The following is a 68,321-nucleotide window of genomic DNA, read 5'->3' as shown; positions in this document are numbered from 1 at the left end:
GCTTTCTCATGATATGAATGGTGGAATTGACTGGTATAGATATCAAAAAAAAGTTCTCATTCCAAAGCTCTTTCCCTTTGCTAAAGAATGTGAAAAAGAATGCCCAGGTATGATTGTTCAAGAGAATAAGACATCTGCTCATAATCACTATATTCAACACTGAATATATGATATCTACAATATCCAACAAATGCTCTGACCAGGTAATTCTCCAGATCTTAATTCTATAGAACCTTGCTGACCCTGGATGAAACACAAAACTACACAAAAGGATGCACCAAAGAGTCAGACAGAAGCAATCAAGGTATGGGAGCAGTGTTGGAAAGATCTTCCACAGGAGACTATACAAGCATGGATAGAGCAGATTCCTACTCATATTCAAAAGATTATAGAGCTAGAAGGTGGAAATGAATATAAAGAAGGCCGCAGATAATTGTATCTAGATTGTATGATATAGAGCACTTGCTATCTTCAAACCTATCATCACAAGCTTGCTATCTTCAAATTAGACTTTTTGTGGCGTTTTTAGTATGAGAAAGAACTTTTGAGATGATCCTCCGTAACTAACTTAAGAATTCAGTCTTTAATAAAAGCAGTACGTGACGGGTTAGCATCTGTTAGTGGTTAACTTACACAACTAACCCCTCTACCGCCCGCTCGCCTTCTCACATGCTCACGCACGCCCACAAAACACTCCCCTTCTCGCGATTCCGCCCCACGATCACGTAGTCCCTAACAACAATTCCTCCACATAATCCTTAACATTCTTCCACTCCGCGCCCCCACCACAGTGTGACCTCTGATATTCTTCCATTCTGATTCTCTTTCTATAAGAACCCCTTTTATACAACCTTTCCTTCGGATCTCTTTTCTCTTTCTTTCCTTAATCAATTTGTAATCTGTATTAGGATAGTGCTTAGTCTGTTTGTACACCGTTGCAGATAGTGCAGACAGTACAAATGGTACAATCCACAATGTTGGCTTAATCGGTAGCACACCCGTTACACAGTATCAGTTTTTATTGAGGAGATTACAACTGAATATAATTTTTAAAAAAATAAGTCTGAAAAATAAACCATACTCAGCTCTTCACTCTCTCAAAATTTTATATATATTAAACAACTTTTATACACTCTCACTGTATATTATTAATCAACTTTTATTTAATTAGTTCTTCTACTTCAATATCTGAGACTCTCTAATATCTAAAAAGCAGTTATGAGCTAGAATTAGTAACTAAAAGTTAGAATCCAGATTAGTTAAGAGGTAGAGCTTTGAGAAATAAGATAAAATCACTGTATCCAACACATTTGAAGATGTGTGAGATATGTATGAGACATGACTAGCATATGTAGTTTTAATGGGGGGGGGGGTTGACATGGTTTATGGTCAAAACCACACTGAAGGTTATTCCAGCCTGAAAAACTAACCATGTCAACTGTATGCCCCTTTTTGAGGTCGTTTTGGTTGAGTGGTTAAGTCTTGCTTGCTTGTGTCCGGGTAATAATGAAAAGACTGCCAGTGTTATAGTTAACTAATATAATCATAAAATATTCTGTATACTATGTATGTATGCAGAAAAGATAGCTAAATAACCGAAGGTTTAGAGAGCAACACTAGCAGCTTTAAATTAATTTCTTAAAAATAAAATAAAGTAAAATAAAATGGGGGATTTAAACTAGGTAACAAACCCGATGGATGCATCCAGCGAAGCACCGGAACAACAATGATCCCCCATCACGTGGCTGGCCTTCCCTATTTCGTCTTCCGTCTCGCCAAACCTCGATTCACCTTCAGATATCCATCATTCGTTCCTGGGCAAAGGGACGAAGGAAAGCAGAAGAGCAACGAAAAGAGGACGCCGCTGGATCTTGGGTTTATCTGTACACAGCTGTCTCACCCCCTTCTGCTCCCCTCATTCATTTTGCTCTCATTTTCTCCCCTGTTATATTGTTTGTTCAATAAACGGGAACCAGCGGCTCAAGGTTTCTTCTGAAGCTTCGTCATTTCTATTTTCCAAGGCTTTACTGAACTTGTGTAAAGCTTGCAATTTTTTCCTATCTTTGTTCTTTTATCTTCTCTTTTGCTTTTTTGTTTTTTGCTTCCCTGGTTTTTTGTATTTAAAAACACATCTTCCGTGATCTCTGAGTGCTCTCTCTATCCGTCTGCACAGACAGGGTTGTGTTGTACCCCCCTTAACAACCTGAGGAGTGGTCTGCTGCACACATCTCTCCTTTTATCTCCCCCTCCAGCCTCTCTGCTTTCTTTTCATCTCTTCCTTTCAATCTTATTTTATTTTATTCTATTCCATACGCTCTTGTTGGCTTCTCCTAACCCCCGGCCCCCCCCCCCCCCCCCCCTTTTTTTTTTTTTAAAAATATATATATATCTCCTTGTAAACCATTTACAGGAAAAGGACAGGGAAGGGAAGGGAAGGATCCATCTGTTTATTTTTGTGGCTTTCTTTTCTTTTCTGCATTACTTACCTTTTGTTCGATTGTTTTGTTGCCGTTTCCCGAATTCTTTTCGTTTGCCTGGTGCCGTATTTTGGAGCTTCTTCATCTCCTTGCTTTGATTTCCCATCTTGCTTCGTGCAAGACCTGTCTCCGTTTGCTGAATTTCTTACGGCGCAGTGTTGCTCAGTCGACGCAAGCAAGATACATCTCAGTTATGCGCCGTTGAGAACCATCTCCGGCCCTCCAACCAATCCCGCAGTCAACGGGAGAACGCGAGCTCCGGTTCCAGGAGAACTCCTAATTGCACATCATGTCAAGGATGGAAGAGGACGACGATGTCGTCATGTGCGACACGCCTCCTTCCACCGTCATCCCCATCGGATCCCGCCGTCCCTTGAGTCCCAGCGCAGAGAAACCTCCCAGTCCGCTAGAGCTGAACGGCACAACAGCACCGGCGCCGGAGCCACCGGCAACAGTGGAAGCCCATGCACCACACTCGCCTCATGGGAATGCGCCGTCATTGATGCAGCTGTTCCTGCAGAAATTCTCCACACAGCTGGACAAGACGGCAACCAATCCGTCGGAAAACAAATCGCAGCACGACCTCAAGTACGATCTCGACGATGACAGCCTTGTCGAGGATGACTCGGACTGGCCTAACGACAACGTCGAGGCTACCAGGGGCTTGCCCCTGGCGTCGCTGGCGACGGGACTCTGCTACGACATACGCATGCGCTATCACTGTGAAGTCAAGCCGACCCTGGATGTTCATCCGGAAGACCCAAGGCGCATTTATTACATCTACAAGGAGCTTTGCAAGGCTGGGCTTGTGGATGATCCTGAGTCATCGCGACCGCTAGTTCCCCAGCCTCTACAGCGCATAGACGCGAGAGAAGCGACTGAGGAGGAGATATCGTTGGTGCATGATGCGGAGCATTATGATTTTGTGCAAAGTACAAAGTGTGAGTTTCTTTTGCTCTTTCTTTAGCCTTCGTTTGCTTCAATGTTGCTCAGCTTATTTTCTTTTCTGTTATAAATAAATTACGCAACACACTCAGGTCTTAACATTTTCCCAACACAGTCATGCTTGAGGAGGAGTTAATTGCTCTCGAGCACACGCGGGATTCTATTTATTTCAATTCCCTCACTTTTACATCTGCTGTTCTCTCATGCGGTGGTGCCATTGAGACCTGTATGGCTGTCGTGAATCGGCAGGTGAAGAATGCTATTGCGGTCATAAGACCTCCAGGACATCATGCGGAGAGAAACAAGACAATGGGGTTCTGCTTGTTTAATAATGTTTGTGTTGCAGCGAAGGTGTGTCAGAAGGAATTCGGGGATAAGTGCCGGAAGATATTGATTTTGGACTGGTATGTAACTCTTCTTGTTTTCAATTTCCTGTGACGCCTCCATCCTCTGCGCATTCAAAATTTTGTCCGATATAGGTACGAAAACGGGTTAGGTAAGCTAACGTTTGAAAACAGGGACGTGCATCATGGTAACTGGTACTCTTGTTTCTGAAGTTTCCTTCATCTCCGTCTCACATATAAGCAGGAAACGGTATCCAAAAGGCCTTTTATGATGACCCAAACATCCTTTATATATCCATCCACGTGTATAGAGACGGTTCCTTCTATCCAGGTGGTGAAGGGGGTAATTGGGACCGTTGTGGAGCGGGAAGCGGGCTGGGAAAGTAAGTTCCTCTTTCGTTCGTAAGACAACCTCTCCCTGTTTGTTTTCTCTTTTGGCTCACTACTAGCTACAGGAATATCAACATCCCTTGGCCAACACAGGGCATGGGCGATGGCGACTACATGTATGCCTTCCAGGAGGTCGTGATGCCAATCGCTTATGAATTTGATCCGGATCTGGTGATCAGTATGCTTTCCCCTTTAACAATAACCGGCTCATTTTTTCTCTCTTGCATATGTTAATTATATATTGCTAGTATCTGCTGGTTTTGATGCGGCTGCTGGCGACGAGCTGGGAGGATGCTTCGTTACCCCTCCCTGCTACGCCCATATGACCCGCATGCTGATGAATTTGGCCGGGGGTAAAGTTGCTGTTTGTTTAGAGGTGAGTTGAAAGTCGATACGTTTCGTAAGACAAAGAATATTTTATCGCGACTAACAAAGTTTTTACTGTTAATAAATATCCAGGGGGGGTATAATTTCAGATCAATATCCAAGTCTGCACTTGCTGTAACAAGGACGTTGATGGGTGAACCGCCTGACCGTCTCTATGCGTCATCCGCTTCCCGACAGGCTGTGAATACCGTTAAACGTGTCGCGATGATCCAGTCTGCATACTGGAATTGCATGTATCCGAAAGGTATTTTGTCGACTATATTTTCCATTTGCCACATGACCCCTAACTAATCCACGTATTTTTGGACAGGCCCTCCAGAATCGTTCCAGGGGAATCGGGTCCATGGTAAAGCCACGCTGAACTCTGGTTCGTATGCAAATGGAAATATGTGCTCATTTATTTTTGAATGCAGATATTATACGCCAGTACCAAGCGAAACAGCTGTACGACAGCTGCAAGCTCACTAGCCTCTTCATATACAGAGATACCATATCCAAGTCGTTTGAGCATCAAGTACTTGCAAGGTCGGACTATAAGTCACACACGGAATCTAGAAGCTGCCAATTGAGACTATTTAACTAATATTCTGTGTCTAACTTTGTAGTCAAAATTACGACAAAGAAAACCCGCTCTTGGTTATCTTCCACGATCCGTATGCTATTACTTCCCTCTCCCCTTGCCATATATGTATTCACATCTAAACTAATGGAAATGCTCTCCGGTCCTCTAGACCCGAACTCATGGGCATCCCACACCCTGTCACTAATGTATTAGAACCGCATAATTGCTGGCTTGTACGTCTTCGAAACCCCCTCTGAAAATTTTACGAACGTCCTGTCCCACGTCATCTGAATGGCTAACGGTGGACGAAAGGCTGATGTCGTCAAGGGCTATGTTGAATGGGCGATCCAGAACAACATTGGTGTTATCGATGTTAATATTCCTAAGCATCTTACTCCGTCTGAGGTGAGTGACAGAGGTAAAGGAGAAAAAGAAACAATATCAAAGCAAATTAGACAAGAAGGATTGAATCCTTGGAATATGCTCTTGTAAAAAGAAAGAAAGAAAGAAAGGAAGGAAGGAACAGAAAAGATGAGAAGAGAAAAGAAAAAGAAACGCCAACGAAATAAAGAAGCATCGTTTTCTGACACGGTTGGTTTTTACGTTGTGCTATAGAAATCAGTGAACTATCAAGACGAAGACCGCATGCGTATGCAAATGAGCGACCAGCTTGCTACATACCTTTGGGAAAACTATATCGAGTGCGTATCTGCCCTGCTTTGCACTGGCATTCGCTCTCTTCTTACTTCGTGCAAGCTAATTAAAATCTCCCATTCCCCGTTAAAACTCGTATACAACAGACCCAACGACGCCACAAGCATCTTCTTCCTCGGAGTCGGCAATGCGTACTTCGGCCTAGCAAACCTTCTAGTGACCACAGGCACGTTGCACATATATATTCATTCCATCCTCATCAATGACCAGATGCGCTAACCATTGGTCTCTTCTCAACAGAGCGAGTCCACCAGCGCGTCAGTGGGGTCATCTCCTTCGTGGCCGAAAGCCCCGTCCGCGCCGTCTCAAGCAACACCACCACCTGGCTATCGAAGTGGTATAAAGAAGTATGTCTTTTCTCTTTGCATTTCTTGTTCCTTCTCCTCCGCTGACCACTTGTTTGTTTCCCTGGTAAACTGCTGCTAAATACAAAACTAAATACCAGAACTCCCTCGTCTTCGTCTCGCACCTGCACGGCGTCTGGGCCGGGCCGGAGAACAGCCGTAAGCTCTCGAAGCGGTATGGTCGCCTCATCCCCTCCATGAATGTTGGGCTGAATGAGATGCTTAATGCACACAAGGAGGATGTGATTAAGTTTATAACGGATCGGCTGGAAGAGGATGAAGAGGACGATGAGGCCGGCGGGGACAGCTAGGACGGTAGTGAGTGAGTGATTGTTTCCTGTTAGGGTATTTTCAGTTTCCATCGCTTTCCTTTTCGGTTTTTGTTGTTGTTGTTGTTGTTGTTGTTGTTGAGTAAAGGACGAGAATGCGCTGTGATACGACGGCATTTTAAAGGTGAAAGTGGAGAGCAAATATACAAGTATTTGAAGCAGGGCGCAAGAGAGCAAAGTAAGCATCTTATGACATGAAAGATAGATGATGCATTATTGGCAGGCATGACAGATCACACTAATTAATGGAGGGGTTTTCTCATCTCCTTCACTTTTTAAATAAACAATGCTCTCATGCAACATAAAAGTTCTTTTTTAGTGACTCTTACGAACCACAAAAGCGGAGGGTATTGTAGCAGCTTTGGCGCTCGGGAAGAGAAGAACAGAGAAAAGAAAAGGATAGGAAAAACGAAAAAAAAAAAAAAAAAATCAACATGACCAACTGACAACCCAGGTCGAGAAATCGAGATTCAAATCTGAATGCAGACAAAAAGGCTGGAAAGGAGTACTCAAACTCGCACTGGCCCATCCAGGTGTCCACTCATTTATTCTCTCATTATAGGAACAATAACCGCAACTCAAGCCTTCTGGCTGCAGCTGCAGACTTAAACGGCGCCGAAGGTTCACATCAGGTGGATATGGAAGCAGAGTGTGTGCGCACGTATATCTGCAGGGATGGGGATGGGGATGGGGATGGCTAAGGGTACTGCATGTTTGGAGGGTAAAGCTGCAATAACGGGGACGTGGTTGCGTGGAGGACGTGGGCAATGCATTGCGCATGAAAAGGGGGAAGAGAAATGTGTCTGGCTGGTGACTTGTCACAAGTGAAGAGGGAAACGTGAGGGAGGAAAAGAATGAATGCTAGGCCGACTCTTTGCACAGAAACATAGCTCACTACCTCAGATCCACTGGGTTGTGGTCCTGACAGATAACACCCATTGATGAAGGGGAGTGCTGTCGGGGTCATCATTGAATAGAAGCTCGCAATGTGTAGAGAAGGGAGAGGGTGTCAGGCTAACACTACACAGAGGACAGCCTCCTGTCTGAGATTCACCAAGGCGTTGTCGCGACAGACACCTTGACGGAGGCGACAGTCTGGGGTCCCGTCGGAGCCGTTGCTGAACAGCAGAACTCTAGAGAAGTGAGCAGATGCTGAGTCAACACGACACAAAGGAAAGCTTTTTATCTCAGAGCCACCAAGTTGTGGCCCCAGCAGACAACCCCGACAAGTGAGTGAGGTGCTGCCGGGATCATCATTGAATAAGAGAGCTCCCAATGTGCGTTTGGAGGATGAGGGGATACGGCTGCAGAGAGACAAGCGAGGGTGTTCGTGAGTGTCTCTAGTTTGTCTTATATCTCCAAAACACAAAAGGGGCTTGTTGGATGGGGAAAAGAGGGAAAATGGGGAAAATGGGAAAAGAGGGAGAAATTGTTTGCCTCGGATTTTCATCCAGCTACAACTGCCATAACCAATGTAGTAGCAGGAAGTCTCGCCAGGACGGGCCTCTCTCTAGGAGATAGCCCGCTTTCTGCAGCGTCTTCATGTGGCTATATTCTGATTTTGGTATCTCACCGTGGTTGCGGGGTGCTATGCGGGCGGAGGAAGATGAAATATCCATTCGATATGTACTATCTATTTGGATAAAATCGTGTATGCCAACTGGAAGGCCTCAGACGTTCATCCGGCTCCAACTGCCCTAACCTTTGTTTGCGTTGCAACATGTAGTGGCAGGAAGTATCGCCAGGAAACGAGATAGAGGGATTCCTCTCGCTCTGTGGTGGATCTTCATGTATTTGGCTCTTCAGTGGATATGTCACAAATGCTCTTAGAGCATACCTGTGTCTGTTTTGGCGTTGTCAAGGGCTGAGCATCGAGAAGGGGGGGGGGGGGAGGAAGAGGAGCCACCATTTCCGATGGATATATAACTGAACACCCGGGGAAGGGAAGGGGAGGGAAAAGATGGAAGGGGAAGAGGAGAAAAAAGCGAAACCCTACTGCACCCTAATCACCGCGAATTCTGCACCGGCGGAAAACACGCTGATGTGAACGAAATAGGGGATCTAAGGTTGAGGGATTCAGGGGGTGAAACGGTGGGGCTAGAGGTCTGTGGTTAGTTTGGGGAATGGATAAGAGCCAGGGAAGATAGGAGGAAGAATGGACAATCTGGTAAGAAGAAGAAGAGGAAGAAAGGAACGATACCTTGAAGGATATCTTGGTCTGATGGGAGGGTTGCCTGGTTTCTGGTTTTGATTTTGGCGCGAAAGGTTTGTTGCCGGGGATAGGAATCTAACAACACAACAAGAACACGACCGGTGAGCCAGCAGAGCCAGAAACAGACGAAGACAAGTAGGTAGAGAAGACAAAGTGAGAACAGAGGAAGATGAAGATGAGCTCGAGGTAAAGAAAAATAAAGAAAATATAGAAGCACGAGGTCAAAGGGTGGTGGAGAAGATAGCAGCAAAATGCCACGTCAAAATCGAGTGGTGGCGAAATAAAGAGAGAGAGAGAGAGAGAAAGAAAGCAGAAGCAGGCTGGGGGAAAAGGGGTATTTATATATACGGGCAAGATCAACCACCGTAAGCGAGGTGAGTGAAGAGTGAATCGGGCAGCGGATGGAACGTCCCAGCTCAGCAAAGGCGGTGGCTGGTTTGGTATTCTGAATGTCTGAAAAGGGGTTTCGTTGCTGTGGTGTGTTGTGTTGTGTTGTGTTGTGTTGTGTTGTGTTGAGTGATATCCCTCCTGTCCATGAAGTGAAGCAACGGTGATCACATTTGTGTAAATAATAGGCTACGATTGGGATTAAATTGATACATACACACATATGCACACACGGATAAACATGAGCAATCATGATGCCAACCCATTTGAAATACACCCGAACCCTCGAAGCAAAATGCCCAATATTTTTTGTATTGCCCTTTGAGAGCCTCCGACGAAAGGAAGTAAGTAGAAAATGAAGCACACAGAAAAAGAGAGATTCCCTTTTGTTCAAACGCCCATTCGTGACTCTCTGTTTCTCTAGCCCCAAGAGGAAACACCAGAAACCAAAAAGAGTAAAATAAAATAAAATAAAAATATCAAAACTAACAAAGGGGAAATGGAAAGTTATCAGATAGAAAAGGGATTAAATTACCAGACCAAATCCCAAGGACCATCGCCACACCAGGACGAAGGAAAACAAGCTAAGATTGGTAGCTATATCTTTTGTCTTCTCCCCATGGGTAAAAATCAATCAACACGATTTTTCACCCTTTCACCGAATTTTGGTGCGCCGCCGTCGGTGCAGAACAACACTACTTACTTTTCTTCCGTCTCTTGTTTGAAGAAGATACGTTTGCTCTAGCATTAGCACTACTCGTCCCCTCGAGCCCTTGCAAGCTCTCATCGACACTCACTGCTCCAGGACTAGTTGTCTCACTGCTCGAAAACGCCTCAGTGATGCGAGACCCATCAGATCCGCCGCTTCTTGCACCACCGAAATTAAGCGTGCCGGATCCATCACCCAGCCCTGAAGTGTCAAGATTCTCACTACCGCTACTGCCGTGGTTGATACCGATATACCCATCAAAGTATCCAGGCGCTCCTGACACCGGCAGTGTATGAACAGGCGCATTGGAGGTACGGAATACATCGCCGGTCGTGACCAACGGGAGCCCGTCGAAATCGAATAGATCGCTAGCGTGAGTATCATTGACAGTGGTGGTATGGTTTGTGGCGTTGCTATCAGACTCCTTTCCTTCGCCGGTTTGAAGATCGTCGTTGAGCCCAGATAGGCCGCCATTTTTATCCATGCCCGGGAAGTCGGAGAAATAGTCACTGTTAAAAATCTGATCCAGGTCCAGGGGCGGAGGTGGCACCCCGGAATTCAGGCTGTTTTCATCAAGGCCTGGGATTGATCCGTTAGGGCTCAAAGGCTGTAAAAGGCTCGTGAGATTCTGAACGGAGCGGTCTTGCTCTGCCTGCATTTTCACGAGGTTGTCGATTTCCGCTCGCGTGCTGGCAAGGCGGGTAGGGTAGCCTGCTGGCATCGGTGGCGGAGTTGGTGTGATGAGTGCATTGTTCGGTGACGCTGTAGTAGTTGGATCGGCGGCATGGTTTTGGTTGGCAATCAGGCGCAGCATATCAGCTCGCTGTGACGCAGTAAGGGGAGAATTTCCACCGGACGTTTCAAACGAGGAGAGCATTCTGGGAAAATCAGATAAGTTGGACGATGGATTATTCCTCGCGTTCGAGTTCTGGATAGCAGACATGATGTCTCTCTCGGGTAAGTTAGGCGCGGATTGACCTTGCTGAGCAGATTGGGACGATGGCGTTCGCTGGTGCTGTACAGGGAGCTGCTGCTCTTGTCGGTTTGGGATTGGTGCCTGGGAAGCTGAATTGTGTGGACTGCCAAACAGCTCTTCGATGTTCCCAGACGCCGTGCTGTTCTTGTGCTCGGATAGTCGTCTGTGACCTAGAGATGTATCGTAAGGACTGGCAGTCGAGGACGGACTTATTGCGTTGCCTTGCAACGGCTGTACATCTCGGTCACTAACTGGAGGCGCCTTCAGCAGCAATTGCTGTTTCTTAAAAGGCCGCTGACCTGAAGGATCTACATTTATACCTCCGATATAATCGTTCATGTCGACAATGTTCCGCTGAGTAGTGTCTTGGGGTATGGCTCCAGCAAAAGAGTTAACAATTCCCTGGATTCCTTCATGACCCTGTAAACTTCGGTTGTACACCGTGGCCAGGAATGTGAGTATGGCGTTGATAGAATTTTCGTGGCGGGTGTGCTGTTCCTGGAATGTGGCTGCCTGTCCATAGAGCTGTTCGTGCTCTCGTCGCAATTTGCCGATAGTCGAGGATATTATTTGCTGCTGTTGACGAATATTCTGAAGCTCACGATATACATTGGCTAATTGTTCATTTGCCAGTATGCCCTCTCCAGCACCGATAGAGAGTTGTCCACGAAACCTTGACCGCTCATGTTGGGCACCACCTCCTTCGTCTCCAAAGTCCTCATTATCTCCGTCATCTCCCTCACCGTCGTTCTTCGCACGTTGTCCACCTTTGGCAGACCCTCGGCCATGGGCAGATACATTCTTAGGCTTCTGTATGAGCCAAAGGAGATCAGGGTGACCACGCCTGAAATAAGGATTCGAATATTCGCTGGGACTCTTATTTTTACGTTCGCTAGCCCGCATCGAATTGTCAGTTAGCCCAACTTTTTTATGAAAGCCGTACATGTTTAGTTGACGAACGAATGAGGCGTAGTTGTTGTGTTTGAAAAGCTCTGGAATTAGCGTTTTGGCGAATTCATCTTCGTCCAGGACAATAAATGAATTCCCATCTTCAGACCATCGTATTAGATCGGTATTCTTTGACTCGTCGAGAAAACTGTTTCAGAGAAAGACATCATCAGACGCGTTATTCCTCGTTGCGGGTACGTATAACAAGGACAAAAAACATATGTCGAACAGCATACCTGCTCAGCTTCTGTACAAATGGCGGAATTTGTTTCCTCTTCGCCTGCGCGTCCTTTTTGGCCAGGAGCGCTCGTTGGGCCAGCTCTGCTTCTGTCTCCGTGTCAGGATCTCCTCTGCTATCTGTTCTTGGTCTGGTTGGGTCCATCAATGAAATCGCATTCTGGTCATGTAATTGCGCTCGACTAACTAGCTGGTTCCCTGGCCGCCGCGTGAGTTGGTTTGACGCCTGCAAGGAGTCGACATCGACTGTCTTCGGCACGGCGGAGGGGTATTGCTGGGATCCGCCGAGACCAGCAGGGGGGTCTGAATGAGTGGGGCTGGACTGCGCCCATTGTACGAACTGGTCGTTGGATAGTTGGAGGTCCGCGGGGCCTATGTGTTGACGGGCAATGGGAGAGGCGCCTGGCGCTGGTCTCTTTCGAGAGACATCTGGCGACGTCATTCCCAACATACACTAGATAACGGGGAAGTACGGATGAGGAAAACAGGCAGTTAGACCACGTGGAAAGGGGGATCGGACGGGGAAACCGAATTGAGGCTAGAAGGGATGAATAGTGATATGTCGAATGAGGATTCAGAGAATCGGGATTTTGATATCTGCGTGTGCGTTCCGGGAACGGGGTGTGGATTATGGCGTCCGTCGTGACTCGACAATATGAGGTTTTCGGGCAGTAAATGTGGTAGGAATACTGCCAACTCCGGTCAACAACCAACAAGGCAATGATAGAAGGCAATGGGGTTCACAATGAGATTGCAATTCTGTCGAACAGATAGATGGAGGAGATGGGGGAGGGGGGTTGTCACTTTTTCATCACGCCACCACTAGCCTAGCTGTGTGGATTTGGATGGATAGTTGAAGGATTAGATGGGGGCGGGATATCCGCCAGCGGACGAAGGGGTGTAATAAGACACCAGAGCAGTTGATACCGCAAGATGTAAGGATGGGACTGCAGGCGGGGATGGACAAGATGGACAAGATGTTGAAGTTGAGGAAGATACCGTTACATGCCGCTGCTTGTGGTTGCTGTTTCGCGACTTTTAAGTTGCACCTAGCCTGAAGCGATATCTCGGGAAGGGCTGAGCCAACAGGACAAACACGCCAAGACAAGGCGGAAAATAGGTGCCATGTGATGTCATAGACTATGTTCCTGCAATGTCTAATACTCCTCGGCATAAACAATCTCCTTTCTTCTGTTAAATGTTGAAGTCGATGTCATTATGCATCATCATCATGTCTGGCTCAGTATTTGAGTGTTTCTCTTCTTGAAAAAGTATGAAAGTCAATGAATGATATTGTTAAACTAGTTTGCAGGCTTGTGCGCACATGAAAAAATTATATATGGAACATTCTTTCTTAAAACACCAGGGAGATATTTAAAAGACAAAACACAAGATCAACAAATAAGATTGCAAGTCATCAGTGCAATTAAATGTGATAGCAAGTCTCACTTCTGTTCATACTGAGTTTCTGTCTGGGTTGTCCATCTCATTACATTACTAGCACTAAGTGAGGTTTTAGAAGAGAGATTGGGAACACATTCAACAAGTATGGCTTGTTAAAGTGCAAGACAAGCTCCTTGTCTCAAGTGACTTCAATAGAATTGTATGCAATTGGTTAACCCCCTATTGCAATACACTTAGCTCTGTCTCATGCGCAACACAATGGAGCCAGTCACAAAGGTAATAAAAATCATACCTTATTATTCTCCCAGCGAGCGCCATCATCAGGGTTCCAGGCCGCCATATTGCTCCTTTTGGTTCCCCCTGTCTTCTTGACCTCTTTGTTTTCTTGTTTATCATCCGTCATCCATCATGATTACCATCATCTTATCTCACCAATCTTCTTCTTAAACCCCCCAAGTAGTGTATCCCACTGTTCAGGGTATTTCGTAGCAAACTCTTCCACGGCCTTGGGCGCAGTAAGATCACCCAGCATTCGGCCTTCATTCTTCGTCCCGTTGAGTATGACTGTACCCTCCAGACCTAGCACCAAACAGTACAGCGCGGCCTGCGGGGTGATGCGAACCTGCTGGCTCAACATCCCGACCTCGGTCGACCTGACCAGCTCCGAGTTTGCAGTCAGCGTCCAGAAGGCCTGGTATATGATGGAGTTCTCGTGGCAGAACTGGCGGAGACTAATGTCAAACCTTGATACCGGGTAAAATCGATTCTGAACCACAGCGGGCTTCACCTTTGCCGACCTGCAAAGGGTCCTGAGGAGGGAGAGGTCGCAGTTTGAGATTCCGAGATTTCGTATTCTGTGAGGGACGTATTCTTCTAGGATTTTCCAGGCTTCGAGTGTCTCACTGATGGTTGGGAGAGGGCTGTGCAATATTAGTGCGTCGAGGTACGTTTCCCTTTCTGAACTTATATCGTCCAGTGGGCGGAGGTTTGCCAGCGATGATTTGATGGAGGAGTGGATCTGGGCTGCAATTGGAGCGGAGGGGTCATAGGGAGCAGAAGTGGGGTCTTGACTGGCGATTGGAGTGAATTTCGTTTGTACCTGCAGCAAGCCGGCCACGATACTATCATTAGCCCTCGAGCACCCGAAGAATACAGTGTGGCACATGGAGTCCAAAAAAAAAATCCGAGATTTCACATACATAAAGATCCTCCCTCTTCACTCTGTCGTCTGCCAACGCTCTTCGCAATCCCGCTCCGGCAAGATCTTCTCGATAATGCTTCGGTTGCGCAGCAGTGTCTATGCCTTTAAACCCAGAAGCAAGAGCCTGGTAGACGAAATATCCTGTCTGCTCCTTCTTCCAAGCAGTGCCGTATAGAAATACAGGGATTGCTGTTGGCGGCGGAGTCTCAGCCGCTGTTGTGAGTGCAGGGCGGAGGACTAGCTTTTCCCATGGCGATGCAGATGTCATTTCGGCTTTTTTTCTCTTTTCTGTAACATGAGGTAGAGGCGGGAAGTAATTGTTGTACGTAGTACTTGACATTGTCTTAAAAGAAATATTATAAGTAAATAGAACGTGTGGCGTTGTATGATCTATAAATATATGCTATGTCGTCATTTACCGCACCCCCAATCAAACAAACCAAAATAAACCCCTAGTTCGTTGACTTCGAGAGGGACTTATTCAAGGCTGTTAGTACCTGTGTACGTTCGTTATTATAGATTATGCACCGGCGGAACTCAATTTGCCTGATGTTGCATACTAGCATTCCTATCGGCATCCCGGTACGAGATGCAACTCACTTTCATTTTCCATCCATGTTCATAAAGATTCGGAATCTTGGTATTTCTACCGGGCAAAGCACAGGATTGCATTCTGACCATATCCTTAAAAAAGGGAAACATGCCTGCCACAACGCTGAAAAATAAGACTTTCAATCTGCCCATGCTTCAAATCGGCAACAAGACGGGAGGCGAGTGAAATGCTGCTTTGGCCCGGCTGATGCACAGTACGTACTAGGTACACAAATCCCAAGCATCCCTTCCTGAACTCTTAACCTAACCCGGACATCGAGCTGTCGGGTGGAGGGAGGGCTTCCAACCTATGTATTTATCCCTAGTATACTCGTATTCTCGCCCCCTAACTGCTTACTTTGCCTATAGAGTATCGAGCCGAGTTGAAAGTTGGTTCTACGAGCTTGTTGCGCGTCGATAGAAACGATATATGAACCAGCCTCGGGGTGGAGCCGGGTTCGGGTGTGGGGTAGGGGGTGGAGGAGCTGTGATAAGAAAATTCCCTCTGCTTTCCTGGTTTATTAGTTATTTTGCGCTTTCATTTCATTCTTATCTTCAACTAGACTCATGAATTCTGTAGAAATTGTCCATGATCGGGCTAATCTCGAATCTGGATGCTATTTCCCTGTGGCAATCTACCCAGGCAGTATATACAGAATTGAAACGGGGATCGCTTGTAGAAAAGTATTCATTGATCCGCTGCAGGAAAGCAAATTTCTTGCTCTAGAGGCGATTTCAGATTCAGATGGATATGGTAGTCTAAGCGACCTAGGTTGAGCTAGCTCTGTCTGTCCACCGCGGATGGGCTAACTTGTGACGTAGTTACCGAGGGAGCTGTCAAGATGCTATTCCGAGACGGATGTACCATGTATTTGAAAGGGTAAGCTTCTGGATGATGCCACCGATTGGATCCAAGGAAGATAAAAGAGAGCGAGTGGCGGTGTTCAAAGCTTGGGTCAAACCTGGGATTTGGCAGTTGGAGAGGTTTTGCTGGAAGACACAAACGATGAGCAGAAAGCACGCATTTGTCGTTCGATTTAATCGCCCTCTCTCTCTCCTTTTCTTCTTCTTTTTTTTCTTATGTAAATGTTATTAGTGAATCCAACGGTCGGGTAACTATATATATAGATCTTTGGAATCAATACATCAACTTGTTCGAGCAGAATCTTGGCTTGGAACAGACCAATCTCACATGACAGACATCATCTGCCTGGAGTGGCATCACCATCGTGGCACAGCAAGCGCGGCGCAGTAGCATTTGGAGTGTGGCGCCTTTGGCCTCCCCGCTCTCACAAGTCCTATGCACGCAGCAAAGGGTGGCTCGTTTGCGCGCACGCTATTCGTTCTGAGCTTTGAGCAGCTAACTGATGAACTTCTGTTGGTGCCTATAGTTTCTCTCCCCTGTTGAAAAACTGATTCGATCATGCCCTTCAAGCCAGGGGAGAGTGTTAGTTGATTTTGATGGAAGGGGATAATGGCGATGCAATACGAAGCTCTTGTGCATCCGCGTGCATCTCGAAGATGGGAGGTGGGGAATCGAGGTGAGGATGATTCACCTGGGGAAGGCAGACATGATTGGGCCAGCCAGACTAATGATCCCGTTCAATGCAGGGTCAGCTCGGACTTCTCCATCATGATCAGGACATAGCTCAGCCAAGGGCCGACGCATGGAGCTGTGGCCATCCAACGGCGGACAAGACTCACAAAAACGCGCAGAACTTGTCAGCTTCGAAGGGTGGTACGAAGGGGTGGGAGGCAAACGCGAAGGCAAGGGCAATAACAAAGGTGAGAGGTCGACGACGCAAAGGTGTACTACTACGATTATATACTCCTGCGTAGGACGGACGGGGGAGGGGAACAAATTAGAACTATTCAACAAAAAATTATCGAGGGAGAGGAGGACATTGGTGCAATCGCTGGGGCAAAAAAAGTACATATGGCGCTATTTCTGATCATGCAACACCAAACACCTTGGCTTCTTTGTAGGGCCCCGACTTCAGGTGAGAAGTCCAGCCCCTATTTTTGATTTGATCGAGGTATTTTTCTTAGTTTCGGTAGGCCTAAAACGGTATCAGATAATTGATGAGTACGGAACAACTTGGTTCGTTATTTACGAGTGGAAATAATTGCTTTTGTTGAAGATTTTCCTTCTTGCTGTGTTTCTTTCGCTCTCTGGAATGATATTAATTCACCTCTTGGGGATTTACTCTTTTTTGGTTTTTTTATTGTTGTCGTTGTTGTTTTGCCGAGAGATACCTGCGTAAACTAAGACATGACGGGTTTGCCAGGATTCAAATAAGCCCATTTCAACATCTTGAGTAATGTTATCTGGTCAAAAATACCAGGCATGGTTTGATAGATTTTGAGACGCTCCCGCGTGCAGGAAAAGGGGACGTGTGAGGGCACCATCACAATTGGTTCCACCGAACTAGGAGTTTCGACTATTGGGCGACTTGCGCCGTGATGAGGAGATGGCGTGTGGAATGGCGCGCTATCTGAAGTCGGAAGACAGACCTCGAATTTGGTTTATCTCCACATCTGCAGAAACCTCTGAAGAAGCCAAAAAAAAAAAAAAAGGAAAGGAAAAAGAAAAAGAGACGCAAGCTGAGCAAAAGGATAATAGTAGACAGTACTCCGTAGAAAAGGAGAAAAGCAAGCCCCTTCCATTGAGCATCGGTGACTAGCAGCAATAAATTTCTGGAAGATAAAATAATAGGCAATGAAAACAGGCCTGTGTCATTGTATTTTGCGACCCAATATTAGAAGAGGATATGGATTTGTGGTTCAGCGGTCCGTCGATTACCCTAAGATATGAACTTGATGTTATGATGGTATTACATGGTTGAATTCTTTCCAACACCCTCGCTATCTATCCCCCGTTGCCTCGGCAGACTTCGAGGACTGGAGAGAGCATACATAGTAGTTCCTGTTTATTACAGAGTTTTATTGACTTTGTTTAACTCAAGCTAATTATTATTGATGTTATTGTTATTTTCAAAAAATACCAAGGCCTGTAGAAAGCAGGGCCTGGAGAGGCAATGGATGTACCACTGCGGTACCCGTACAGCGGTGTAGAGGCTACAGGATACCTTTCCGTGACCCGGGAGACTAACAGCCCACAAACCGGGCAGCTGGCGCACGCTTGACAGGCTTACAGTAATATTACAGGCATCGGCGGACGATTTTGCAAGGGACCCTACCGCGGGCCGTTTGGTATTGTGCGGTAATTATAGGAATGATGTGTACCGTTCTGTAATTTCCGTCCGCAAACACACAACTAACCGCATTCTGTTGCTGGGGCGCTGCTTCCAAAGGCTCTTTCTTCCTCCTCCTCCTCGCTCGGTTTTTCTCTCCTCCTCAACCTCATCTCTCACATTCGCCCGTCCTCCATCCTCCATCCTCCGTCCTTCGCCCTCTTGACTCCCTCCGACTCTTCTCTTCTCTCCCCTCCGCTTCTCTTCTCTTCGCTCACTCTTCATCTTCTCTTCTTCTTCGCCCTCATCGCCGCTGCCTGCCCCTTCGTTAATCCATTCACCACCAGTCATAGCGCCTCTCTGTATTCCCAACCCGCTATATATATTTTCCCTTCTGTCCCTCTGGCTACTCTACCGTTTGGGTTCCTGGGGCTCCCTCCTATGTTACCTACCTAGTCATCTCCCCAATCTGCATACTACTGACCCCTTCCCCCCAGGCTCATCCCTTGATTGATTTCATCCTCTCCACTTGGTTGCTGGTTTACCCTTCTGGTTGCTCGACTATATTCCCTCTCCCTGGTCACGGACGACGAAGACGACGACGACGCGGTGGTTAGCGTTTGGTTAGCGTTTGGTTAGGCTTTGGCCTATTTCCGCCTTACACCCCCTCCCCCCATCGTATCCACCTTTATTTTTCGTTGACGTCCTGTCTTTCGCCAATTTTTTTTTCTCACAACGCGATTCTCTATTTTCAGGTTCTGGGGACGGAGGTTGCTGCTACTACTGCCTGTGTGAACATTACCTGCGCAAGTTGACAACTACATTGGCTCCACCAGCTTTACAGACCAGACTCGGATCCCACCTCGTCCCGCCTCATCTGGCATCAAAACAGATCAGATCAGATCAGACCAGACCAGCTCAGAATCAACGTTTTGGTCGTGGTCTTTCTCGCACACCCTTCGTTCTTATGTAACGACTTGATGCTGCATACGACTGATGAACACGACTTCGGCCCGTGTCTGATTTCACTGAATTACGCCAATCTGTAACTTGATTTCTTTCCTACGTTCGTTGTTTTCCACTGCCCTAGACGAAATATCCGCAGATTTCCCTGCTCGTTGACAAATTACACAAAAATCACCTGTCCGCTCTTCTCCGATCATTAGAGTCTATGATTTAGTACCAACCGGCCAAAACAATATCGTTTTGATTTTTCGCGCGTTATACGATCTTGAGATCCCTCAAAGAAGCTCCCAGCGAAGTCCTTTATTGCGCGATACTATCCTCCATTCTTTTATTATAGTTCTCGCCTCCATGATTGAATAGCCTTTTTTTCTTTTTTTTGGCTTCGTGTCTTACCGACTTCCAAAGGAAAAGAAGGAAAACCTGTACAAGCCCCTCGAAATAGCTTGTGTTTTTAGCGGCAGCCATGAGTAATTATCATCCTCAGTCTCAAGACATGTATCACGATAACCCGTCTTCTCGATCCCCGGGTTCGCAACGTCATCATCCTCACCAACAACTTCATCGCCAGTCATCGAGGCAATTCGATGCCTACGGGCCGATAACTCCCAGCATATACGACGACCCAATGACTCGGTATGATTCCGCTCGTTTGGATCGCCTAAACCCAGCCCTTCAAGGGAATTCCTATGCATATGATATATCTGGCTCTCAGACTTGGAATTCAAATGGATTTGGAACTACGAATACTTTGGGTGGCTTAGGCTCTGGAGCTGGAGCAAGTACAGGAAGAATGAAGACCTCCGCACGAGGAAGGACCGGACTCCCGGCGGTAAGTTATTGATGTCAACTGTGGCTTTCCTTGACCATGCTTTTAAAGATAATTTCCAGTGGGAGAAGGCCCAAAAAATCTTTTTAGCGCGCCTTGATCTCACCCCAACTAACGTACCTGTCAAAGACTTGGCTTGACCAACAACCAGGCCTTGCCGGCCCTTTCGGTTTAGGACCCAATCCGCTCCAACCGATGCAGAGCCGTTCAGAGAACCTCAGCCCCGAAGGAGACGACGAGCTTATTCCCACCGCTATTGTGATCAAAAATATCCCATTCGCGGTCAAAAAGGAGCAGTTGGTCCAATTGATGACAGAGATGAATCTCCCTCTCCCTTACGCGTTTAACTACCATTTCGACAACGGCGTCTTCCGAGGTTTAGCGTTCGCCAATTTCACTTCCGCGGAAGAAACAGCCACTGTAATCGATGTTCTTAACCATTTCGAGTTACAGGGAAGAAAACTTCGAGTAGAATATAAGAAAATGCTTCCCTTGCAAGAACGGGAGCGGATTGAGCGTGAAAAGCGTGAGCGCAGGGGCCAGTTAGAAGAGCAACATCGCCCAATGCCGAACTCACAACTGAATTCCCAGCCTTCATTGACATCGTTGGCATCCCACATTCCCGTGACTTCTCCTTCCCCGGTCTCCCAGCGTGGTGCGGAACTAAGTGCGTTTTTCTAATTCTCATTATCTCCACGCCTGCTTGAATCACCGGCTGACTCAAATAGAAGTTAACATGAATGAACCGGAAACTCTTCAATACTACTCTCAGCTTCTCTTGTTTAAGCAAGATTCGAGCAAGGAAGCACTGATCTTCCCTGCAAAGCTATCGCCGCTACAACGCCGTACTGTTCATACCCTCGCCCATAATATGGGATTAGGACATGCTTCGCGAGGTACTGGTGACCAGCGCCAAGTTCACGTGTTCAGAGCAACAGACTCGAATGTTAGCCCGCAGGGTCCGGCGAATCCCGCTACTATCCAAACGGGAGATACGTCCCGCCGTGGACTCAACCGTGCTGCTACCATTGACTTCAGCGAAGCTAGGGGCGATGGCCCTGGTCCGTTCAACACTCTTCGTGGACATCATTCCAGTTTCCTTAGTGTGCTCGACTCGCCTGGTGGTTTCGGCAATGCACAAAATCTACGAGCGGCGAAGTCCTTTGCCGACCTACGATCATATACGCCATCTCCTGTGCCTTCTTCTGCTAGTTTTCCCGCCGCTCTCCAGTCCAATGGGACTCGTTTGCCACCTTTCGATGGAAGTACCAGCGCTGCGTCTAACACCCCAACCTTGACCCCGACTCCTTCTGGTTCTTCAATGGGCATTCAACGCGATGATAGTCTACTGGTAAACACTTTGGGAGGGCTTTCTCTCGGAACTGGCATTGGTGGGCCTAACTCCGGGAGCCCTAGACGTCTTCGTGGAATGTTCTCTTGGGAACAACAGGACTCCCAATCCTCTGCCACTGCTCCGATTGGGAGCAATAGATCGATTGGCTTAGGTTTTGATTCGCAATCCTCTCAGGAGCGTATTCCCATGAGACAACCTCGGGGTCCTGCTCCGGAGCGGGGATCGGGCTTTCGCCGCCAGAATGGACATCAGACTCGAGGAAGTGACGAGCTGAGATCGGGCACGAACGTTGAGATAATTGTCGAGTAAATACAAACCCCCAGATCACCCAATAAATTTACGGCGAGAAATGTATACCATTTCATGAATAAAAGACATAATAACCACAACCCCCATTTACCTCAAGCGGGGTTAATGTCTTTACGATTCAATGACGCATGACGAAATGAAACCAGTAATCAAAAGAGAGACTAAAATAAAAAAGTTATTCACACCAGGAATTATATGGAAACATTAGATCTTAATTTTTGGGGCAGCCTAGGACCCAACCATTGGACTCCTCTGGGCCCACAACCTCAACACTCTTCCTTGTTTTCTCAATAAGAAACAGACATTCTATCGGATTTGGAAATTATGTACGGGATGATTGTGCCTTCTTGCCTTCAACTCTGTGTGTGTGTGTGTGTGTGTGTGTGAAGAATATATGATGGAAAACGACAAAAAATGTTTGAGACACTCCTCTTCTTCGCTGCTATGGTATTTTCTTTCCCATCGTGATGCCTATTTACGTTTTGAACGCACCTTTTCTTAATCTTGGAAAGCTCGCGGAATATCATGTTCGTTCGAATTGCATTATAGTTGTCCACCTTGTATAGGGCTTATTTTCATTATTTTGCCTAATCTTCTTTCAAGTTTCTGTTTCTATATCAAGTTTTCTTTCTTGAGTTTTGTTTTTCTTTTTTTTTTTTTGGTTTTATCTCCGGCCTTTTCTTCGCCCCATTCCCCACGATCTCTTGAATGTATCTTGTTCCCATGCCGGCCTTTTTCCAGTTCGCCGATTGGAGGAAGTCTTATGACATGTTGTTTAACTGAGGTGATCCGTGCTGAAGCTAGAATGGGAACAAACACTTGTATATCCAGTATGTGCCAGGATTAGAGCAACGGGCGCTGTTAGTTTTCAATTTCTACTTATTGTCAACACAGTGGTTGATTGAATACTTCGCAGAATAGCATCGCCATGCAACCCACTACCCTCTAGGCCTTTTTTCTTCCATCGCGCTGGCACTGTCTAGTAGATAGGTAACCACTTCTTGCCTTTTTTCCTCCCATTTTATTGCGGAGACGTATACTCTTCGTTCTTCCGTTTCTACCAATGCGGTTGATTTTCATTCCGTCCTTGGATATTGTGCTAGGTATGATGGCACTGTTATCCGAATGAGTGGGAAGATGGTTTCAGGCTTTTGATTCTCAAATTTCAGCCCCTTGACCGATCATTTTAAATCAGCCCCTGGCGTTGTTTTGAGCTTCCCTTTTCTTTTCGGCCCTTTTTTTTGCCCTCCCAACATTGGTCTTCAATCTCATGCTAATTGCTTGTTGGGCCGTGCTGTGCCGTGGTCGTACGATCTGTCTGCCTGCGTCGAACATGGCGAGCGCCCGCCCTTCTAATTTAATAATATGATATTCTGTATCTATGTGACTTTTCCTTTTTTCCTTTTCCTCAAGCTGTCATGCACCTGTGCTCTCTGGTCCAATATTCACACCATTCCCTTCCAACTCCCGCCAGTGGGAGAATACTGTTAACTTAGGGCAGGCTACCATTGAATGTGGTTCATTAAAAGTTGAATATGATTTAAAAAAAAATGGGTCTGAAAAATAAATTATAGTGAGCTCTTCACTCCCCCACCAAAACCCATATATACTAAACATTATTTATACATTCTCAGTATATATTATTAATTAGTTGTCATACTTCAATATTCAGAGTTCTTCAATATCTGAAAAGTAGTTATAAATGAGAATTAGTGATCTAGAGTCAAAATTCAGATTAGTCAAGAAATAGAGTTCTAAGAAATATAGTAACATTACTGTCTCTGAAGTATTCAGAGTATTTAAAGATATATAAGATATTTGAAATAAATATGATAAGTATGTATAGTTTTAATGAGAGAGTGAATATAATTTGTGATCAAAATTGCATTAAAGATTATTCCAGCCTGAAAAATTAATCATATTCAACTTTTTATTAACCACATTCAACTGTATGCCCAACTTTAGAGTATCAATGCTTTTGCTGGATGTGCAAGTCATTGAGAGATTTTTATTTTGTTCCAATTCTTCTCCTACATATTTTCCTTGCTTCAATATTTCACATCTTGACATCTTCGGATGGCTTTTTTTTCCTTCTTTTCTTTTCTTTTCTTTGTTTTTTGTGGACACCAAACCATGAACCCAACTACAGATGATGTATGGTGGTTGCGGGCATATATCAGGTCACTGACTGTCGTGTGAATAGGAAGCAAGGCACATGTTTTTGCCAACTCCTTGCAGGGTGAAAATGATATAAAAAAATACAAGAAATTTTGATTTTCTGAATTTCGCACCTTGTACATATCAAAGGGATAGCAATATAATTATAATATAGGACATATATCACTGGCGTGACATTTTATTTACCGACTCCATGTACCGAGCATCGTAGTTGTCCGAGCAAAGTGCGGACATGCTATCATATCCAGCTACATCGCTGAGAAAGAGTTGTTCGTATCTCCTTGTCAATCCATTGGGCGGGGTCCTGGACGACGAAGAAAAATGGTAGACGCTCTACTGTCTCTTCGCTATTTGGCAGGGAACCCCTTAACTAGGTTAACTGCTAACACTAGTATCCTGCAATTGATCCTCTATACAGAACTATATGAAGGGAAGATTACCGCCCCTTCCCATCCCACTCCCTTCGATGTCCCGACCCCAACTTGCGCTGCCGCTCCCGCTCTCGCCGCCTCCCGGCACCACCGCCTCCACCGACCTCCTTCTCCTTCTCGCGAGGATCAATCACCACAAGCCCATCCACGTCCTCATGCGTGCGCTTCCAATTCAGATCCTTGCCCAGCATGTCCTTGCCGAAGGTCAGTCGGTGCGTCATCCAGTCAATTGGGTTGTCGTCATCCTCTCGGCCGTGGTTTTGGGCGGTGTCGTCCTGCGCGGCGATGGCAGTCGTGTCCCACGTGCGACATGATTGGCAGTTTGCGATGAAATGGAGGTCACAGACTTGTTCTTCTGCTTCTTCTTCTTCTTTTTCTTCTTCTCCATCTCCACTCCCTTTTTTATCCTCTGCCGCATTGGCAGATTGGGGTTTCTTTCCTTTGAGTTGTCTGGAATTTGCATGTTCAGAGTCATCTGCTTTTTCAGTCATTTTTGATCGACTTGACATTAGATCAGCCTGTTCTAAACGAGCTTTGAATGCATTGAACATCCTCATTGCCTCGCTATCTTGGGATGTCCCGTTCCCTAATCCAGCCCCGTTGGTGCTGCCCGAGGTTGGGCGTCGACGGCCTCTTATTGACGTTTCTGGGATCAAAGAGTCAAGCGCAGACTTTTTACGTGTAGGTTCTGTGGTTTTGGTGACGTTGCGACGCATGGATGCTTTGAGCGCATCTATTTCGGCGGTGGTACGTGATAAAGCTGATCGCTTTGCGGGAGGGTCGGGGGAGGAAGATTGAGAGCGAGATGGGGCCTCCGGGTCCGGAAGAGGGAGTTGGGTGTTAGGGTCTCGTGTTGGTATCCGGCTTACGGGCGGTGATTTTGAGGGGGAGACAGATCTGCGCCTATTTGGGTGCAGTTGTTGGACGTCGATATCAGCTTGGTTTTTGTGTGTAGGGGAAGCCCTTGCAACTTTAGTTTGTTTTTTATGTTCCTGCATGCTCTCGTTTTGTTCCGGCACTGCTCCTTCTCCTGACGTGATGAGGTTGGTATTGAACTTAGGCTTCTTCATTTTCTGTGTTGCATGCGTCATATCCTCTTCTTCATCGTCCGCAAAACTCAATAATACTTTTGCGCCTTTGCCCTTTTTCCTCTTATTAGGCACGTCGCGGTTTACTCCCTCTTGCTTCTGCGGCGCGGCAACAGCGACTTTTTCGCGCTTCCTTAAAACATCCTTGAAGGGACCCAAATCGCCCACTTCACACCCCGTAACTTTTACGGCATACACGGGCCGCTCAGTTCCTTCCACCAGATCCCCCTCTGCAATCCTTACTACGTTATAGATACTATCCCCTTCAATGCGTCCAAACATCGTACACGTCCCGGTTAACTGCCTGTCCGCATTACTTCCGAGGGTCACGAAAAACTGGCTTCCATACGTCCCATCTTCTGCCTTTGCCATCCCGACCAACCCACGGCGGTTGAATCGTAGTCTGCTGTGTATTTCATCTCTGAACAAAACCTTTTCCCCATCGCGCGAGTCGAATTCGAACTCTGGATCTTCGTAGATCGATGAGCCTCCCGAGCCTGTTCCCGTTGGGTCGCCGCCCTGGATTATGAAGTCCGGGATGACGCGGTGAAAGGCTGTCCCATTGTAGTACCCGTCTAAGCAATGCTGAAGGAAATTTTTGCATGCGAGAGGCGTTTGTTTCGCGAAGAGGGAGATGTGGAGAGGACCAGCAGTGGTGATGAGGGTGGCGGAGGCAGTTGGTGGTGGCTCCGTATTATAGTGCGATGACATTACGCGAAGCCTTTCTCCAGGATCTGGAGATTTGAGGCACAACGAACCCTTATCTTCTCCCGGTATTTCTGTAGAGGTGTAACAAAGCGGAGTGTTGCAACTAACTCTGAAAGGTTTCGGTGATGGCTTGACCTGAACGTATGGCGAACGTTCTAATCAACCGTAGTGGAAATTGTAGGTGTGGATGCAAATCCATTGACCAGAAACAGAGCAAAAAAGCAGCTTTGGGGCCAGTGTTGGATCTTTGATACACTCAGGAGAAATGTTAACTAGAGATTTGGCGATGGCGTTCCGCAGTTACGATCCGATTACGTCATCAAATGATTGGCCTCACTCCTCTTCTGTATCAGGTAATTTTTCGAGCTGGAATAACCTTTGGCATGGTTTTGACCATAAACCATGTCAACCCCCTCATTAAAACTACATGCACTAGCCATATCTCTCAAACATCTCTAAATACTCTGAATGCTTCAGAGATGATGATTTTATTATATTTCTCAAAGCTCTATTTCTTAACTAATCTGAATTCTAACTCTAGATCACTAATTCTAACTTATAACTACTTTTCAGATATTGAAGAGCTCTGAATATTGAAGCATAACAACTGATTGATAATATATACTAAGAATGTATAAAAGATGTTTAGTATGTATAGATTTTAGTGAGAGAGTGAAGAACTGAGTATGGTTTATTTTTCAGACTCACTTTTTTTAAACCACATTCAACTTTTTATTAATCATGTAACACATTCCAGGGCCATCAACAACATCAGTGCTTCACAATGATAATCATAGCGGGTTTGGCTGGTACTCTGTACATGGACGGTGGCATCCGCTAGTTAACGTCCTTATTGTATCTTTCCGCACACTTTCTCCATTTCATATAATACAGAGGTATTGATAGTCGTTTGTACTGTACTAGCAGATTACAGAGTGCTGGGGAGGAACTTCAGGGAAGAGAAAGTAAGGCGTGCTGTTGGATCATTGACATTGGGGGGAATATGGTGTTTGACTTCTCTCTTCCATCTGCTTTTCGTTGTATTCTTTTAGCTTTCTAGTTGTTCTTATTTCAACCTTTATTATTACTGAAGGCTTCTGGAGGTGTTGTATAGAATTAACTATGTAATATATTATTTCTTTGGTTTATCACCGAGAGGATGATATTTTGAAGCCTATCGTGCCGTCATTATGTGTCGCACATACTAGTATGTACTCACTTATACATGTGTGTTTCCTCCTTTCTCTCACATCCTTCGTCAATCTTCATTAATCGTGCCGTTCCTACAGGTGAGAGATAATCTCGACCCCATCTTCCCCCTGCCCTCCAGACACCCAATGGATCTAATTCCGATAGTCCCTGAACCATAATAAACCTCGTAGACACGCTTGACACCAAAACAATCCATTTGCGCCTGAGACTTATGCGTCTCCTTTAGCCTCGGTGGAACCCTTCTTCGTAACAAGGCGAAACCCACCAAACAGGAATGCAAGTCCCTGAAGCCCCAGGATGACGGCTAAAGCCACAAATGCACCCACAACACCAGCCTCCGTTCTGGACAGGCCACCACTGCTACCAGAACCAGCCGAAGATGCATTTAGGCCATCATCCGCGCCGCTTCCGGCAGCGCAGCGCTCTGGAGTCGCGCTGCAAGCTTTGCAGAATTCCTCCTCTGAGGAAATGGCAATCTGCTTCATGTTGGACTCGAATTCAGTCCATGGCATGAGCGTTTCCGATTGACCGAAGAGAGGGTATGCGGCCGGCTGGGTATCGGGGGAGTTGGGAAGTACGCTGCCATTGCGGAAGAGGAAGCGGACGCTGATGTCGGATCGGCTGGGGAATGGACCAGATGGCGAGGTCGTCGCGTTGGTCACCAGCTCAAATGCCATGCTGGACGCGTAGTCCGGAATGCCGGTGAATTCAGGCTTCGTCTCTGCGAGCTTTGTGAGGCCGAAGAAGGAAAGGAAGATAGCATAGGCACCAAATTGGACGCTGAGTTTGGCCTTCGCACCAGCAGTGTCGATTAGCTCATTGAAGCTGGAGAGAACTTCACCGGCCAAGAGCGAGCCACTGACTGCTCGGATAGGGGAGGTTGCGTTGTACGCAAGGTTGAATTCATGTATGTTTGCCAGATCCTGGAGACGGGTAAATGTTTCCTTCGACGGCAGTTTGTCATCCGGCAATGAGTCGGTTGTGTTATGGATCCTGGCAACGTTAAGGAGATCGAAGACCAAGTATGCATTCCCGAAGTTAACCTTTGATTCTGGAAATGTCCGCTCCACCATGGGTGCGACGGACTTGTAGAAACCGGCAGTCGACTGGAACAGCTCCTGAAATTCCTTCGATTGACGGTACTCGCTGCTGCTGTCCTTGGCTTTTTGACACTTGGTTGCGCTTTGCAGCCAGGCGACATTCTCGCTGTTGCCGCCTGTTGACACTTGCTCGACAGCAATGAGCTGATACCCGTTCATAGGAGCCTCGACGATAGTGCCATTGCGAAGAGTGGAAGTGGCAACATTGCCAACGGGCGGGTAGACAGCTTGCAAGAACCCGATAGCGGATTTCTGCAGCACCTCGTCTTCGGGTGCAGATGCGAGGAGCTGGTGTGGTTGTACAATGTCTGGGCTTATACCGAGGATGCGCGAGTCGGATGAAGCCGCGATATAGCGATTATGATAGTAAGAGCCAGTGTTGAATACCTGCTGGTAGCCCAAAGTGGTCAACTCGGTGGGAGGCGTAGACTTTGACGTGCGGTCTCCATGGCGGGCAAAGACATAGACTCCCAATACTGTCTCTGCAGAAGCCTGCAGGCCAAAAACGGCGAGAGACGCCAGGGCCAACATCGCCGAGGAGAGTTGTATGGGCTGGGAGCGCATGACGGGAAGCTGACTCTAGGTTGCGGGGTACGGTGTGATGCAATTGGGTTCTCGCGCCTGGAAGAGGATTGAATGCCTAGGGCTAGGGAGTATTATCGGCGAAAGAAGGGAGTGGAAGAACGAGCAGAAGAACGAGGTGAGCCAGAATGTACGGGAAGGGTGTACCAAGCGAATGTTTTATGTTGCCAGGAACCATGTCACAGAGAAAGCAAACGAGGAGATGGGCGGGGGAAGAGACACACGGCCATGCCTGGATGCCATTGATCGATCGCATGGATACAGACAAACCTTGTTCAGTATGAGGCCGCTTTTCAATTACGTTATTTAATCATTTATGGAAATCCCCTCTGCTTCTACAACGTCTTTCCCCATCCTATTCCTACAAGCCACACGCCAGGTAAAGTGAGTGTAATCGGTTTGAAAGGTCAATGCCGATATGGCGATTGGGAATAATTCCGTATTGTTCACCACCATCCTGCAATCGTGAGGTTGAATTTTTGCCCCACTTCTCGGCTTTTGCTGGAGTGTGCGCTGAGCTCGCCCCCACTCCCGCCTCGTTGCAAAAATCTCCTAGCGGCGGGGTTCCCTATTTTCTCGGGCGATAAGGTTTTACCTGAGGTTGGATTTTTTGTAGCGAAATAATGCAATTGGACGGACGTGACGGTTGGATGAATGATTATTATATGTTCCAAATTATCAGGGATTTTGACGAACATCTAAACTTCCTGCTAATTCGCATCCCCCGCGTACTACTCCAACCAACCCACCTGTCTGCACCATCTCCCCTCCACCACCGGCTAGGCGCCATTCGATATCTGCAAGCCCTTCCATCCAGACTATTCGTGTTGCGGCAGGCACTTCAATGCGTTGCAGCTCTGTCGATATTGAGGTCAAGATATCCGCCAAGGCAAGTCCCTTAGTCGATTTCAATGTTTTGATAGTGTTCAAACATGATGTCACGTCGCTGGTTGTTAATAATGTGGTGATAATCGTTTTAATGTCGGATGGATGTGGGGCTGCGATGCAAGTATAGATAGTTTCATCGGTTATGGTTTCGTGTTCGGAAGTTGGCTGGGCTTTCGGGCCGTTTTTCGTGGGAAGGGGTATACCTGGGCAAGCAGACAATAAAAATCATATTGGTCAGAAACCCAATATCCTGGTCAGTATTAAGAGGCAATCGGCTTGGTCGGCTTACTGCTTGCGTGGCATGCCTGGAGTACGTTCAGTGCTCGTCTCATGTCTCCCTTGCTCAACTGCACAAGGCTGTCGATTGCTTCCGGCTGTATCCGCACCTGCTCCTTCTCGACAACCTGGTCTACTAGCACGCGGATATCTTCCTCCTTCAACGGACTAAATCGGAATCGCGTACACCGCGACAGTAGCGCGGGAGAGAGCTTGTGTGTGTAGTTTGCAATGATACAAAATCGAGTGTTCGCGGTGTATTTTTCCATGATGCGGCGGAGTGCCATCTGCGCAGTCGCTGTCATCGCATCGGCTTCATCAAGGATGATTAATTTGAACGCTCCAAGGGTTGATTCTGACTTGGTAGTTGGAGCCACAGAGAATATTTGTTTGGTGCCTGGGATAGGAAATACTTGTTAGTTTCATATAAGACCTAATATACTAAGTGAATATCTAAAGTGGTGGATGACGAACTAGCGAATGTTTTGATCTGGTCTCTTACAACGTCAATTCCTCTGTCATCGCTGGCATTTAACTCCAGGACCATCTGTCGCATATTATTCACCCCATATATCCGCCGTGCTAGGGCAAGGATGGTCGACGTTTTTCCCGTGCCTGGGGGACCGTAGAGGAGCAAATGAGGCAATCGCTGGACAAACAAGGGATTAGTCTAGCCAATGTTCAGGGCATTGGAACGACCTTGATCATTTACATTTTTATCGATAAACCTGTTAATAGTACTAATGATATCATGGTGTCCGGATACCTCTTCTAGGGAGTTTGGGCGGTACTTTTCGACCCTTCTCGAGAAAACTATTAGCTGCTTCTCCCGCTGGAAATGGGGAAGAAATGATAAGACCCAGAGGCAATAATACCATGGCAGAACGTCCTCTGCTTCGATGGGAAGATCCGCGGCTATTCTTTTGCCTCTTCCATTGGTATTATCGGAGCTGAACTGGGCAGCATTTTTGGAGGGCGGGTCGTCCACATCCATTTCGCCGTCAAAGTCCGACATGGTGTGGCGGCGAGATAGAAAGGAGGTATGCTATACAAGTTCTCCCCCAGAAATCTAAAATCTAAAACGTATATATGCTGCAGCAATTGGGGAGAATATGTGCAATAACCAACACATCCGTGGTGAACATGATATTATTCAAAAGCTCGACCATCTGACGCGTTGAGCCGCGAAATCAGACCGCGTTAAGCAGTCCGGAGCCGGAAAAACTAATTCACTAAGCAGCACTAAATGGGACTAGTGTCTCGCCGAATGAACATTGCCCAAGAGCCGCAGCTTCAGACTTCAGCGCCGTTGATGGAGCCGACGACGACAACGAGAAACTTCTAAAGAATAATGATCTAGCTAGTAATTCTCAAGGATATACACAGGGAGATTTAGCTTGTTTGAAGATGCCTGTTGGTTTGGTCCTCTGTTCCTCATTATTCATTCCTTCATTGAACCCCGCTGATCCTTCAACACCAGGCGTACCACTCTATCTTCCTCCAGGAGGCAGATGTCCCAACCATAGGTATTTACCTTATAAACATAGATCTATGTGCACCACTAGAGTAGACCAAATGCAGCGTATTTCTCACATGAATTAGGAAATTTTCCTCTCCTACCTCTTCGCACCCGAACGCGTGGCCCGGCCTACACCCTACCCCAACTAGCTCCCGGCACCGCAGAATTCGATATAGACCCTGACAGCGAATCGTACGACTGCCTCGACGAAATCCTCTCCCTGTACCGCGCGAACACGTTCTTCCGCAATTTTGAAATCAAGGGTCCCGCTGACCGCATGCTGATATATGGCATCCTCTTCATAAGCGAGTGTCTGACGAAAGTGAAGCCAGGCATGGCACCGAGAGAGGCGGAAAAGGTACATATTTGTTGCAAGGATAAGGCTCAATTAAACATAAAAATAAAAATAAAATAAAATAATGATTGCCCTCTGGGATATCGTGTTTGGATCATATCCTGTTGCGGTCGCTAATCCGTCGCATGATCAATACAGGTCCTTATCAACACCTCACTCGACCACTTCGCAATCCCTGGGGATGCATCTTTCCCCCTTAACCAGGCATTCGAACCTCCGCGCGATCGCCAGGACGCAGAGACCTTAAGACAGTACGCAAAACTCCAGGAGTCTATATCGTTTTGTCTTTTCTGACTGAAAACTTACCTGCCGTGCTCTAGGTATATTTCCCAAGTCCGACAAGAACTTGCCCTCCGATTACATTCCCGTTTGTACCCTGGGGGCGTCGGGCCGTCGAAGGTAACGTACAGGAGATTCATTTCTTTCTTCGCCGCATCCATAGCATGTGATTTTCCACTGCATCTCCGCACATCAATGGCTGACTTGAACTCTTCTAGTGGTGGCTGGCTTTTTCCAAACGAAAGTTTATGGGCAAACACCTTTGAGCGGTCGTCCTCGTATTTCATTTTTCATTGTAGCTTTTTATGTTTATTTTATGTTTATTTGTGTTCCTCATTTGGGCACTCTTCATGTTTCATATGCCTTCCCGTTTTATTCATGATACAAAATACATGTCTGCGCACTCATGCTTGTTGCTGCTCTCTTCTGCCCCTTTTTTACATCAAAACTCCTTCTCTTTTGCGTTTCTCGCTTAACTCATCCCGCCAGCTATTAATGACTCATCTCATGGAATGTAGTACGGGAATAGAAATTTCTTCCCTCTTCTTGAGAGCTACACAGGATGGTTCTGTGCTGCGAGACTTCGTTATTTGTTAGAGTAAAGTTCACTTTCCAAAGATATAGATTTCTCGACCAAGTTGCCAGGCTTCTATAACTACTCATATGAAATATTTGTAACACGTTCAATTGTCCGATCCTTTTGATTGGTGAATTGCGTCATTGAACAGGGCTCTTAACTGCTGTTGAGGATGCATACATACCCACATTTATCTATCTTTCTAACCCAGGCACATAAATAGGAAAACCGCAACACACATTTTATACGTACAGTGTATGTAGTGGCTGGAACGTAGATCAAATGAGAGAATGCAAGGAAGAATATCATTAAATTTGATTGCTTGCCAGCGCCAGTGAGCTGGTGGGCATGCATTTTTCTGCGTGTCTGATTTAGCACAAGGGGTATCAAAACAGGGGTAAACAATATGTCTTTACTACATAGGAGATGAGTAGTGCGGGGAATAGAATCAGAGATAACACAAATGCCCATATCAGAAAAGTTGAAAATGACGAGGGACTTGTTGAACCATGCTACTAAATGAACGTATATAAATCAATCAATCAATCAACCAAAAATGGGAACGATACAAGCAGCCTATGCTACATTTGCATAACGCTGGTGCCGACTTCCGCCATCATAGACTTCATGACGACTAGTGTGACTGCTGCCATTGAGAATTGAATAGTTATTAGTATATTCCCTATCCTTGCGGCGCTTCGGCATATCGATCCCGTCATCCAGCTTGCTAGGCTTGACTATTTCCGTGTCCAGCTTCTGGTCGAACAATATCTCTGGGTTAAGTGCGACGGCCCCCTGGGGTACAAATGTCGCGCCCAAAATAACCACTGCCAGGATGGTGAATTGAACGGCGCCTACGTTCAGTATCGCTAGGTGTATGTCGCCGCCATTCTCGGCTCCACCAGATTCGTTGAAGACGTGGTCTATGTACGAGCCTAGAGCCGGGGAAGTGATGGCGTACAGGACAATGTAGGTGGTGTAGAGGAACGCCATCACGGCGCCCAAGGCGGAGACATTCCGTGTCTTAGACTCCACGCGCGCAAGTGTCGCCTGGATGTATGCAGCGAGAGAGACATCGCCGGCAGCCCAGCCGATAGATATGGGGAGAAACGTGGCGCCGGCTATCCAGGCATAGCCAACCTGGCCAGCCGGGGGGTACCAAAATGGCAAGTACCATACTACCAACAACAGTACCGCATCAAGCCGGATCCATGGAATGGGGGTGGTAATGAGGTTCGTAAAAAAGAACACAAATGAAGCACCTATCAGTTCGCCCAAATTTGAGCCCCCAACGATCAGCTGCGACCAGGCTGAATTGCCCAGATATCGTCGGGCTATTGCCGGTGCTATCCCATTTTCCAGGTAGCGGTGGCCATACAACGCAATGGCGTATCCGGGCAACAGCCAGATGAACCGCCGATTAGTGAATATGAGCTTGCCGCCCGTCCAGAATGATTCGAAGAAGAGTAGAAATGACCCGACGATTGATTTGACGTATGCAGGATGTTCGGAAAGCACTTCTTGTACTTGGGGCTTGAAGTCCAGGTTGGTTATAGAGTACCATGTACAGGCGGCCATGGCAAAACAAACGGGGGTGATTATGAAAGAATAGTTATTTCCTAGATTCGGGATTAGGGCCAGGGCTGTGCAGAATGCGCCGCCAGTTCCAGCAATTTCATAAAAGATGTGAACTAATGCATCGAGCCGACGAAGTTTCTGGACATTTCCCCCCACGATATCTCTTGGAATGACACGACGGATCAGTTCTACCATCCCGTAGGCGATACCAGTAACTGAGTAGATGGGAATTAACCCGTCTGTGTTGTACTTGCCATAGTAGGAAAAATCGTTCCTGGGATGGCTATGCTGGAAACTCTTGGGCATGAATTTCCCGCCGGTACTGGCATCCACGATCAGGAGCAGTGCGGTGAAGAGACCAAAAACGAGAACGGAGATTGCCAAGACTAATTTTGTGGGAGCTCTCCGGACGAGGGGTGCTATAAGGATGGCACCTATGCACTGGAAGGCTTGGTTAAGTCCAGTAAGGAGCCCGACTCGTTCAAAGGTTTTGGGAGTCGAGTTAGAGACCAACGCATCATAGTCGTATCTGTTGGTGGCCAGAGAGACAATGGATCCATTGAAAGCCTCCAGCCCGAATTTGTAGAGCATAATGCCCAGGATGTAGAGGGCTATATTGCGCCTCTCGAGCGCAGTGTAACACTGCCAGCTCGCGCGGATTATTGACAGGACCATCCTGGACGGCAAAACTGGGATTGCGGGTAGGGAGAATGAAGGTGGCCAACAGTCATTTCTTCGAGGTCGACCTGCACTGAATCGAGACGTCGCGGGTAAAAGATTGTTCAACCGAGCGTAGCATAGAGATTTAACTAACTTGAAGTTGACAGAAATGATAGGAAAATATAATTTTCTTCAGAACCTCAGCACATATATATCACATTTTAGAGGAGCGGGATGACGAGCTCCTTCATGATTGTGTGCAGGTGGGAAGTTTGCAACAAGACCGAAGGTAACAAGTGCCAATGACAGTGCACGCTGTCAGCCCGTGCATTCCTGGAGCTGTCAAGCCATAATGCTAAGGGTCCGCGGGATCTGGGATAGCTGTTATTATTATCATTATTTAGTCTTATAGGACTTGAGTGGGAGTGGGGGGCCAGAAAGGTAAGGCAGTAGTTTCTTGAGACCACCCGCCAGACAAAGGGTTCAACGCGCACGGTGAGGGGGTCTACCAGAGGGCGAGCAGTAGGGGAATTAACTATCACTGCACCATGTAGGAGAATAACAATCACAATCATAATCAAAACCCGCCATCGGCATCACTTCTTGCCCTGTGAATCTGTGTTATTTTTTCATTCACGTTTCTCTCCAGACAACAAGCGGTGGAGACAGCTTCTCAAAGAGCAACAAGAGCCAACGAGTCGAGCATATGCTTGCCGCAAAAAGCAATGACCTGATTGAAAAATGATCCAGACCTTTCTCTTGAGCCGCTGAGAGATCCTGGTTTGGCGGATTCAATCCAATGCCACGGTAATCATATTGAATGCAAGAATCAGGATTGCGTCAGCGAGGACAGATTCTATAGTAGCATAATATGAAAAAGAATAGAATAGCCACACCTTCTCACAGAGATTAGAAACTGTCCAAGTGAGAAGCGAATCATTGCCCATGTCCGTCCATGCCGCAGACCACGGGCACACTGCATAGGAGACATGGCCCTCATGGACCCCCACGGCAGCGGAGGGGACCTTTTGGATATATTTCTGTTCTGTGTACAAGACGCGGGTTCATTCAGTTGACATTGGTCCCCGCCAAAGAAAAGCAATAACATTGCCCACACAGGGATGTGCCTTGCGGCACCGAATGGGGCTTTGGATGTGAGGTGGATGTTGTTGTAGGCGCGCAGTTGAGCGAATCTAGTACCAGGGGATCACCACGTGCACCTCCTCATCCAAGGGCCTACGGGTGTAATGAGATTGCTCGCCTGGAACTGCCATGACTAACTCCCAAGGTGTTGGTGCGCCTCATCACAATGTAATATCACCACAACAGATAACTTTTCTATCGTCGTCTCGAATAACTAAGAGGTATGTACATGGAAATTGCAATTTTTCAAAAAAAAAATAAATAAATAATACAACACAACATGGAAATATAGAGCTGATATAAAAAGTCTAATTAGGTTTTAATTGAATAGTACTAGTATAAAAACTGGGATCGTTATTTTTTTTAGTTGTATTTATCGAGAATATTTGAGAAGAATCAAGTACTTGCACTAGCAGTTGGTTATCCACTAAGATCGAATATTTGATTATTTAGTTAGTCTCATAAATGTCAGACGTCCGCTGAGTTTATCCAGTTATCCATACTTACTACTAGGATTTTATGGGATATACCTTCCCATAAACGAAAGGAACAGTCGCCAAGAGAGGCGGAAGAGGCAGAAGAGACAGAAGCAGAAGAACAAAGGATAACAGGGCGGAATAGCGGAAGAAAAAAGGATAAAGAGAAGGAGTGGATTTCCGCCACAGTCTAAGAATTGTTTGATTCTAAGCTTAATTCTATTACTACTATTTGAACATTTTTATTCACTAGAAAAATCTTGAGAAATACTGAGATAGATATCATTGTTATTGTATACATCTATAATTGAATAGTGATAATGACGATGATGCTGCTGGTGAGAGGCAAGAAGAGGGTATGATTTGTTTGTATTTGCATACCAGGTGTATATACAATCGCCCCAGTTGGGAAGGGCAACTTGACTCAGAATGAGATATATTTACATTTCAAGGACAACGTATATACAAAGTAACGTAACAGAAAACAAGATATTCACCTCTCTTGAAATGCATGACAAAAATAGAATATAATCGCGTGGTCGCTAAATGGACGTTTTTCAGTGGGTGCTACAATCGCTGCCTTTACCACAAGCAGCCCTTGCATGCCTCAGTGGCGCTAGAGGTTGCAGTAGCAGCGCAAGCGAGGTCCAGGGGAACATCTAGGGCAAGTTAGTCATGTTCAAGCCAAAATGGGAGAACTTGAGAGAGAGAAGACAAAACTAAACCTACCCAAACCAAGCTCTCCAACAGCAGCAATGCAGGCGGCGGATGATGCAGAAAGTGAGCTGAGACAGGCTGTTGGCCAATGTCAATAAGTGCGAGCTCCTATCAATAAATTATATGGGGGAATGCGGGTTTAACATACCGGCCCAGTCGCAATTCGCCGCGGAAGAAAGCTGCGTGAATACCCTGACAGCTTCATTGTACTTATCGAAGGCGTCGCCAACAGAGGGTTGATCACGCTTAGAAGCATTCTCAGGCGCGAGGCCACCCGGGGCAGCTGAGGCAGCACCGAGGAGGATGAAAGCAGGAGCGATAACCTTGGAGAAAAGCATTTTGAATGACGAAGTGGTTGTTCTGGAAATGAACGTAGATTTTTTGAATGTTTGATTGAGGAGGTGATTTTCGCTGGGTTTTCTCTTGCTGATTGTATGTTGAGGGTAAGACATCCATTCCTGTGTGTGAAGGAGCTGATATTTATAACTCTCCTGTCGGAGATCAAATGCTGCCAATGTCTGGATGACGCGTGTGGAGAATTCCTGCTCGTCCACTCGCTTGCTCGGGAACCTTGGGGTCCAAAAAGTCGCGGGGTAAGGTATCTTAATTTCATCCGCTCTCCAACCCTGGCAAAGAAAATCGGTCCTCAGAATGGGGCATGGTAAGCCTGTATTCTGATGATATGGTAGCTTCAATACTCCATCGCCTTCTCGGTAATAAGCATGTGAGGAGTTTCAACGTGGTGTTCCAGGAACAATGTGCCGAATTGAGCTGTGAACTTTAAACGAAACTCAATCTGGAACCATTATCGACAGGACAAAGATCGAGAGATCTCTGGATTCCAAGGTTAAAAGCGATCATCTGATCTGACATCTGATCTTGTTGAGTGTTCTGATTGGTTCGTTCCTCTTACTACCATCATGGCGGGTGGTGCAACAGATCTGACCCCTGGATGAGTTGAACAAATGCGAGAGAGACTACGCGTCACAAAATGTAAGCTAACTAACGACTTCGTTTTTCATTACGCAACTTTAGTAGTGACAATTGCACATGAAATATCTTTTGTAAATTTCATATTATATATATAAGATATGCAATAAAAATACTGTACGATATTTAATAGGACAAGTAAGTTAGTGACCAATTGGTTAACTTGAACTTTTGTGTTGAACATTAAAGTTTAGCCCTTGCAACATGAAAGAAGCCAATTCGCTATGGCGGGGTATTGACTTCTGATGTTGACGATAAGAAACTACTATTCTAAAAGTGTGGGGCTGTTTGGTTACTCTCCACAAGTACTTAGTAAAAAACAATTGCATACAAAATAATGGATAGTTTTATAGAGAATAGAAGATAATAAGATATTGAAGATATCAATATACTAAGATATTAATATAGAATCTTCGATCTTCCTATATTTACTAGTATATTGTTCAGACATCAGTATAAAATTTCATTTCTAATCGATTGATCAACTAAGAAAGTTTCTCTACTTTTAACTCCTACGATGGAGTACTTCCACTTCAAACTTGGTTGTCCCACTGTAACGGTAGGCGCCCCACCTATGGATACACCTAGGTAACTAATTAGTGGAGAATATAGAAAGAAAGATAGAAGAAGAAAAAAAATATGTAGTTCTGTGATACATTTTCACTTTAGCTTCTTAGAGACTAACATTCTACGTTGTCCATATCTTTGTTAGACGATAAAGATCAATTATAAGCCAATTGCAGGCTGATTGTAATGTAAAGAGAAGCTGTCATGCTGCAAGGCCGAGCAAGGTCAGGCATTCCCCCAAAGTATGACCTTGTAGTCAAGTGGTTAACGCTGCCAGATCGTGGCTGGTGAGGATTTACTACTACCTTGGTGCCGGGCGCCGAGTTTAGTTCGTCAGGGTTTTACGGAAGCCTTCCAAGGTTTAGTCACCGGTCAGGTCATGTGGCAATGACTACCGTGGTCGATTGGTCGCTGTTCACTTCTCCACAAAGCTGGGGATCAGATAGCCAGCGACTACCACTAGTTAGTAACCCCCGCCGGCCAGCCCTACAGAAGTGGAGGCCCTTCTGGCGCAGGAACTGACATTGCTACAATATCGTTTGCGTGGTGGTATTGCATTGGTCTACAGACTACGGTTTTTGCCGCTGCAGTAGCAGGGGGCCGGAGGATTGCCTATAATACCCCAATGCGCTGGATAGCTGGTTTTTCCTGAGAATCTCCCTCCACGGGTTATTGAGTGGGGATGCTCCGGGCATGCAGCTCTTGTATCTCTCGTCCATTTGGGGTTTAGCGGTGTGTTCTCAAGTTGTTGCCAGATTATTGCTACGGAGAACTTTGTAGTTAGAACTCTGATCCCCGCACCAATGACCAAAGAATGTTTACCATAACTCGTTTTAACTCCTTACATATCGAACATAACTATTACATAAAAAATGCTGATAACTAACTGATTAACTAGTTAGTTAAACTGATTATGTGAATCTCACACATATTTCCCCATTAAATTTATCATCTAAAAGAACTCAATAAACCCCTTAACATAACAGTGAAGTTAAATGGATAAACAGCTAAAAATATTTCTTTTTAAAAGTGATTTACTTACACATCTAGCATTGCGACAAATTTCTCTTTAACATTTTGGTCATTTGATCAATAGTTAGTTAACTGTCACTTTGGTGTTTACTTATTCAATTACTAAGAATCTGTAAATGACTTGCCATATAGTTAACTAACTAACTATTCAACGTTTATTCACTGCAATTAATAGAGTTCTTAATAAGCCGGTTAGAAAGTGAAAAAAATAAGTGCTTGTTGACACCTTACGCATGATAAAAACATAAATGAAAATCTCCATACCGGGGCTCAAATGAATGGAGGCTGTGCGGTTTTAATGCCAAATCAAATATCAAGCCTAAACACATGTGTAGCAAGCTTACCATATCAATTCCGTAAAGGTTGTATATGGAGGTTGCTATAAGAAGTTTTGACTCACACTTATAATTTAAGCTCTAAATTAATACTTTACCATTTCCAAATACCTCCATTCCAAGCCACTTGAGGTATCTCAAGATTTAGGTTAACTCTAGTTAAACATCACTTACATTAGCTCCTTCGAGATCCTCTAGAAGACAGAAATACTTGGTGCCAGTAACATGCTTACAGCTTATATCCTAGTGCGAGTCAAATATTGTTACAGAAGCCTCTGTAAGCAATCTAATTTTCTCATCACTGCAGATTAACTCTAGTTGTTGTTCAGTACTCATGTGTACAGAACATAATTGAGGAGAAGTGGCTTGCTTGTATAAAGTAGTTATGTGGCTCGCGCCTTTACAGATTGACTTCATCAGTTTGAATAACTAGTTACATAGCTACTTTATTGGTAACTAGTTAACTTGGCTAACTATATCTATAACTAGATGTCATTTTATTGTTTTGCACACTTGCTGAGAGCATGGGGTGTTAACCGCGTAGGGCTGCCAGCAACCAGTCGTATTGCAGAATCACTGTATTATCATTATCAGTATCGACCGGGCGAAATGGAATTCTCAGAAAGCTAATTTACTCCCTACATGGTTAGTGTTTCAAGCTACACCGGGTACTCGTCTACTGCCTGGTGTACCACTAACAAGCTACAAGCGAAGCAAGTTGAGCATGACTTGTTGTGGATGGGCTAATTGGTGCCATGGGTTTGATGAACCTTATCTTCCCCAAATCTCATTTCCCCTTTGACCTTAAGAACATCATCATACTAGTATTAGTATTCTGTTCAACCGCTCGTCACTACTCACCCCATATTTTAACTCCCATTCGTCAAATGGACCTCAAAGGATGTTCGAATTTGTATTTTGCGCCCAACCTCCTTTTTTTTTTTAAAAAAAAAAAAAAAAAAATAGAAGAAGAGAAAAGAAATAGCCGTCTATAGATCTGAAAGAAAAACAGTGCTGCTAGCGTTCTAATGTGCTAATTTAAGCTCAGCGAGAGAGTTCGGATACGTGGGCGGTGGAAGGATATATCCAGAAATTACTAGCTTTTAGATTGAGGATATATTGGTACCGATAGGCAGTTACCGTATTCTTAACTGCGATTCTGGGTGTCCGAAATAATGGTAGCTGCTGGAGTGGCATCTCTCGTGCTGTGCTGGCTCCGGATTTCCGTCCTCCTTTTCTTATTTGCTTGATGGCCTCTCGCTTCGACTTTCCCTAAAGCGGGCAACGCCCGGAGAGCATGGAAAACATATCCCTCAGCACCCCCTCGCCCTGTCATTAGTGGATGTGTTCGGCCAGGAAGCACCTGCCATGGCCTTACGCGCGATGTTTGTATGGTCGGAGACAGAAGGAGCGTCGGATCAACTGGGAAATCACGTTCGTTGATTGCGGTTGCCTCGTCTTGCTTGGGTCCGTCCTGATCCTTGACATGATTAGGATTCCCGTTGGTGGAGACCGGGTCCTTTTGGGAAGCGATGCGCAGAAGACTAATGTACGCAGTGCGTCGGGCCGTAGAGTAAAAGTCTGCTAGCATCACTAATGGTTCGATGTGTGGTGCGTAAACCACCACTGGTGCAGAGCCGGATAATAAGGGCACTGTGTGCTTCAATATTGATGTTGGGTCCATTAAACTTGCAACTATTAGGCCATCAAAACCGCCTGCCCGGGTTTCGTCGACAACTCTGCGAACTTTATTCCACCGCCGGCGTTTGCGATAGTACATGCCACGTTTATTTGGTTTCAAATTCGCTAGATCGGTTTCTGATGCGACCGGAGGTTCATTGGAATACACCGGATCTGTGGAAGGGTCGAGGAGCTGCAGCCAAGATAAAGTTTTGAGATTGGTATGAAGGGGGTGTGAAGGAGATGGGTCGCCAACATCAAACGAGAAGTACTTGAGAAGTGATAGGTTAGGCTGAGCATTGGGATGGATCATAGTGAGCGTGGTATTGTTAGCGGACATCCCTGGGGAAAAGCGTTGACGGCGAGCTGACGAAGCAGCGGTGTCAGCGGGCCGAGATGAGTCGCTGTTTGGTTGTGCAGGGCTATATTGGCTGGAATTTTGCGGTTGTGGGCCATCGGATTTCTCGGCTTGAAGCCGTGAGGGGAGCTCATCGTCTTCTAGGTCTCGAACGTAAGTCTCATGAGGATAGAGTATTCCCATACGCTCTGCCATGGCTGCCACAACCAAGCCTCCAGTGTCGTCAATAATCAGCCAGCGACTAGCCTGGTGTATTTCGGTTGCCTCTGAAACCATGAATGCATTTCCGCCATTATGGACATTCGCCCAGCAGCCTATGAGCCCGATTACCTCGTCCCTTAGCTCCAAAACTTTTGTGGCATCTTTCTGCTCTAACATCCAGTGAGTGAGGAGGGGTATATCCAGGGGTAGGACAGAGAACCGCTTGAGGTATTTTTTCCTTTTTCTCAGTGTGTATTTGGCCAGCGAAAAGTCAGTCTTTTTATCTAGGCCGGAATGGGACTCCAGAAGTTTGTTGATGATCTCCCTGCCAGCATGTGTGGTCCCCGCCTTCAAAGCCTCAATTTCGTCCATAGTCATAAGCTGGCTCGAATTATCATCAACAGTATCTCGGTTTGTCCGCATGGGGCTTTCAATGTGCCGAAACTCCTCGTTGTCCTCATCTTCCCCGGGAATAGACTCATCAGCTATTAATGATTCTGCATGCAACTCAGCCACTGGAACGATACGAAGCGCGTGATTGCCTTCCGCATGTGGTTGATCAAGAATCTCGAAGGTGAGATGGTAAGGTCGCCCTATGATTTGGTTTGCAAAGAATGAACCGTATTTTCCAAGCGATATTATCCTAAGTAGCTAGTCAGTTCGCGAACATAGTGGGATGGGAAGGGGAGCATGATTCCTTGAGAATCGAAACAATAAAGGAAATATGTTCACGGGGGTCCCAAAACATACGTATTAGGGATTATTTGCTGGACCTTGATTGTATCTGACGGCAGCCCTAACGCAATATAGGCGTGGGGTTGGACTGTCGAATGCATCTGCAGACAAAATGAGGAAATAAATTATACAACGGGCTGTAGTCTAACCATAGAGAGCCATTACGGAGAATAACCAATTCCCTTTTATTATTTTTTGCCTATTTTTCTTCGGATGTTTTGGGGGCGGAGGGGGGGATAGAGCAGAACAGTTGCGACAGCGGCTGGTATGGGTATTTTAGATTTTATATTTTACATTTTACATTTATATTTAAATTTTTTTTAATGAAATATCGGATATATATACTTCCGGGCACAGTTACGTCATATCGAGTAGTAGAACAAACAACGCAAACAACACAAACACATCAAACCCACCCAAGGCAGGCGCATTTCTCGTTGCCTCCAAAAACATTTGGTTGGGATCAATCGACTTCATCATTGCTGCATAGCGTCGCCGTTAGAAACTGCGCTGATGAAAGGACTCTAGCTATTGATGCCCTTCCAATCCTAGCGGATCATCCGTTTTCTAACATCTTAGTCTCTGATCTTATCAGCGATCCTCAACATTACGTTTACTACTGGCGTTTCACACCCATCCGCCATGTGCCTGGAAGTTGCCTTCAAGCGGGAATAACTAGAAGTCTACGTCCGGGATCTTCCGTTAGCAAATGGAAGCAGGAAAATTATTGCCTACATTTCTTTCTTGTCTCTTCCATTGACTCCGATCTACAGGGCAACTCGTAGGACGAGAATGTGCTTTTGCTTCGAGAATCGCTGTCACGTTTCCACCAAGTGATTTACCATGGCCCTGGGAAAGGTGTCTCCCAACCATCCAGATGATCAGCACATCCAGGATGGTAATAATCGTTTACCGCATCCACCCTGGGATTCGGCATCCTGTGTTCAAGGTCCTCTTTCGTCACAAACCCCGGTTCCAAAGTCACCCTTCTCCGACTCTGCCCCACCAGGCCTAGATTATGTACCCTCCTCCTCTGTAGCGAATAATGAAGCATCTAACCCGTGTATTCAGGAATCAATATGTCGTCCGGCTACTGGAGACATTGCTCTATTGTCGCAGTCTGATGCATTAGCTAGTCAGCTTCTGCACCAGCCCGGCCAGTTTGACACAGGCGCACAAATATTGGATTCTTCTCTTGAAGATCCCGAGAAAGAAAATGAGGGTGTTTCTAGTCTTGATTCGAAACTCGAAATTTCCATGAGGTCTTCTATTCAGGATCGGTTGATGCATACTACCAGGCATGGCCAGCTTCGTCCAAATAATCCGTTTTTGAAGGCTAGACAAAATGGCGGTGACCCTCGGAAAAGTTCCATCTCTGGCCCGGACCCGTTTGAATTTCCACAATCCAGCAGTTCGGATGGCCATCAAGAGGGTAGGTTGTTCCAAATGTTATGTTCCATCATTACACCCGCAGATTACCATTGTAAATCGCTCACTGATCTGATAGGGAATTCCATTACACACCAACATATATCGCAAGGAGAAGATGGGAAGTTTGCACAGCTATCTTCTCAAATACCTTACATGTACTGCCACTATGAAGGTGACCTTAAAGCTGGCCCGCAAGTAATAGAAACTGTGAGTCCGCTTCTAGAGAAAGGGAAGGAGCCATTAGCCGACACGGCCCCATCTATAACCATCCAATCATCCGACCCATATTATCAATTAGACAGAGCGGATCGGATCATTCAAAATTTTCAGCTGGCCAATTTCAGTGAATCGAGTTCTTCAAAAGAAATCAAACCAAACGAAAGTACCAAAACGGATATACCTCCCATGAACAGTTTATTTGATCCACATGTTGAAAGCAAATCAAATGAGACTCTATCCAATCCGGATGAACGGAGTTCATCGACCTCGAAGCCCACGACTCCAGACGCTACAATTGATCTGCGACAACCGCCGCTATCACATCCAGAAAAATCTGGACAACCTATGCCTGTACTGCAGAAAAAGCTATCTGAAACCTATGATATTCGCCAGATTAACTGGACGGATGGGATTACTAGTTCTCGTAAATCGCCCGTTTTGATACAGAACGAAAACGGCCCATGCCCCCTTCTGGCCCTTGTCAATGGACTAGTACTGCGGAGCAGCGCGGATTCGCCGTCGCCTGTTGTAAAAGCCCTTCAGTTACGGGAGAAAATTTCGTTAGGATTGTTAATGCAAGCGCTGTTCGATGATATTACTTCACACATAGATAAAGCTGAAAAACTTCCGGATATCGAGGCCCTGAGTTCCTTTCTTGTCATGCTACATACAGGGATGAATGTAAATCCACGGTTGGTTTTGGTAAGTGCTCATCTATAGATCTGTTGATGCTTCTGACCTCCCACCTAACACATTATAGCAAAACGATATCTCTGATTTACCTGGGAGCTTTCTCGAGACCACTGATACTATACTGTATGGTAGCTTTAAGTTACCGCTAGTTCATGGCTGGCTCGCGGAACCATCCTCTGCGGCATATGCAGCGCTAAACCGTGTCGCTCAAAGTCATGAAGATATTCAGTTACTGCACTTTCGGAAAGAAGAACTGGAACACCGCGTCGTTCATGGGCAATGTCTCACGGCTGACGAGGAGAAGTTAATAGAAGATATCGACACAATCCATCGATTCGTTAACGTTGAAAATGCTACCCAGCTGAGTATCTTTGGTCTGGAGCATCTCCAGAGATGTCTGAAGCCCGGATCTATGTCAATTCTCTTTCGAAATGATCATTTCTCTACACTCTTCAAACATCCACTATCGAACCAACTTTTTACGCTTGTAACCGATGCTGGATACGCTGGCCACCAAGATATCGTGTGGGAAAGCCTAGTTGATGTCGACGGAGGTAATTCTAGCTTTTTTTCAGGGGATTTTCAACCCGTTGGAAATTCTCCACAGCCTGTAGCTCTACTTCAACTGCCTACCCAAAACGACCTGGCGACATCAAGTGAATCAACTCAAAGAAATAACCTAAATGGGACTATTGGAAAACAAATTAACAATACGGAGCAAACAGACGCAGACTACGCGCTTGCTTTGGCCCTTCAGTTTCAGGACGAGGAAGAGCACCGACGTACAACTCCGCGTAACCAAGCACAAATTCAGACTTCACGTTTTCCATTGTCACAATCTCAGGGAGTTACACATCGCCCCAGCAGCAGTTCAAACTTTCGCCAACAACAATTAAGCTCGCCCGCCAGCCGTCGTGCACCCCAACCACACGAAATTCGATCACTTATCCCGCCAGCCCGGACCCCTGCGGCCAACCTCATCTCTGACGCGCCACCGCCAACATACGAACAGGCTGCCAGCAATCCAGCATATACCCTTTCCCCGGACCATTCGCAGTATCACGGCTCCCGGGTCAGCAACCCCAGTATAGTTGGACCAAGATCCTCAAGCTCTGGATTCAATAATAATAACCTAGCACCAAACCGAGCTGGCAACACACGTGCTGACGAATCGCCCAATCCCGCTCTTCCCCCTCGCCCTCGTGATAGAGATAGAAGCAGAGATTGCACAGTAATGTGACCAATAGAGCATCTATGAATTTTGAATTTCATATTCCTCAAGATCAATTTCATCCGGGCACAGCTCTGCATGGTCGAGAAGAGCATTTCCATCCGTTATTTAATTTTGATTTGTTAGATTTCATCCTTTTTGCTTTTCACCAGGTTTTAGTTTTCATTCCTATTATTCACTTGCATTTTTAAGTTTTATTATATCGTCGAATATCCTCATGTTTTATTCCATAATATTTCCTTCGTATACCCCTCTGGCGTCTTTCATGTGTCATCCATGCTACCCGTTTCTCTCGGATAGCGGTTTAGTCATCGATCTCGGTGGTTTCCGAGCAATTTACCAATTGCTGCTTGCATATCAAGCAAGAGTATTATTAGTAGGTTTCTGAGGAGTAAATGCAATGCTCTGGATTTTGTGCCCAACTAATCACTGAGAATTTTATTTGAGATATCGATAGGGAATTCAAACCACACACTCCTAATTTCCCCATCGCTTGTCACCTCTTGCAAATGTCGCTGCAATAATAATGGGGAATGTCACTGTAGCTTCTGCGTATACCTGTTCATAACGAAAAACCGAACAGTCAGCCAAAAACAACACCAGGAAGAAACGAAAAGAGATACATAAAGACCGATTGATTGCTAGCCAAGATTTGACGCAGAAGTAGAATAATAATACAACAAGAAATACCTTCACGCTGTTCGCATCCGGTTTGATCTTCCCCCATGACACTGCTTCATCCGGCCGCGCGCCAGCGTCGTTCCCATCAAACTCTTGCGCCGTGTTTATATACACCGCGCTCTCCGCGCTGTTGCGCATCAGACACGCATTGGCAATGTGGTGCTTTACCAGGCCTCCGCCCAGAATAATCATCCCTGCCTGTTTAGCTCGTACAGCTATCGTGTTGATTTTTCTCACGTCTTCCACAATGTCAGCGCGGAGCTGTCGTGGCGAGGACTTGAATGTGTGGAAATACATCATGTCGCCCAAACTACCGTCAGTTAGTGCAGGGCAGAAGACGGGTATGTCATTTTTATACGCCCAGTAGTAGACGGAATTTTCATTGTTGATTTCCTTCCCTAGCCTGCGGATGATCTTACTCGGCGTCCAATGGAACGGGGTCTCCATTGTCGAAACACCGGATGCCTCCCGTTCTTCCAGCATCGTGTCTAAAATTGGCATCACGCAGTCCTCGAAAGCGCAATAGTTGCTATTCGGCACGATCAGGTTGCCGATGCGGTTCAGGCCCTTGGCTCGCAGCGACAGACCAGGCGTCGCAAAGGAGCCAAGATAGGTAGGAGCGAGGCATTTAATAAAGTCTTTCTCGATTCCGCCTGCGGTAGTGACAATGGCAGAGACGTGTTTATGTTGGACGAGGTATCGCAATGTCTCTCGGAGACCGGATGAGATAAGGTTGGATGTATATCCCAGGAATATAGCTGTCTTTTCCCCAGTTTCCGGATCGCGCCAGGTTCTCTAAAATGCGAAGGGCCAATCAACCAGTTAGGCATATACATACACGTGATTGCTGGGTGACACCTGTGCTAGAGATGGATGTAATCGTTTGGGGAGGGGTAGAGGGGTGGGGGGCAGCAAGGTGTACTCACCATATCGTTAATGATTTGCACAGCGTCGCCCATGGCACTAGCCTGGAACCCCATTCCAGCTATTCCATCGACAAGTTCCGCAACTGTAATATCTCTTCCGGCATACTTGTTGAAATCAATGCCCGTGACCGGCTTTGAACCTCTGGAACGGGTTGCGAATCAACAAACACTGCATCGGTGGCCGAGGAGGGAGGCCCTGCAGGTTGCAAAGGCATGGTGTGCGTGTCAAACTCTGCAAGATACAGTGTTCTGTCCGGGCTGCCAGTCGATTAGCTGTGCAATTAGCTCGGAATGGTTAGTAGGAACCCTTCGCCTTGTGAAGCCTTCTCCGGTCATATGGTGGTTCGACGATGGAACAAAACATATCTATCACCAATTCTCCAGCAATTAGTGCCCTAGAGCCCCCGGTGATAAACAACTATAAAGGCAAAACATAACGAACAACAAAAAGAAAGAAAGAAAAACTTGAAATTACTAGTATTCAGTCAGGGAAAGCAGAAGCAGTCATCAAGTCGATTGATGCCGAATTTTTGTATCGGGGTTAGGTTGTTCCCGATATATATATATCTGCTGAGGACCCTCCTGATCATCCGTACAGCAGCGAGCAGCATAGTGCCGAGTGTCAGGGCTCAGGGATGGCAACGATTTTAAAAGTAGTAGTATTATATTGTCTATAATATATTAGTTATTGCTAACTTAGAATTAAATCTGATATTTCATATACATAGATGCTAATTATTATCCTAGTTGCTAGATGTTGACAGTGTATATAACGAAGTGCTACATCCTTTTATTGCAAATTCTTCTACTGTTTTTGAGTGGTGTAAAATATCTGGCTTTCCTAATCGCCACTCCGAACCTTCATCCTATCCATTGCAAGTCTCCAGGATCTAGTTCTTCCTCCTCTTCCTCTTCCATTCTATTTGCCTTTCCAAAGGGTGAGATATCATCTCCGTCATCCTCATCCTCTTCTGAAACCTTCTCCGCCGATTCATAAATCCTTGGCTCGATACCCGTACGCTAATCCCAAAATAGGCAGGTTTCATCTTGAATATCACGTGAGGAGCAACTCGGATTCCAGAAGTTCTCCAACACTTGACAAGAATAAGACTCTCCATTCAGCGTCATTCTACTGCTTCCCGCCGTTCTCTTCCATATTTATTTTTTTTGTGTGATCGCTGTTGGATGGTTGGTTTCTTACATGGCGTCTCGCTTTCCGCCTCGAGAGCGATCTCCCCATCGGCATATCGACCGTCGCCCCGCCGCACCTCAAACCTCCTCCCATATCCCTTCTGGCCCTCGCGCTTCCGACGATGGAAATTCAACACCTCTGGGAAGGGAGCCCCCCCGTGGCCCAAAAGCTCTAATTGACTCGTCAAGAGGCATGTCTTTTGTCCCTCCTGGTCCTAGAGGCAGGGGCTTCCCAGCACGCGGTGACTTTAGAGACCGCGAGAGGGATCATGATTCCCGAGATATGCGCGATGGGTCCCTTTCATTTAGAAGAGATATGGATAGAGACTGGCCCCGAAGAGACCGTGTTTTTGATTCCAGAGATACCCGAGTTCCTTCTGGCCGTGGGAGATCAAGGTCGCCTCCACTACGGGACTTTCGCGATTCTAGAGAATCAGCTCCTAGAGATTCTGATGCGTCCAGGATACACCGAAATTCCAGAGACGGGCCCACCGGTTCCGTAATTGGGGTGCACGATACATCTCCTCCTTGTGGTCCGTCTCTGCGAGGCCGAGGCCGTGGCGACCGTGAGAGGGGGAGGGGCCGGGGCTTTTTGGACGATCGCGACTCTTTCCGACGCAGGAGCCGTTCGAGGGATGGATGGAGGGATCGTGAACGTGACCGCGACCGCGATCGCGATAGGGATAGGGATTTTGAACGCTATGATAGGTTTGATAGGCGTGAAGATGATCGGCGTTCGGAACGAGATGATAGAGAACGTGAACGGCCTTGTGAACGCCCGGAATCGTGGAGAAAAGATCGACCCTCAACCAGAACCGAACTTAAAAGCACATCAGCCGTCATTCCTCCAGATTCACCTACTCCATCCTCGTCATCCACGCTAAGTACTAAAAAAGTTGTCCAACCCGAAATCCATGAGTTAACTAGGAAACCCACATTCCCGGCACAAAACACGGACGATTCTTGGCAGGAGTCGGATCGACAGGAGCGCCCTCCAGTTCGTTTAGATGTGCCACAAAGTCGGCTCATTTCACAACATTCTCCTCCCCCATCCGCCCCAGAAGTCCCTGCCTTCGGATCCATCATCAGTCCCAACCCAAGCCCCAATGACGTTCCTTCCACATTATCCACCCAAGCCAGGGGCTTAGCGGAAACTTCCACAACACCGACTACTAGTAAGCCAGAAAAGGAACATGTGGATGTGTCTTCTTCCTTGCCCGTATTACCGCCTACTGGACCAAGAGCTGAGAGATTAGAGTTTGAACACTCACATGACGCCCGAATCCCCCGTCAGCATGTTCCAGATGTTCGGGGGAAAGCTGAGGCACCACTTCGCCCAGCACGGCACTTTCCACCATCATCGAGATCCCCGAGCATGACTATGCGTGATCCATCTGCCTTAGCAGGTGTATATGGTGGAAAGGATGCAATTCCTTCATCAATTCAGGCAGATGCGACATCCCAGGACACTAAGCCTCTGGGATTACGAGCCAGCCCCCGACCAAACTCTTCATCTGGATCTCCACCTACCTCGCAATCAATGGGAGGAATTTCACTCTCCCACCGGTCTAGCTCACCGCCTGTCCCGCCATCCGCTTCATTTAGGTCCCCTGGATCGAAGACGTCTCCCCGAATTTCTTTGACTTGTATTCCCACAGGACCGCGAGCGCTTCAGAGATCAAATGCTCCAAGGAGCGCACCTAAACCTAGTAATCAATGGGTTCGCCCAGGGTATGCGAGTCGTGGACCGTCCATCATGAATTTTCCTTCCCCTATAAAGCGCGACGTATATGAAGACAAGGATCGAGGGTCATTCAACGTGATTGATGTTTATAAATCTCACCAACTTGAGGGTTTCCCTCATCGAGAAGATTCCAAGTTATCGCCACTTACTGAGCGGATCGATCGTCTTTCTGGTCAGGACGAAAACAATGTTATCAGAGTGGTTGTAGATGCATCCTCGGAAAAACAGGGGCTTTCTGCCACAATTCCACCGATAGCAGAGCAAGTCGCGGCCCCCCTCACGTTTGGACAGTCCAGCGGGGAAGAAACAGATGAGGAAGATGATTTAGATGAAGAAGACTTCAACGAGGGGGAGAAACGATTTGAAAAGGAAATGCAAGCTTTGGCTTCCGAAATGCCACCCTCAACTCTTCAGGATCCTGTTATAGTTGACCTACTGCTGCAAATTCAAATGTTAGGTATCCTCGCTGAGGGGGTTGTCCCCACATATATGGACCTACCAGACGCGGCAATTGAAATTGAGAGACCAGAGCAACCTCCAGCTGTCATTCCCGTATCAGCAAGAGAAGCACAGGATATTGAAGTTCCGCCACCCTCGTCACCAATTGCCCAAGCGCACACTGGCCCTCCCCTCGAAATGTCATCGCTCGAAAGCCTTCCTTTTCTCCAATCTGGGCCACCTACACCTTTTTCCGATATATCAGCTTATCAAGAAACGATTCGATCGCACGATCTGTTGAAGGAGGCTCTTCGCGAGGAATTAGCGAAGCAGCGTAAAAGAACATCCCTTCAGCATCAGGAACTACGACGAGAGTATGCTAAATATTACAAACCTTGGAGGATGGCAGTGGAAGAACTTGATCGCACGAGCAGACAAGAGAAGACAACCACTCCAGGTCCATCCACCCCACCGTCAGCTTCGGGAACCGCTACTACACCAAGCGCCACCACCGAAGGAAGAAGAGGTTACAAACTTAACAGCGAGCTTGACTTCCAAAATGCGCTGATAGCGTCCACCATTACTGCCCAAGAAGAGCAAGCACGTCGTCGTGAAAAGGAAGGGCCTGCGAAGCCAGATATAACTAAAGAAGCGCTCATCCCGGATATGTTCGAAGAACAAGAGAGACAAGCTTTCGTTTTCAAAGACACGAACCATGCCGTAGATCCTGCTACTGCGTTTGAGGTTTTCGCATTTCATCCGACACCTGACGACTTCGCACCCGAGGAACAGAAGATTTTCACAGAGGCATTTTTAGCGCATCCCAAAAAATGGGGGAAAATTGCGGAATATCTTCCAGGACGGGACTTTCAGGCGTGTATCAATCATTACTATTTTACAAAACAAGAATTCAAGTACAAGGCCAAGTTGAACAGAAAATATGTTCGAAAACGCGGGAAAAGGACGCCTGCTACGAGAAATCCCAAATCAAATGCTCTCATGTCAGATCTTGGTGTTCGGCCCGACGACGAAGTTGACGAAGCAGAACCACCTGCTGTCACTGATACCGGCCGACCTCGACGAGCTGCGGCCCCGACTTTTGGTGAAGTTGGTCCGGATACGGAGAACAGCACACCTACTCCCAGTTCGGGAAAAAGAGGAAACCACGTGAAGGATCCAGCGGATCCCGGAGCAGAGAAGGCTCCCAGCAGACGTGGCGGAAAAGCGGGAGGTGGACGCGGCGGTAAACGCGCAAAGGCACAACAGCAATCCTCACTAACTACTCCAATTGCTGTGACACCAATAATTGAACCCGACGGGCTAGCGGATACGGTGCCAGAATTGGTGGTTACCAAAAAGAAGGAAGAGCAGAAGGATATTGCTCCACATCATCTCACTCAACAAGGAAAACCTACCAATGCATGTGAGAAAGAAAACGTTTATGTTTTCGACGCTGTCGAACCTGAAGTACCGGCAAAACCTGTCGAGACCAGATCTGGGTTTCTCCAGCCCACAAGCTACTGGTCTGTACCGGAGCAACGCGAATTTCCAGACCTTATTAGACATTTTGGGAAAAATTTCGAAGCTATCTCCCAATATATGAGGACCAAAACCCCTACAATGGTAAGGATCCGTTAACATGATAGATGCTACAGCTTCCCAACTGACTCATTACATTTTGACAAGGTCAAAAATTATTTCCAGAGGCGTGTTGACTCTGGACAAACAACTTTGGAGGAATACGCTGAGATGGCTGAGGCCAAGAGGTTAAGTGGAGAATCCCCAGGCCCTCTTCCAATTCCAAATATCCCTCCCAAACGACGCTACGAAGCTACGCCATCTTCTGTCTCTTCGCGGCCGCTCGCGCCAAATACTGAAGCTACGGAGTCAGTGGATGCGTCTCTGGCCTCCGAACCAAACGCCTCAACCGTTACTCTGTCGACTCCACACCCACCAGGGACTCAAACTCGATCGCGACTCGATGGGAACCGTTCTCAGCCTAGGTTTTACCCCCTCGCTCAAGCAACAGCCCTTCCCGGAACTCCACTACCACCAGCAAACGACGAGTTACGACCCCGTGCCATTCGCCCCCAGCCGCAAACGCAACACAATCAGCAAGGCCCTCGAGCTGGATATTTCAGCGACGAAAGAAAAGATAACCTCACCATAATTCCTATTCCTCCTCTCAGCGTTCGGTCTCCGGAGCTTCAAAGGCAAAACCAGCAACCGGATGGGAATTCTTTGCAGAATCAGGGAAGAGGTTCCACTTTACACATCCAAAATTTGTCTCACAGTGACCTACTACCCCGACTTAAAGAGACTCAGGAAACATTGCGGCCTCCTCAGTCGCTAACCCAACCTCCCCGCTTTTCTCAAACGCAATATCTTCAGCAGTCCCAGACAAACAGCCCGACTACCCCTGTGACACGGACACACTCGGGACGTTCGAGCATAGCTATTCCTACATCGACAGCCGCATCTCCCATTCAGCGCGTCCCGAAACAAGAGTTTGAGCCAGCGAGTCTAGTTCGCAATGATACAGTTGAACCGCTGAAATCAGTTCTGCCACCCCCCAACCAATTCGTAGGTATGAACCAACTGCCACCTACAATGTCACCTACCAAAGAGATTCCTCGTCCAAATTCGACCCCGGCGCAAGTCTTCCTGGACCCTCCACGCCAAGTGCCTGCTAAACGGTCAAATATTATGAACATATTAAATGACTCCGAGGAGCCACCCTCGCGAAAGAGGTTTGTCAGTGATCAAAACTTAGAGGCAAAAACTCCACAGCCATACTCCATATCAAAGCCAATATACGAACAATCGCAGTCCGTGACTCGCGAAGAGTCTGCGTACTCTAGCAGGCAACTCCCGCAACGGTCTCCATACCCACCCCAACAATCGCAAAACCCGCCACGAAATCAACTACAAAACGCCGCGCATCGCTCCTACTCTGAGCATCCCAGCTATTCTGTTAGCTCCATGGCTGGATCTGGAACGATTAGCCAGGATTGGATGGCGAGGCTGGACCCGAGGGGCCAGCTGTCTCAAGCTACCGACCGTGGCATTTCCCGTTTGCCAGCTCAGCAAACATCAAACCTAGGATATATGAGCGCTGCCCAACAGACCACAAACGCAGGGTCAAATGTTCATCAGCAAGCACACCAGCACCACCGTACCTCATATAACCCACAGGTATCACAACAGGTACAACAATCCCAACCCACGGGGCTCCAAGGCCAATCTCAGCATCAGTCTCATAAGAACCTTGGAAAGCACGATTCTCCATTAACATTACAATCCCAGTCCAAATTTCAGCGCCAATCCTACCCCAGACCCAGCAACACCCTCCTTATCCTGACCTTATAAGTCTGCCAATGCAACCGCCCTCCCCACTCCAAATTTCAGCTCCAACCCTAACCCAAAACCAGCAACACCCACCGTTTTCTCAAAGCCCCTTAAGTCAGCCACAGCAACGCCAGCATCATGCTTCAGCCGGACATGAACTTGGACCCAATCCCCAGCACAATGGCCAGGGTGGTGGAAGTTCTGAACATATGCAGCCCATTGTTCCACCTAGTTCCCCTACCCACCACCCCACCCTACGGCAATCTCATCAGCAGCATCACCACCAGCGACACCAACACCTACCCCAGCATATCTCCTCGCTCGGTCCAGGAAATCAACATAGCACTGTATCATTCAGCCACAATGGGTCGCATTTGCAGCCGGGCCATCTGACATCTGGCAATGCCTCTATTTCCCCGCAGAACTCGCATCAGAGCTCAAGTCTTGAGAGATCCTACACCCCACCATCAACTTTGCACCAACCTCCTCAAGGCCGGATTTCGTTTCCTTCTAGTATTGTCGCCGACCACCCTAACCAGGGACCACAGCAACAGGGGTTACATCAAATGCGTCAGCATCACCATCCGAATCAGCATCAACATGATCCCTATTCTAAACACTCTGGGCAGACATACCACCCCGCCTACTCGCGAGACTCAAGATAATGAAAGAAGAAGTGCAATTTCTACCCCCTCCCTCACTCCCGCCTTTCCAAAGGGCCCTGAAGCCTATATTTTATGAAAATTATCTGTAATAACTGGCATGTTCTGTTTGTGTATGTTTTGCATCAAGCCCTTCACTTGCTAATCCCTTTCCTATTGATTATTTATTGGCCCAGCTCATCTTTGAGAACATGCTGTGTGGGGCATTTCTTTTCCTCTAAATTAATGTATGATGGAGGTGGAAGGTTGGTTTATTGTAACTATCTAGCGGGCGCAGCGCTGCTTAAATTGGTGTGGTCACGTGACATTCTAGCAAACGATAGGGATGCCAACATATCATTATTCTTATTATAATTGTTGCTGTTGTTGTTCCCCCTTGCATTTCTATTCCTACTATATTTGATGTCATCCATCGCCTCTGTATATTGTCTACCTTTCTACATCCTTATTGAATGATTTGTGTGAAATTTCAACCACGTCAAGTTATATTGTTTTACTAAGACCGAATGGTCCCTTGTCATAACCAAATGAAGGCGCACAATATCTCCCAGTACAGGAGCATAGCCAATCCCAATATATACGTCAGCCTTTGCAATGCCTTCTTATTCCCAAGTAATACATGACGCATGGACGAAATAAAACTCACATTACTTTATAACCGAGCACAGAGGCGTGAAAAACAAGTCCATACACGATATAAACTAAAATCAAGATCACAACTCAAATAAATCCACTCCTCACAGTAGATGCTATGAAGCCTCGGTGCCTAAATTGACAGCCTGGGCCTCAAGCCTCTAAATCCAATCCAATCATTTAGGGGGCTTGCCAGCTGGAATGCAACATTCTTATCATATAAATTTCTAGCATTTGCAATGATTTGTTTTTCACGCCTCTGTAGAGACAAAAAAAAAAAAATCAGACCTTTCCGTACTATTCAGTTGATGATTACACCATTGGTGATGAGAGAATTTTAACCATCGCGGAGGGTCATTCATATTGTCTTTGTACAGGATATAAGATGCGCTCATAGCGATGATTGTTCAGGATATAGAGTAGGTGCTGGTGCTCCGCACCAGCCGAAAATGACGGCTATGTTTAACAAATGATGTTTAACGTGAAGAAATATTTTCATCGATGCACATACCCATCACAAATAGGGCGGGGACGGAAAACAATCGTAAAGGAAATGATTAGGAAAAGTCATATTACATGTTATACATCCCCGCCCACCCGATGATTTGAAAACGTTGATCGTCCAGGACTGCCGAGAAAAATGCACATGAAAGAATTTGCTGGGAATCAGTGAAGATACGCGCGAATGGAAAAATACTGAGGATGTCAACTGGATGTATGTTATTTGGATTCGGAAGGCGAACAGGTGTACGCAATCCGACTGTGCAGCAACGTTATTTGAATACTTGCGTCGATTCACGTGGATATCTCGGATATCTAGGGGTTAAACGTTGGCGTGTTAAACATCAACAAACTGGTTGAATTGGATATGTCGAAATGATACTATTGCACATAGTTCGGATGAGGGAGGACGATAGTTGTGTTATTTTCTTCTATATCGTCTAACTTACGCAAGCAGCGTTTCAATTTTTGAACTTCACATTTTCAATCATACCGTCCTTCGCAGTCCTCTCGTTTTTTTAGCGGAAAAACCAAGCAACGAGACCGCATATAGTTCTAGCCGTGGCAAACTCAAAAATGGAAGGATCGGGCTGTTGAGTAACGACGAAGGCTATTCAATCAAGATTCCTGTCGAACGGTTTGTTGCGCTTCTCCCATGAAGATTGGGTTAACGGAATGGCAGATATATTACCAATCACCTCACAGAAGGAAAGGGTATTGTGCTCGACATGGTGGCATTGAACCGTTCAGACGCGGGTTTACTAGTCGGTTTCATTCGAGCCATAAAGCACCTCGCATACACCGCCAATGGGTATGTCCATCACAGCATCTGTTCCTTCATTCCAGATGTATTTCCACTCTAGCCTTCTTTTCTGAGGGCTCATTGTTTGTGCCGTTGCAGCATTTGGATTCATCTTCTCAGATCCACCAGGCCGTCTCCTGCCCTTGCTATCAATGACTGCAATATTTGCTACTTCATCCACAATATTTTCGATACTACTCATCGGCAGCGTAAGATATCCAGTATTATAAGCGGATAATGCAATGTAAATGTAAATAATGGTGATTACAAGGAAAGATGGGATCGCAAGAGACCACCAGCGATTTGGATAGTAATAAATCCCCAGCTGATGAAGAAACGGCGAGGGAAGGTATGACCACAAAAGGTATATCACTATCACAAGCATATTAGTAATCTGACCCGGAGTAGAAATGGGCACGAAGCGAAGACAAGGCATACGGAAAGTGAGTGAGGAAGCGAGATAAAGCACAAATCCATAGTACTCATATGTAGGAACTTTAGGGCTTGCGGGTGGTACAGTAATTGCGGTACGTGCAGAGCGTGCGACTGCTTCCTCTGTGTCATTCAGGGTTTCAACATCAGAGCTATCTGGTGTGGTGGGCCGCGATGTAGTTGTAGAAAAGGACGGTCGAAGGAGAGATGTTAATGAAGGAGATGGCGGTAGCGGCGTTGGTGGACGGTTGTAGAATGGGGGGGCAAAAGCATTAGGACCATGGAGAGAAGAATAGAATGGGAATGGAGAGCGTTGCATTACACCCTCGTCATCCGCCTTCGAGGGTTCATTCTCTCGACTAGATGTAGAAGTAGAGGAGGAGTATTTTTCTGAATAGTGAGACTGGAAATCGGCATCATCGTCCATTTCAACATCTCTATCATCATCAGCGAGATCACCGGGAGTGAAATCTATATCCTCATCTACATATTCGCACTCATGAGATCTGTCTGTCGAGTCGAAGGGCATATTGACGTGTCGTCATTAGTGGTAAAACGAGCGACTTTGTGAATTGCATTCTGGAGGTCAAGAAGCATCAGATTTATTATCGATTGGGTTTGGGTTTACACCGAAAGTTTTTCCGGCCGAGGTTTGCGCTTCATCTCAGCTTGCTCAAGAGGTCTTTCGAGGATTTCTTTTCCTCGGTGTTGTCGTGGTATTCCATAGCCTAATATTGAACGAAACGAATAACAGAACAATTAGAATTAAGATTATCCATCAAATCTTCTGGATACCTCCATGTAGTAGCGATCATGGAAGCTCATCAGAAAACGGACTCTCCGCCGCAGGCAGGTTTCTCTACCATGTCTAACACTCAAACGCCATTAACACCTGAACAACTTCGCAGAATTGTATGTCTGCTGCAGCCTATGAGAGAGTCACAGATACTGACATAGAACATAGGAAGTACGTCGGATGAAAGCTAAGGTACTCCGGGAACAAGAAGATGCCGCAGTGCGATCTGGTTCGTTGCCTAGCAGCTTGGCCACACCTGGACAGAAACGGCCATCTTCGGCGATATCTCCTTCAAAACCTCGTTCGAGCTCCCGCGATACAAGATGTAATAAATCAGATGGACGATCACTCGATGAGATTCGTCCAGCTCGTAACTTTGCTAAGTACGTGGAATTCGACTTGAGTAAAATGACGGACACCAAAGGTGGATTCTTAACGGCAGAGGATGATCCCCATAACAAGGTTTTATATTCCGGCGAGAGGGATGAGAAGCCTACTCAAATGACATTCAAAGAATGGGAGCGATATCAACTATTACGGTCACTACAGCGAGACAAGGCAGGACCCTTCGAACCAGGGCTAAGTGTGCTCAATACGACAAAGCAGAAATCATGTCGAGAGTGCGGCAGCATAGAGATCGACTGGAAATGGGAAGAGACATTACGCTGCGCCGTTTGCAATCCCTGCAAGGAGAAGTTCCCTGAGAAATATAGTCTACTCACAAAGACGGAAGCTAAAGAAGATTATCTATTGACAGACCGTAAGCAAAGGATTGACTCGTTTTTTTCGGCCCGCATTATCATAAGAATATTTGCTAACCGTTCTTCTATTCTTTTTTCCCATCCGGCCCCTCCCGTCAAACAGCTGAACTAAAAGATGAAGAACTTCTACCTCATCTAGAGAGGCCAAACCCCCATAAAGCAACATGGAATAACATGATGCTGTACTTGCGATTCCAAGTCGAGCAGTATGCGTTCTCCCCGAAGAAGTGGGGATCACCTGAGGCTTTGGACGCTGAGTTTGAGAAGCGAGGGGCTGCGAAAAAGCGGCAGAGAGAAGCTAAGTTCAAATCGAAACTGCACGATCTGAAGAAACGAACTAGAGTTGAAGCGTACCGACGAAGCCGGCAGGCTGCGGCAGAAGCAGGGTCAAGAGAGCATTTTGGGGACGACCTTGGCAGCGGCAAACATGTACATCAATGGAGAAGGCTTGTTGATAACCCGGAGACGGGTATAGGGGTAAAGGCGTGCGTTCATTGTGCAATGGAGATTGAAGAACTTGAGTTCTGAATACTGTCGACAAAGCCAGTCCACCTGAATGTGCAAACTGCAGATCCAGAATCCAACCACACCACAGCCCTAAGAATGTAAAAATGTAAATGTGGACACCGCATGCATGCATTTCTAGGTACCCGACATACGGATCAGCGACTCTCTCTGATTTCGGCTGGGCACACTTTGTATGTGCTTTGTAATTCTCTTGTTGTTTCTATTAGGCCACTAGGGCAAAAGAGCTCAATCACCACCAGCGCCATGGTGGTATAGAGGGTACGAATCACCCAACCCAATCCCCCCAACACCCCCCCTCGGACCCACTCTACCATCCGGCCAGCTGGGGGAACCTGGCTCTTCCTAAGTTCCACTACCCTACTGCCATTGGTCCTTGGTGGCCTGGGGTCTTCCTGGGTGCCTAACCACCAATCTCCCCCATCTTGGCAAGAGAATGTGCATTAGTAAGGGATATTCCTCTGGCCTTGGTCTGATTCGAACCTGTGATAGCATGTTGGCACACCCTGTAGCAGTCGCGCTTACACGGGCTCATAACCTATTAGGCCACTAGGGCAAAAGAGCTCAATCACCACCAGCGCCATGGTGGTATAGAGGGTACGAATCACCCAACCCAATCCCCCCAACAGTTTCCTCCAAAATGGGTGCTCTGGCCGCTATTCCCTTTTTGACATTAACGTGACCGCCAAGGCTAAACGGAAGGCCGGACTATCGTATCTCCGTATATTGAATCGGTTTAGAAGCTTTGAGTTTCAGCGTGGCTTCAAAACCACGACAGACGACGGACGACGCAGTGCGGACTATACACAACGTATTACTATCTCTAACGCCTTCATTGCCTGATTCCTCTCTATGCATGCCGCTAGTCCGCTGGTACATCCCCCGACTTCATACCCTGTCCGCTTGACGCTTTGACGCGGCGCAATTCCATGTTTCCAACCCCTTAAGTTCCACGCTTGGGCACCCAGGCAATCAATTTCGCCGCGTCGTTTTATATACATATATATAAATACCTGTAGAAACAAACGAAACACAGGGAGGAGATTGTCCGTTTACACAATACATTTAACCCAAGAAGAACTGGAACGCTACGTCTGAATGGCCTGGCAGCCGTCATCCGCCATGGCTGGGAATGGGGGAATGAGCGGAGGAGTTCATGGTGCCGCTATTCACATGAGCCATGTGCAAGGCACAGAATATACGTTGCAAGGTGAGATTTACTTTTCCTGCTTATTTATTCACGGAAACGGACGGGGAGGCTCCAGATTTTGTTTCTGGCTGCTTAAAACCTGGCATTCGACCTTCATTCATTCTGCCCAGATTTTTAATATCTATTCTCATCTTATAGGTGTAATGCGATTCCTACAGACCCAATGGCACCGACACGAACGAGATCGAAATGCATGGGAGATCGAGCGTGCTGAAATGAAGTCGAGAATTGCCAGATTAGAAGGTGATGCACGGACCAGCAAGCGAATGTACGAAACTTTGAGCAAACATGTTAAAATGTTGGAGGCTGCTTTAAAAAGGGAACGAGAAAAAGTCAAGAGCCTATCTACTGGAGAAGCTGTCGACACGAGCAAGAACTCCAAGGATCTCGCCAAAGATGACCCGAAATCCCTTCCACAACGTATGCTCTAAACCTCTTGAAAAAATTTTTGGCCCCATCAAGTACTGATTACATCTGATGATGAGTCTCGTAGAACAACCAAAATCCGATGCTTGCCAAGTTGACCTCGACAATAGGACTCAGAATGCGTCCAATCCTGATGTTCGCCAGGATTCAGAACGTGAAAAGTCTCGCGTGTATCTTGGAAAATGCTCACAGGAAGTTACTTATCATATAATTCCCGGGTCACGTCCTCCTCCGGACTTGCTAGATCTTCAAGAAATGTCAGACCACGGGTATCAAAATCATCAGATGCAGAGGCCTTCCTTCGAAGACGTATATGTGCAACATCAATATCAACACCAGCAAAGGCAGAAAATTCATCAACAACAGCACCAACAGCAACATAATCACGTAAACATGGTTCGCGAGCCCGCGGTACATCAACCCATTACCCCTAATTATTCCGAAAATTTCCCTGCTGGCCCACGCGCATTGAATCCGAGTCATCAAAATCCACTTGAAGCGCAGCCATTTGAGCAACAGCGTTCACATCCCATTCCCATGGATCGTCGAAAGGAATCTTTTGATCATCCTCCTGTTGGTCATGAAGAGGTGGAATCAATCACACATACCTTTGATGAATATGGAAATCTGGTCTCCATCTCTGACTTACCTAAACCCATCACCTCCATAGAACCCGAAGCTGATGATGCGGATGGATGGAACTTTGATGAAACCCCAGTCGATATTACCACCACATCAAGCGGACCACATCATCGACCTGATACGGATGTTTTCCCGAATGCTGATTTTGTATTCCCAAAGTCTTCTCCCCGAGGAGGCCCTGGCTCTCATAGAAGAAAAGGTTCAGGGAGGCGTCGCGCTGATGGGACCACTGATTCTCGCGATCTAGGTACCTTGGGTGGGTTAAAGGTTGATGTGCCGAACTTCAAAGTCCGATTCGCGTTGCGCGGCCATCTTGATGTTGTTCGATCGGTTATCTTTACTGGTGGCGGAAGCCCGTCTGAACCAGAAATATGCACATGCGGTGATGACGGGACAATTAAGCGTTGGATTATCCCAGCATCCTATGGGAACATCGGCCCCAATAGCAGCGACTCGAATAATGACCTCGATATCACAAGCTACTTTACTCATCGTGGACACTTGGGGCCAGTCACCTGCCTTGCAGCATGCCCCCCTGCCCCCAACTTTTCCAGTGGAGGTCGAGCCCTTGGAGACGGCTGGGTATTTTCAGGCGGCCAGGATGGCAGCGTTAAAGTATGGGAACGCGGCCGTGTTGACCCGAAAGCGTCTCTAGATACTCATACGGATTCAGTATGGGCGTTGCGCGTGCTTCCAGGTACTGCGGGATCTATCTTTGGAGACCGATGTAGCCATTACGGTGGCCCTGATCGAATAGTCCTTGTTTCGGGTGCTTCCGACGGGAGACTGTTGATATGGGCCGTGAGTGCTCCACCACAACTCGCCTCCCCACAAGCTGGAAATCGAAGGGTCGGTGGTAGCCGAAGAGCAAATTCTATATCTTCCGGCTCAAACTTCCCTTCATCACCCCAACCAAGCACAGCAAGTGCAACTCCTTTTCACTATACATTAATTCATCATATCATCCGCCCTGACTCTCCTTCCTCCACAAGTATCAGCCCTTTGTCACTTGCCGGCGTCAACTTTGTTGTTTCCTATGCGGATGCCTCCATTATTGTCTACGACACGCGATCTGGGGAAGAGGTTGTTGGAATGGCTAGCTTGGAAACGTACGACGGAACCCGTGCGACTGGTGTTAACTCCGTAGTAGCAAGCACTGTTGGGTTTGACGGAACTGCCAATCTAGATCCCAACAGGACTTTGACGGAAGAGGAAGCTATCGTGCATGGAGCCACTGGCACCAGTGGTGGGGTTGAAGGGGTGATTATTAGTGGCTATGAAGACCGTTATATTCGATTTTTCGATGCCAATAGTGGTAAGCATAGTGCCACCAACTCACCTTCTTTTCCAAGGATTAATACATGAATTTTATTGACGCTTATTCACAGGCCAATGCACATATACAATGCTTGCACATCCCACCGCAATCTCCTCTCTCGCCCTATCTCCGGATGGCCGCGAGCTCGTGTCTGCAGGTCATGATGCCAGCTTACGCTTTTGGTCACTTGAAAAGCGGAGTTGTGTGCAGGAGATTACCAGTCATCGGCTTTTGCGAGGGGAGGGTGTCTGCGCCGTGGTTTGGAGTCAAGATGGACGGTGGGTTGTGAGTGGGGGCGGTGATGGAGTGGTTAAGGTCTTCTCAAGATAATGAGAAACCGGCTGGCATTCTCTTATCTTTGTTTCATTACCTGATTTTGGTCCTTGCTTGAATTCTATGCCTGGATTCAACAGGTTTTGATGTTTTAATTCATGTTAACCCGCTTGTCACACCTTTTGAAGTTTTGACTCTAATTTCGATTTTGTTCTGTATGTTCACCATCAGCTCTCATAACTGCGTCATTTTTGCTTCGCCCTTGCTCCATTCTTTCCCGCCTTCCATCTTCTGACTGCGCCTTTGCCTGGGCGCGTTTGCACATTCTCAGGGATGCAATTGAAAATAATATAGAAGCCATCATCCGGAATTTCCATTTGACATCCTCCTGACCATAACCAAATCCTACACCAAACAGCCAATGGAGTGTTGCGATTAAAGCATTTTGTTTCCATACAGTTTCTTTTCTTTCTTGATTTGGCGATTGAATGTTCTCTAGCAGAATGAGGGTTTATATTTTGTTGGCTTCTTTTGGACACTGCATCTCGTCGAAGTGTATTACCATGTTTCTATTTATATTCGCACCGAGTGATCTTTCATTCGGAGTCAAATACTGTATCAGGCCATAAGTATTGACAACCCCCACTACTTTTCTGCCATCAAAAGGCAACATGATTGTGGTGGGGATTGCAAAAATTTATGGCCTGACACTGTCTATGTATATACATATTTCTGAATATGGAAAACTCCCTGGAGCCTGGGGCTTTTATTACATTGCTAATATTTGCAAGTAATTTGAACAGGTGATGCATATTGACACTTGACTTATTTTATTATACTGATAGATTACGGCTACACTAACTAAATTTAATAAAATCTTCATCATACTCATCAGTTGTAGCGGACAACTGTACTTAATACATCATATTATAGTGAAGAATATATATCATGTTCTCTAATTACTCAATTAAATACTTTAGCTATGTTCAGAGACAATACTAAAATCATCTCATTAAATTTCTTTTATATGGTATATATTTGAACTAGACTGGCTGTAGACTGGCTGTGTGACCATGCATGGGACTGGGACCAAATTTTTCCTCAGTCCCATTATTAGATATCTTAGTCCTGGTCCCATATAGTGTTTAGTAAATTAGTCACTTTTCACTGTTTATATTATAAATCTAGTCCCAGATCATGTTTTACTAATAAATTAGTGATCCTGGTCTCATTTGGTCTCATTTTACAAAATGGGACCAAATGGGACCATGATTTACCCTATATAGGTTGGCAGCGATAGATAGGTTGGCAGCAGTAGGTAGGTTGGCAGCGGTAGGTAGGTTGGCAGCGATAGATTAGCAGCGATAGATTAGCAGCGATAGATTAGCAGTGATAGATAGATTGGCAGTGGTAGGTAGATTGGCAGCGGCGGGTAGATTGGCAGCGGTGGGTAGATTGGCAGCAGCACTAAGCAAGATAGGGGTAATATCTCCACCAATCATATCATCAGATTGATGTATTATATAATCATCAGAATGGGACCAAACTTGAGTCAAAATCATGATCAGTCCCAGATTATGTTCTGATTTTGATAGTCAGTCACTTTACATGGAATATCAAGATTTTTTAGTCCCATTTCACTTATGTTTTGATAATTCTAGTCACTTTACACTTCCATTCTGGTCCTGATCCCACTAAAATCATGCCAAGAAATGGACTGGGACCAAACCAAACCAAACCAAATGTGTAATTCATGGTCCCAGCGGCCAGTCTAACTGGCTGTGATGCTATGCATGGCAGCATGAGATCAGAACTAAAGTTTTTACTAGTTTTAATATTTAAGAAGTTGATTTTTGTATTCATGTTTTAATTTTACTTAGTCTAATCTCAAGTTATATAACTTACAAATTATACTTTTCATTATTATACTTTTGTTAATTTGTTGATGGAGTTGAAAGATTGAATTAGTTATAGATGAGTTGGGTTACAGTGTATTTGAACCTGATTCTCACAATAACCTGATTATATGCAGAGGTGCAGTCACTCAGTCATCAACACCACTGTATATAATCTGATTATTGCTGATATGTATTCAATTTCATATTTATATATACAGAATATTTGTATTTAGTAAGAGAAATACTATTAAATTCAGATATATATAATTTTATATATAGAAAGTTATATAATCACTAGCTAAATAATCTACTTGATTTTATCTCTATTAAAAAGTTACTGATTTCAGATACTGTATAGAAATATAAATCAACTATCTGAATATTATATATAGTCTGTATAACTAGATCTAACTCTATAATAATAATATTTATATACATCTATAATAATAATGAAGAAATAAAGATTAAAAAGTAAGAATAGAATAGAACAGAATAGAATAGAAAAATGAAAACTTTATATATACTTTATTTAATAAAAATGAGATTATTCTGTGTATCAAACTGAGTATTATAATTTACATCATCTACTACTGATACTTATAGCTATAATAATTATCTATTATAAAAATCATTATATATATCAGACTGATCTACAGAGTTATAAAAAAAGCAGTATACTGTATAATTATATTATTTATAATTAATACATACTTTTTCAAAGTGACTGTATATATAATAATATAATGAGAACAGTTTAAACTCAGAAAATATATAATATTATATACAGTCTGTGATAAAAGTTCTATTATAAGATTGAATCAGAATAATATTTATATATAATAAATAATAAGACAATATTTGATCAGCTCTGATATATATATAAATATATAATATATCAAAATTAGAGACAGTAAATAGAGTATAGAATTAAAAACTATAATAAAATATACTCAGCTGAGAATTACTGATATATATTATATTTATAATAGATTAACATTCATTGATAGTTAATTTACACTATCAACCCTCTACTGTATATTTATATACTTATATATATTTATAAAGTTCTTTCATATCTTTTCATGATTCCACTCTACAATTGTTACTTGTATATATTTTAACACTCTAATAATTCTTTCATCTCATATTTCTTCAGAGTATAATCTTCAATATTTCTTTTATTTCAATTCTTTTATTTATAAGAACTCTCTCATACAATCTCTTCTTCTGATTTTTCTTTTCTTTCTTTTTTTAATTAATTTATAAACTATTATTAGAATAGTATTAAATCTGTTGATAGTGTTGTTAGAATAGATTATACAAACTGTACAAACAGTACAAACAATTTAATCTATAATATTAATAATATCTATTTAATCAGTGATATATCTATTATATTACAAATTAATTTATCTGCATTTAAAACTTAAATATCTAGTTATTAGTTTCTATACTCAAATATATTAATTATATTTAAGATCTGAATATCTCATTATCAGTTTCCACACTTAAGTGTATTGATTATATTAGAAGATTTAAGTATCTAATTATTATATAAGTTTCTTATTGAATTCAAATATTCTTATTATTAGATATATAGATTATTATATTTAAATATCTGTGATACAACTGACTGTTTTATGAAGAGATCTGAATATCTATAAATTATAACACTGTAAATAGTATTTATAAAGAAGCTTGATAAGCTTAACACTGTAATACTATAAATAGTGTTTATAAAAGTCTGAGTATCTATAAGTATTTCATTCTCTAGAATTATATATTTTTAGATATTAAAATAAGTTATCAACAAATCTACAAGTATTCACTGTATTTGAATACAGTGAATAATAATCTAAATTTATAAAATATTCTTCAGCAGTAAGTACTGTAGATAACTGAGCTACAATAATAATTTACTGAAATGAGTATATTTATATTCACTATTTCCTCTATATCTATATCTTATAAGAAGTCTCTGAAAGAGAAGCTTTCAATTCTTAATAAATATATAAAAGATTTAGTATTATATCTTATATAAAACTTAAAAATAAATATTAAATTAAATA

General features: G+C 45.6%; 19 protein-coding genes across 19 annotated transcripts; 9 read left to right on the top strand and 10 right to left on the bottom strand.

Annotated features, from left to right (window-relative positions):
* Positions 1-2,766: 2,766 nt before the first annotated feature.
* On the top strand, positions 2,767-6,474 carry HCBG_05810 (histone deacetylase hda1; the record flags this gene model as incomplete). Its single annotated transcript, XM_045432859.1, has 13 exons — positions 2,767-3,418; positions 3,538-3,826; positions 3,902-3,918; positions 4,011-4,149; positions 4,222-4,334; positions 4,405-4,532; positions 4,616-4,787; positions 4,957-5,068; positions 5,149-5,196; positions 5,275-5,338; positions 5,721-5,989; positions 6,060-6,156; positions 6,265-6,474. 13 exons carry the CDS (start codon positions 2,767-2,769, stop codon positions 6,472-6,474), a joined length of 2,310 nt encoding a protein of 769 aa, XP_045286027.1.
* Positions 6,475-9,266: 2,792 nt separating this feature from the next.
* On the bottom strand, positions 9,267-12,403 carry HCBG_05809 (heat shock transcription factor; the record flags this gene model as incomplete). The annotated part of the gene is made up of 2 exons (XM_045432858.1): positions 9,267-11,668; positions 11,961-12,403. 2 exons carry the CDS (start codon positions 12,401-12,403, stop codon positions 9,787-9,789), a joined length of 2,325 nt encoding a protein of 774 aa, XP_045286026.1.
* Positions 12,404-13,783: 1,380 nt separating this feature from the next.
* Positions 13,784-14,834, bottom strand: HCBG_05808 (aldo/keto reductase; the record flags this gene model as incomplete). Its single annotated transcript, XM_045432857.1, has 2 exons — positions 13,784-14,464; positions 14,565-14,834. 2 exons carry the CDS (start codon positions 14,832-14,834, stop codon positions 13,784-13,786), a joined length of 951 nt encoding a protein of 316 aa, XP_045286025.1.
* Positions 14,835-16,631: 1,797 nt separating this feature from the next.
* On the top strand, positions 16,632-17,621 carry HCBG_05807 (uncharacterized protein; the record flags this gene model as incomplete). The annotated part of the gene is made up of 4 exons (XM_045432856.1): positions 16,632-16,698; positions 16,799-16,942; positions 17,144-17,211; positions 17,517-17,621. 4 exons carry the CDS (start codon positions 16,632-16,634, stop codon positions 17,619-17,621), a joined length of 384 nt encoding a protein of 127 aa, XP_045286024.1.
* A 2,159-nt stretch (positions 17,622-19,780) lies between these two features.
* On the top strand, positions 19,781-21,806 carry HCBG_05806 (uncharacterized protein; the record flags this gene model as incomplete). The annotated part of the gene is made up of 3 exons (XM_045432855.1): positions 19,781-20,146; positions 20,273-20,810; positions 20,872-21,806. 3 exons carry the CDS (start codon positions 19,781-19,783, stop codon positions 21,804-21,806), a joined length of 1,839 nt encoding a protein of 612 aa, XP_045286023.1.
* A 2,614-nt stretch (positions 21,807-24,420) lies between these two features.
* Positions 24,421-26,411, bottom strand: HCBG_05805 (peptidyl-prolyl isomerase cwc27; the record flags this gene model as incomplete). Its single annotated transcript, XM_045432854.1, has 1 exon — positions 24,421-26,411. One exon carries the CDS (start codon positions 26,212-26,214, stop codon positions 24,421-24,423), a length of 1,794 nt encoding a protein of 597 aa, XP_045286022.1.
* An 850-nt stretch (positions 26,412-27,261) lies between these two features.
* On the bottom strand, positions 27,262-29,223 carry HCBG_05804 (uncharacterized protein; the record flags this gene model as incomplete). The annotated part of the gene is made up of 1 exon (XM_045432853.1): positions 27,262-29,223. One exon carries the CDS (start codon positions 29,085-29,087, stop codon positions 27,633-27,635), a length of 1,455 nt encoding a protein of 484 aa, XP_045286021.1.
* A 560-nt stretch (positions 29,224-29,783) lies between these two features.
* On the bottom strand, positions 29,784-31,284 carry HCBG_05803 (replication factor C subunit 3; the record flags this gene model as incomplete). The annotated part of the gene is made up of 4 exons (XM_045432852.1): positions 29,784-30,196; positions 30,283-30,666; positions 30,744-30,918; positions 30,982-31,284. 4 exons carry the CDS (start codon positions 31,282-31,284, stop codon positions 29,784-29,786), a joined length of 1,275 nt encoding a protein of 424 aa, XP_045286020.1.
* A 392-nt stretch (positions 31,285-31,676) lies between these two features.
* HCBG_05802 (ARP2/3 complex subunit) lies at positions 31,677-32,688 on the top strand (the record flags this gene model as incomplete). Its single annotated transcript, XM_045432851.1, has 6 exons — positions 31,677-31,682; positions 31,750-31,795; positions 31,872-32,146; positions 32,282-32,394; positions 32,464-32,542; positions 32,641-32,688. 6 exons carry the CDS (start codon positions 31,677-31,679, stop codon positions 32,686-32,688), a joined length of 567 nt encoding a protein of 188 aa, XP_045286019.1.
* An 887-nt stretch (positions 32,689-33,575) lies between these two features.
* Positions 33,576-35,252, bottom strand: HCBG_05801 (uncharacterized protein; the record flags this gene model as incomplete). The annotated part of the gene is made up of 1 exon (XM_045432850.1): positions 33,576-35,252. One exon carries the CDS (start codon positions 35,250-35,252, stop codon positions 33,576-33,578), a length of 1,677 nt encoding a protein of 558 aa, XP_045286018.1.
* Positions 35,253-37,116: 1,864 nt separating this feature from the next.
* Positions 37,117-38,009, bottom strand: HCBG_05800 (calcium-binding protein; the record flags this gene model as incomplete). The annotated part of the gene is made up of 3 exons (XM_045432849.1): positions 37,117-37,515; positions 37,586-37,651; positions 37,722-38,009. 3 exons carry the CDS (start codon positions 37,909-37,911, stop codon positions 37,439-37,441), a joined length of 333 nt encoding a protein of 110 aa, XP_045286017.1.
* A 1,325-nt stretch (positions 38,010-39,334) lies between these two features.
* On the top strand, positions 39,335-39,782 carry HCBG_05799 (uncharacterized protein; the record flags this gene model as incomplete). The annotated part of the gene is made up of 3 exons (XM_045432848.1): positions 39,335-39,417; positions 39,460-39,592; positions 39,615-39,782. 3 exons carry the CDS (start codon positions 39,335-39,337, stop codon positions 39,780-39,782), a joined length of 384 nt encoding a protein of 127 aa, XP_045286016.1.
* Positions 39,783-41,354: 1,572 nt separating this feature from the next.
* HCBG_05798 (tRNA 1-methyladenosine methyltransferase subunit GCD10) lies at positions 41,355-43,691 on the bottom strand (the record flags this gene model as incomplete). The annotated part of the gene is made up of 2 exons (XM_045432847.1): positions 41,355-43,379; positions 43,487-43,691. The coding sequence occupies 2 exons, from the start codon at positions 43,570-43,572 to the stop codon at positions 41,645-41,647; spliced, it is 1,821 nt and encodes a 606-aa protein (XP_045286015.1).
* Positions 43,692-44,314: 623 nt separating this feature from the next.
* On the top strand, positions 44,315-47,054 carry HCBG_05797 (DUF455 domain-containing protein; the record flags this gene model as incomplete). Its single annotated transcript, XM_045432846.1, has 4 exons — positions 44,315-44,903; positions 44,979-45,823; positions 45,882-46,368; positions 46,540-47,054. The coding sequence occupies 4 exons, from the start codon at positions 44,315-44,317 to the stop codon at positions 47,052-47,054; spliced, it is 2,436 nt and encodes an 811-aa protein (XP_045286014.1).
* A 407-nt stretch (positions 47,055-47,461) lies between these two features.
* HCBG_05796 (deoxyhypusine synthase) lies at positions 47,462-48,867 on the bottom strand (the record flags this gene model as incomplete). Its single annotated transcript, XM_045432845.1, has 4 exons — positions 47,462-47,603; positions 47,736-48,521; positions 48,653-48,794; positions 48,821-48,867. The coding sequence occupies 4 exons, from the start codon at positions 48,865-48,867 to the stop codon at positions 47,523-47,525; spliced, it is 1,056 nt and encodes a 351-aa protein (XP_045286013.1).
* A 986-nt stretch (positions 48,868-49,853) lies between these two features.
* On the top strand, positions 49,854-56,326 carry HCBG_05795 (uncharacterized protein; the record flags this gene model as incomplete). The annotated part of the gene is made up of 3 exons (XM_045432844.1): positions 49,854-53,648; positions 53,712-55,232; positions 55,361-56,326. The coding sequence occupies 3 exons, from the start codon at positions 49,854-49,856 to the stop codon at positions 56,036-56,038; spliced, it is 5,994 nt and encodes a 1,997-aa protein (XP_045286012.1).
* A 1,604-nt stretch (positions 56,327-57,930) lies between these two features.
* On the bottom strand, positions 57,931-58,932 carry HCBG_05794 (uncharacterized protein; the record flags this gene model as incomplete). The annotated part of the gene is made up of 1 exon (XM_045432843.1): positions 57,931-58,932. One exon carries the CDS (start codon positions 58,930-58,932, stop codon positions 57,931-57,933), a length of 1,002 nt encoding a protein of 333 aa, XP_045286011.1.
* Positions 58,933-59,267: 335 nt separating this feature from the next.
* Positions 59,268-61,328, top strand: HCBG_05793 (DNA repair protein rad14; the record flags this gene model as incomplete). The annotated part of the gene is made up of 7 exons (XM_045432842.1): positions 59,268-59,315; positions 59,368-59,959; positions 60,064-60,445; positions 60,607-60,658; positions 60,695-60,746; positions 60,811-60,931; positions 61,115-61,328. 7 exons carry the CDS (start codon positions 59,268-59,270, stop codon positions 61,326-61,328), a joined length of 1,461 nt encoding a protein of 486 aa, XP_045286010.1.
* Positions 61,329-61,607: 279 nt separating this feature from the next.
* HCBG_05792 (WD domain-containing protein) lies at positions 61,608-65,068 on the top strand (the record flags this gene model as incomplete). Its single annotated transcript, XM_045432841.1, has 4 exons — positions 61,608-61,695; positions 61,834-62,115; positions 62,189-64,078; positions 64,152-65,068. 4 exons carry the CDS (start codon positions 61,608-61,610, stop codon positions 64,409-64,411), a joined length of 2,520 nt encoding a protein of 839 aa, XP_045286009.1.
* Positions 65,069-68,321: the final 3,253 nt, after the last annotated feature.

The sequence above is a fragment of the Histoplasma capsulatum genome (assembly GCF_000150115.1).
Source record: "Histoplasma capsulatum G186AR genomic scaffold supercont2.8, whole genome shotgun sequence".
NCBI classification, from domain to species: domain Eukaryota; kingdom Fungi; phylum Ascomycota; class Eurotiomycetes; order Onygenales; family Ajellomycetaceae; genus Histoplasma; species Histoplasma capsulatum.
The sequence above is the reverse complement of the archived record's forward strand: the minus strand, read 5'-3'. Positions and strand labels throughout refer to the sequence as shown.